General features: G+C 32.8%; 5 protein-coding genes across 6 annotated transcripts; 1 reads left to right on the top strand and 4 right to left on the bottom strand.

Moving 5' to 3' along the window:
- The first annotated feature begins 35,295 nt into the window (after positions 1 to 35,295).
- LOC139867973 (arabinogalactan O-methyltransferase 2-like) lies at positions 35,296 to 36,174 on the top strand. The gene has a single exon (XM_071856315.1). The coding sequence runs from the start codon at positions 35,296 to 35,298 to the stop codon at positions 36,172 to 36,174; it is 879 nt and encodes a 292-aa protein (XP_071712416.1).
- Positions 36,175 to 37,968: 1,794 nt separating this feature from the next.
- On the bottom strand, positions 37,969 to 41,819 carry LOC139866272 (uncharacterized). Of its 2 annotated transcripts, none has more exons than XM_071854460.1 (6): positions 41,715 to 41,819; positions 40,466 to 40,557; positions 39,874 to 40,135; positions 39,592 to 39,788; positions 38,597 to 38,784; positions 37,969 to 38,497 (listed from the first exon to the last, which is right to left on the bottom strand). In XM_071854460.1, the coding sequence occupies exons 2-6, from the start codon at positions 40,555 to 40,557 to the stop codon at positions 38,211 to 38,213; spliced, it is 1,026 nt and encodes a 341-aa protein (XP_071710561.1). In that variant the 5' UTR covers positions 41,715 to 41,819; the 3' UTR covers positions 37,969 to 38,210. The 2 variants fall into 2 exon arrangements, with proteins under 2 accessions (XP_071710561.1, XP_071710562.1); XM_071854461.1 differs by having other exon boundaries at positions 41,750 to 41,801.
- Positions 41,013 to 49,655, bottom strand: LOC139867974 (uncharacterized). Its single transcript, XM_071856316.1, has 3 exons — positions 49,469 to 49,655; positions 48,833 to 49,403; positions 41,013 to 41,055 (listed from the first exon to the last, which is right to left on the bottom strand). Exons 1-3 carry the CDS (start codon positions 49,653 to 49,655, stop codon positions 41,013 to 41,015), a joined length of 801 nt encoding a protein of 266 aa, XP_071712417.1.
- Positions 49,656 to 49,695: 40 nt separating this feature from the next.
- LOC139867975 (uncharacterized) lies at positions 49,696 to 50,112 on the bottom strand. The gene has a single exon (XM_071856317.1). It carries the CDS (start codon positions 50,110 to 50,112, stop codon positions 49,696 to 49,698), a length of 417 nt encoding a protein of 138 aa, XP_071712418.1.
- Positions 50,109 to 50,633, bottom strand: LOC139867976 (uncharacterized). The gene has a single exon (XM_071856318.1). It carries the CDS (start codon positions 50,631 to 50,633, stop codon positions 50,109 to 50,111), a length of 525 nt encoding a protein of 174 aa, XP_071712419.1.
- Positions 50,634 to 72,089: the final 21,456 nt, after the last annotated feature.

The following is a 72,089-nucleotide window of genomic DNA, read 5'->3' on the forward strand; positions in this document are numbered from 1 at the left end:
AAGTTCTAGTTTCATAAAATCAAGAATACTTCCAAGATTGCAAGTTTACTTCCAAGTTTTCTAAATCCATTCCAAGTAATCATCCAAGATCAAGAAACCTTTGTTACTTACAGTAGTTATCTTTCTAATACAAGGTAATAATCATATTCAAACTTTAATTCAATTTCTATAACTATAACAATCTTATTTCGAGTGGAAATCTTACTTGAAATTATTTTCGTGTCATGATTCTGCTTCAAGAACTTTCAAGCCATCCAAGGATCCTTTGAAGCTAGATCTATTTTTCTCATTTCCAGTAGGTTTATCCAAGGAACTTGAGGTAGTAATGATGTTCATAACATCATTCGATTCATACATATAAAGCTATCTTATTCGAAGGTTTAAACTTGTAATCACTAGAACATAGTTTAGTTAATTCTAAACTTGTTCGCAAATAAAAGTTAATCCTTCTAACTTGACTTTTAAAATCAACTAAACACATGTTCTATATCTATATGATATGCTAACTTAATGATTTAAAACCTGGAAACAAGAAAAACACCGTAAAACCGGATTTACGCCGTCGTAGTAACACCGCGGGCTGTTTTGGGTTAGTTAATTAAAAACTATGATAAACTTTGATTTAAAAGTTGTTATTCTGAGAAAATGATTTTTATTATGAACATGAAACTATATCCAAAAATTATGGTTAAACTCAAAGTGGAAGTATGTTTTCTAAAATGGTCATCTAGACGTCGTTCTTTCGACTGAAATGACTACCTTTACAAAAACGACTTGTAACTTATTTTTCCGACTATAAACCTATACATTTTCTGTTTAGATTCATAAAATAGAGTTCAATATGAAACCATAGCAATTTGATTCACTCAAAACGGATTTAAAATGAAGAAGTTATGGGTAAAACAAGATTGAATAATTTTTCTCATTTTAGCTACGTGAAAATTGGTAACAAATCTATTCCAAGCATAACTTAATCAACTTGTATTGTATATTATGTAATCTTGAGATACCATAGACACGTATACAATGTTTCGACCTATCATGTCGACACATCTATATATATTTCGGAACAACCATAGACACTCTATATGTGAATGTTGGAGTTAGCTATACAGGGTTGAGGTTGATTCCAAAATATATATAGTTTGAGTTGTGATCAATACTGAGATACGTATACACTGGGTCGTGGATTGATTCAAGATAATATTTATCGATTTATTTCTGTACATCTAACTGTGGACAACTAGTTATAGGTTACTAACGAGGACAGCTGACTTAATAAACTTAAAACATCAAAATATATAAAAAGTGTTGTAAATATATTTTGAACATACTTTGATATATATGTATATATTGTTATAGGTTCGTGAATCAACCAGTGGCCAAGTCTTACTTCCCGACGAAGTAAAAATCTGTGAAAGTGAGTTATAGTCCCACTTTTAAAATCTAATATTTTTGGGATGAGAATACATGCAGGTTTTATAAATGATTTACAAAATAGACACAAGTACGTGAAACTACATTCTATGGTTGAATTATCGAAATCGAATATGCCCCTTTTTATTAAGTCTGGTAATCTAAGAATTAGGGAACAGACACCCTAATTGACGCGAATCCTAAAGATAGATCTATTGGGCCTAACAAACCCCATCCAAAGTACCGGATGCTTTAGTACTTCGAAATTTATATCATATCCGAAGGGTGTCCCGGAATGATGGGGATATTCTTATATATGCATCTTGTTAATGTTGGTTACCAGGTGTTCACCATATGAATGATTTTTATCTCTATGTATGGGATGTGTATTGAAATATGAAATCTTGTGGTCTATTATTATGATTTGATATATATAGGTTAAACCTATAACTCACCAACATTTTTGTTGACGTTTTAAGCATGTTTATTCTCAGGTGATTATTAAGAGCTTCCGCTGTCGCATACTTAAATAAGGACGAGATTTGGAGTCCATGCTTGTATGATATTGTGTAAAAACTGCATCCAAGAAACTTATTTTGTTGTAACATATTTGTATTGTAAACCATTATGTAATGGTCGTGTGTAAACATGATATTTTAGATTATCATTATTTGATAATCTACGTAAAGCTTTTTAAACCTTTATTGATGAAATAAAGGTTATGGTTTGTTTCAAAATGAATGCAGTCTTTGAAAAACGTCTCATATAGAGGTCAAAACCTCGCAACGAAATCAATTAATATGAAACGTTTTTAATCAATAAGAACGGGACATTTCAGTTGGTATTCGAGCGTTGGTCTTAGAGAACCAGAATTTTGCATTAGTGTGTCTTATCGAGTTTGTTAGGATGCATTAGTGAGTCTGGACTTCGACCGTGTTTACTTGAAAAATGATTGCTTAACAAATTTTGTTGGAAACTATATATTTTTAACATGTGAATATTATGTGATATATTGATCTCTTAACGCGTTTGATATTATGTGATAGATGTCTACCTCTAGAACAAGTCCCATTGACTCACCAAATAATAATGAAGAGTCAAATGTAAATTGGAATGATTCGTGGACTGATTCACAAGTTCCCGAAGAGGAACCGGAAGAAGAGTCGGAACCGGAAGAAGAATCGGAACCGGAAGAAGAATCGGAACCGGATGAAGAAATAGAACCGGTGGGGGTAATAATAAAACGGTTAAGTAAAAGAAAATCCTCAACCAACCGACCAAGGTTAATTATGGTCAATGGTGTTTCCGCTAAGGAAGCAAAATATTGGGAGGATTACCAATTCTCCGATGAATCGGATTCTGACGAGAATTCCGATGATGTTATAGAAATTACCCCAACTGAATTTAAAAAGGCAAAAGAAAATAATAAGGGAAAGGGCATAAAAATAGAGAAATCTAATTCCAACCCCGATGAACTTTATATGTATCGTCAACCCCCGAAGTCCTTAAGTTGTAACAATGACCCGGGAACCTCTAAACCACCAGGTTTTTCTAAACCAATGTGGAAAACGATGGCTTGTAGTAGGGGAACATCATATATCCCTAGAAACTTGGCAAAACGAACCAAAACCGAAGAAGAAGAAACAAGCGAGTCGGAATAAGATAGTTGTATTCGTGTGGTGTAATATATGTAATATAGTGTGCTTATGCTTTATGATATATGTAAAAATTGCTTGTATTAATAAGTATTTTTTTTATGAATCTAACTCTTGTCTATTTTACAGTATAAAAACACAAAATGAATAGACAACCCAATATTTTAAGAGACCTACCCGGAGACATGATTGATGAAATCTTGTCTAGAGTCGGTCAGAATTCTTCGGCACAACTATTTAAGGCGAGATCAGTTTGTAAGACATTCGAAGAACGTTCCAAGAATGCCTTGGTTTATAAAAGGCTTTTGTTCGAAAGATGGGGGATATCACATTGGGAAATCCATAAGTTACGATGTGTTTACTTTGACGCATATATTGCGGGGAACCCAAATGCTATTTTACGCAATGGGTTAAGAAATTATTTTGACTCAATATATCCGAATATTGGACTTCGTGATTTAGAAAAAGCGGCTAACATGCAACATAAAGAAGCATGTTATGCTTACAGATTAGTAATGTTCGCTTCTCACCAAAGTGAGAACAAGAACATCGGGCTACAACTATTAAACAAAACGTTTCCACAAGTAACGGAGTCGGTAATTGGGGTAAGAAATGAGGTTTTTAGATTGTTACGGGACTGTTGGACATTACGTAACCCTCGTCCCTTTGACGACGTTACAACACGCTGTCTTATTAACGGCCATAACGGTTATGTTCCACAAGACCAAGGATGGGAAGTAATCCTAGTAAAACCAGAATGCATGACTTGTTTCTGGACGTATGAATTACGTGTCTTTATTGCCTTTGCTGAACGACTTGTGTACTAGCTAGAATTATCTTCACAACCATCTTGTATCAAATTTATTGTGTGCTATATTTCATGCTATATGTAAAATAAGCGGTATTGTAAGTTTGTAAAATATTGTGTAAAAGTTTGAACGCGAAATATTATTATAATCAGTTTTTCATATAGAATTGTAGTAGTTGAATTGTATATTAGCTACTAAGTATGAACTTAACGGGTAGGTACTACCCGAATTTAAACTTATAAAACGCTAATATGAAGAAAAAGCTTTTATAAATGAGTTCATATTATGCTACGAAATACTATTAACTACTCTTAATATTCTGTATGATTAACTTGTTCCATTTGACTATTTTGAAGGAAATGGCACCGACTACTCGACACACCGTGAATATGAATGAAGAGGAATTCCGTACTTTTCTAGCTTCAAACATAGCCGCAGTACAGGCTGCGCTACATACCAACAATAACCTTGGATCTAACATGTGATGACCCGGAAATTTCGACTAAATTTAAACTTAATCTTAAATGATTAATGACTTCGACACGATAAGCAAAGCCTATGAAGTTGAATCTCAAAATTTTGAACTATTCAATTACCCTTCGGTTGTTCTCAACGATTCGCGAACCATTATATGTAAACAGATACATATATATACTATAACTTGAAAACGTAACAAAGTTTTAATTGCATGATACCGTACATTAAACTTATTGGTTTATATATCTATTTGAATATATATGATTTCAAGTTATTTAGTAAACGATAGTAACATTCGATTATTGATTCGATTGATATTTAGATAAGTTAACTAAAACGTTTAAGATGAACAAGTAAAATACTAATTTGCTACAGTATTTTCAAATTGCTACAGTACCCAAAATGCTACAGTGTTTTCAAAAATCACTATTTGCTACAGTGAAATTGACTTTGCTACAGTGAATTGCTACAGTAACACTATTTCAAAATGAAAATGTATATATTATATATATATTAACAAATAGCGAGACGATGATTTATAGAAGTAAATGACCAAAACATTTGAAAGTTTAAGATATACTATGAGTGGTATAGTTTATGGATAATTTAAGACTATATTTTGACAAAGGTACGTGACACGAAACGTAAAATGCAAGTTTTCTAAAGGTACGAAAGGACATTCGAAAAACTGGAACCGGGACATAAGTCGAGTGATGACGTACGACTTATCGGAACAAAAATTACAAGTCAACTATGCACGTGAATTTAATATAATATATAATTAATTATTTAAATTATATATATTATATTAATATTTTATCATGTCGACAAACAAATGGACAAATGATTCTGAGCTGGAAATTGAGGCCATGCGATCGCATGGCCATCATGCCCAAAATCCATGCGATCGCATGAGGCAAAATTTCAGGCCAAGTGCTATAAATTCTCGAGTTTTGGCCAGATAAATCACACACACATATATATTATTTTTACTCCGTATTTATTTATTTTATTATTATTATTATTATTATTATTATTATTATTATTATTATTAATAAGATTATTATTAATCTTATTATTTTTATTATTAGTGTTATTATTTTTGCGATACAAAAATAATAATGTACATAAAATATTACGACGGAGTGCTGTCCAAGTAATTTTTCAAAACGAGTTTCCGAGAAAGCTAGAGCTAAGGAAAATATGGGTTATTGCCAAGGAGGTTATGGGTAATATTCGGGGGTATTTTTGTGAATCAAACCTCGTGCTTATTATCTCCAATGCGTCTACGTGCTTTCCTGCAATATTGTATATCAATATTAAACTGTGAGTTTCATATGATCCCTTTTACTCAATATATTTTTGGGCTGAGAATACATGCAACTGTTTATACATACTGAAAATACTATATTTATATGCGTGAGTTTCATAAGATCCCTTTTACTCTCTACATTTTTGGGCTGAGAATACATGCAAATGCTTTATTAACCGATATACAATATTTATATGTGTGAGTTTCATTTGCTCCCTTTTTAATTGCTTTTGCAATCTATATTTTTGGGCTGAGAATATATGCACTTTATTTTAAACGCAATGGATACAAGTACATACTAAATTCTACACTGAGTTTGAACCGAAAATCCCTTAACTTTGGTAACTAGTAACTGCCAGTTATAAGAACTGGTGGGCGCGAGTAGTAGTATATGGATCCATAGGGCTTGACATCCCCGTCCGAGCTAGAGCGCTAGCCTTTTAACGGACGTATGCTATTTGATAAGCGTACACGTTGGTTTGCGTGTATTATTAAGATGATTATACAAAGGGTACAAATTATATATACGTTAAAGTTTAGTTACCAGGGTGCTCAACTTTGTAGAACCGATTAATAAACGTTTCGGATGAAACAACTGAAATCTTGTGATCCCCCTTTTATGTAAAACCTATTGATAAACGTTTTGAATAAAACAACTGAACTTTTGTAATCCACATTGATATACGAATTATGTGTAATATTAAAACTATGAACTCACCAACCTTTGTGTTGACACTTGAAGCATGTTTATTCTCAGGTTTCCTAGAAGTCTTCCGCTGTTTGCTTATATGTTAGACAAGCTATGTGCATGGAGTCATACATGGCATATTTTTCAAGGAAACGTTGCATTCACCAAATCATCACCATGTATCTTATTTTGACTGTACTGTCAACAGAAGTACTATTGTAAACTATTATTTACAGTGATTGTCTATATGTAGAAATCATCAGATGTTGAAAACCTTTGATTTAAATATTCATTTATGGTGTGCCATTTCAAAAGAATGCAATGTTTACAAAACGTATCATATAGAGGTCAAATACCTCGCAATGAAATCAATGAATGACGTATTGTCCATATGGATTTGGAGCGATCGTCACATAACAGTACAGGAAATCGTGTAGGATGCACCTACAAAGAATTCACTGCCTGCAAACCTTTGGAATTTGATGGAACCGAAGGACCGATCGGATTGAAACGGTGGACCGAGAAGGTCGAATCGGTGTTTGCAATAAGTAAGTGTACTGAAGAGGACAAAGTGAAGTACGCTACGCATACCTTCAGAGGTTCTGCGTTAACATGGTGGAATACCTATCTAGAGCAAGTGGGACAAGACGATGCGTACGCACTACCGTGGTTAGCATTCAAGCACTTGATGAACGAGAAGTACCGTCCCAGAACCGAGGTCAATAATCTCAAGACAGAACTTAGAGGGTTACGAACCCAAGGATTTGATATTACCACGTACGAAAGACGATTCACAGAATTGTGCCTATTGTGTCCGGGAGCGTTCGAAGATGAGGAAGAGAAGATTGATGCGTTTGTGAAAGGATTACCGGAAAGAATCCAAGAAGATATAAGTTCACACGAGCCCGCCTCCATACAACAGGCATGTAGAATGGCTCACAAACTAGTGAACCTGATTGAAGAAATAATTAAAGAACAGACTGCTGAAGAGGCCAATGTGATGCAAGTCAAAAGAAAGTGGGAGGAAAACGGTGATAAGAATCACCAATACAACAACAACAGCAATTACAACAATAATCGCAACAATTATCCCAACAATCGCAACATTAATCGCAACTACAACAAATGGCCCAACAACAACAACAACAATAACAACAACAACAACAGCAACTACAACAATAATAACCGCAACAACAACAATAATAATCAGAAGCAGCTATGCCAAAGGTGTGAAAAGTATCACTCGGGGTTCTGCACCAAATTTTGCAACAAGTGTAAAATAAATGGTCATAGCGCGGCGAAGTGTGAGGTCTACGGACCAGGGGTTAATAGAACGAAAGTAACAAATGGTGTCAGAACGAGTAATGGCGGAGCAAGTAGTGTCGGAGCAAGTTATGCCAATGTAGTTTGTTATAAATGTGGAAAACCGGGCCACATTATTAGAAATTGCCTGAACCAGGAGAACACGAATGGACAAGGCCGCGGAAGAGTTTTCAATATTAATGCGGCAGAGGCACAGGAAGACCCGGAGCTTGTTACGGGTACGTTTCTTATTGACAATAAATCTGCTTACGTTTTATTTGATTCGGGTGGGGATAGAAGCTATATGAGTAGAGATTTTTGTGCTAAATTAAGTTGTCCATTGACGCCTTTGGATAGTAAATTTTTACTCGAATTAGCAAATGGTAAATTAATTTCAGCAGATAATATATGTCGGAATCGAGAAATTAAACTGGTTAGCGAAATATTTAAGATTGATTTGATACCAGTAGAGTTAGGGAGTTTTGATGTGATAATCGGTATGGACTGGTTGAAAGAAGTGAAAGTAGAGATCGTTTGTTACAAAAATGCAATTCACATTATACGAGAAAAAGGAAAACCCTTAATGGTGTACGGAGAAAAGGGCAACACGAAGCTACATCTTATTAGTAATTTGAAGGCACAAAAACTAATAAGAAAAGGTTGCTATGCTGTTCTAGCACACGTCGAGAAAGTACAAACTGAAGAAAAGAGCATCAATGATGTTCCCATTGCAAAAGAATTTCCCGATGTATTTCCGAAAGAATTACGAGGATTACCCCCACATCGATCCGTTGAATTTCAAATAGATCTTGTACCAGGAGCTGCACCAATAGCTCGTGCTCCTTACAGACTCGCACCCAACGAGATGAAAGAACTGCAAAGCCAATTACAAGAACTTTTAGAGCGTGGTTTCATTCGACCAAGCACATCTGAAATGTCCCGTTCTTATTGATTAAAAACGTTCCATATTAATTGATTTCGTTGCGAGGTTTGGACCTCTATATGAGACGTTTTTCAAAGACTACATTCATTTTAAAACAAACCATAACCTTTATTTCATAAATAAAGGTTTAAAAAGCTTTACGTAGATTATCAAATAATGATAATCTAAAATATCCTGTTTACACATGACCATTACATAATGGTTTACAATACAAATATGTTACATCGAAATCAGTTTCTTGAATGCAGTTTTTACACAATATCATACAAACATGGACTCCAAATCTTGTCCTTATTTTAGTATGCAACAGCGGAAGCTCTTAATATTCACCTGAGAATAAACATGCTTTAAACGTCAACAAAAATGTTGGTGAGTTATAGGTTTAACCTATATATATCAAATCATAACAATAGACCACAAGATTTCATATTTCAATACACATCCCATACATAGAGATAAAAATCATTCATATGGTGAACACCTGGTAACCGACATTAACAAGATGCATATATAAGAATATCCCCATCATTCCGGAACACCCTTCGGATATGATATAAATTTCGAAGTACTAAAGCATCCGGTACTTTGGATGGGGTTTGTTAGGCCCAATAGATCTATCTTTAGGATTCTCGTCAATTAGGGTGTCTGTTCCCTAATTCTTAGATTACCAGACTTAATAAAAAGGGGCATATTCGATTTCGATAATTCAACCATAGAATGTAGTTTCACGTACTTGTGTCTATTTTGTAAATCATTTATAAAACCTGCATGTATTCTCATCCCAAAAATATTAGATTTTAAAAGTGGGACTATAACTCACTTTCACAGATTTTTACTTCGTCGGGAAGTAAGACTTGGCCACTGGTTGATTCACGAACCTATAACAATATATACATATATATCAAAGTATGTTCAAAATATATTTACAACACTTTTAATATATTTTGATGTTTTAAGTTTATTAAGTCAGCTGTCCTCGTTAGTAACCTACAACTAGTTGTCCACAGTTAGATGTACAGAAATAAATCGATAAATATTATCTTGAATCAATCCACGACCCAGTGTATACGTATCTCAGTATTGATCACAACTCAAACTATATATATTTTGGAATCAACCTCAACCCTGTATAGCTAACTCCAACATTCACATATAGAGTGTCTATGGTTGTTCCGAAATATACATAGATGTGTCGACATGATAGTTCGAAACATTGTATACGTGTCTATGGTATCTCAAGATTACATAATATACAATACAAGTTGATTAAGTTATGGTTGGAATAGATTTGTTACCAATTTTCACGTAGCTAAAATGAGAAAAATTATCCAATCTTGTTTTACCCATAACTTCTTCATTTTAAATCCGTTTTGAGTGAATCAAATTGCTATGGTTTCATATTGAACTCTATTTTATGAATCTAAACAGAAAAAGTATAGGTTTATAGTCGGAAAAATAAGTTACAAGTCGTTTTTATAAAGGTAGTCATTTCAGTCGAAAGAACGACATCTAGATGACCATTTTAGAAAACATACTTCCACTTTGAGTTTAACCATAATTTTTGGATATAGTTTCATGTTCATAATAAAAATCATTTTCTCAAAATAACAACTTTTAAATCAAAGTTTATCATAGTTTTTAATTAACTAACCCAAAACAGCCCGCGGTGTTACTACGACGGCGTAAATCCGGTTTTACGGTGTTTTTTGTGTTTTCAGGTTTTAAATCATTAAGTTAGCATATCATATAGATATAGAACATGTGTTTAGTTGATTTTAAAAGTCAAGTTAGAAGGATTAACTTTTGTTTGCGAACAAGTTTAGAATTAACTAAACTATGTTCTAGTGATTACAAGTTTAAACCTTCGAATAAGATAGCTTTATACGTATGAATTGAATGATGTTATGAACATCATTACTACCTTAATTTCCTTGGATAAACCTACTGGAAAAGATAAAAATGGATCTAGCTTCAACGGATCCTTGGATGGCTCGAAGTTCTTGAAGCAGAATCATGACACGAAAACAAGTTCAAGTAAGATCATCACTTGAAATAAGATTGTTATAGTTATAGAAATTGAACCAAAGTTTGAATATGATTATTACCTTGTATTAGAATGATAACCTACTGTAAGAAACAAAGATTTCTTGAGGTTGGATGATCACCTTACAAGATTGGAAGTGAGCTAGCAAACTTGAAAGTATTCTTGATTTTATGTAACTAGAACTTGTAGAATATATGAAGAACACTTAGAACTTGAAGATAGAACTTGAGAGAGATCAATTAGATGAAGAAAATTGAAGAATGAAAGTGTTTGTAAGTGTTTTTGGTCGTTGGTGTATGGATTAGATATAAATGATATGTAATTTTGTTTTCATGTAAATAAGTCATGAATGATTACTCATATTTTTGTAATTTTATGAGATATTTCATGCTAGTTGCCAAATGATGGTTCCCACATGTGTTAGGTGACTCACATGGGCTGCTAAGAGCAGATCATTGGAGTGTATATACCAATAGTACATACATCTAAAAGCTGTGTATTGTACGAGTACGAATACGGGTGCATACGAGTAGAATTGTTGATGAAACTGAACGAGGATGTAATTGTAAGCATTTTTGTTAAGTAGAAGTATTTTGATAAGTGTATTGAAGTCTTTCAAAAGTGTATAAATACATATTAAAACACTACATGTATATACATTTTAACTGAGTCGTTAAGTCATCGTTAGTCGTTACATGTAAGTGTTGTTTTGAAACCTTTAGGTTAACGATCTTGTTAAATGTTGTTAACCCAATGTTTATAATATAAAATGAGATTTTAAATTATTATATTATCATACTATTATCATGTATGAATATCTCTTAATATGATATATATATATATATATACATTAAATGTCTTTACAACGATAATCGTTACATATATGTCTCGTTTAAAAATCATTAAGTTAGTAGTCTTGTTTTTACATATGTAGTTCATTGTTAATATACTTAATGATATGTTTACTTATCATAGTATCATGTTAACTATATATATATCCATATATATGTCATCATATAGTTTTTACAAGTTTTAACGTTCGTGAATCACCGGTCAACTTGGGTGGTCAATTGTCTATATGAAACATATTTCAATTAATCAAGTATTAACAAGTTTGATTGCTTAACATGTTGGAAACATTTAATCATGTAAATATCAATCTCAATTAATATATATAAACATGGAAAAGTTCGGGTCACTACAGTACCTACCCGTTAAATAAATTTCGTCCCGAAATTTTAAGCTGTTGAAGGTGTTGACGAATCTTCTGGAAATAGATGTGGGTATTTCTTCTTCATCTGATCTTCACACTCCCAGGTGAACTCGGGTCCTCTACGAGCATTCCATCGAACCTTAACAATTGGTATCTTGTTTTGCTTAAGTCTTTTAACCTCACGATCCATTATTTCGACGGGTTCTTCGATGAATTGAAGTTTTTCGTTGATTTGGATTTCATCTAACGGAATAGTGAGATCTTCTTTAGTAAAACATTTCTTCAAATTCGAGACGTGGAAAGTGTTATGTACAGCCGCGAGTTGTTGAGGTAACTCTAGTCGGTAAGCTACTGGTCCGACACGATCAATAATCTTGAATGGTCCAATATACCTTGGATTTAATTTCCCTCGTTTACCAAATCGAACAACGCCTTTCCAAGGTGCAACTTTAAGCATGACCATCTCTCCAATTTCAAATTCTATATCTTTTCTTTTAATGTCAGCGTAGCTCTTTTGTCGACTTTGGGCGGTTTTCAACCGTTGTTGAATTTGGATGATCTTCTCGGTAGTTTCTTGTATAATCTCCGGACCCGTAATCTGTCTATCCCCCACTTCACTCCAACAAATCGGAGACCTGCACTTTCTACCATAAAGTGCTTCAAACGGCGCCATCTCAATGCTTGAATGGTAGCTGTTGTTGTAGGAAAATTCTGCTAATGGTAGATGTCGATCCCAACTGTTTCCGAAATCAATAACACATGCTCGTAGCATGTCTTCAAGCGTTTGTATCGTCCTTTCGCTCTGCCCATCAGTTTGTGGATGATAGGCAGTACTCATGTCTAGACGAGTTCCTAATGCTTGCTGTAATGTCTGCCAGAATCTTGAAATAAATCTGCCATCCCTATCAGAGATAATAGAGATTGGTATTCCATGTCTGGAGACGACTTCCTTCAAATACAGTCGTGCTAACTTCTCCATCTTGTCATCTTCTCTTATTGGCAGGAAGTGTGCTGATTTGGTGAGACGATCAACTATTACCCAAATAGTATCAAAACCACTTGCAGTCCTTGGCAATTTAGTGATGAAATCCATGGTAATGTTTTCCCATTTCCATTCTGGGATTTCGGGTTGTTGAAGTAGACCTGATGGTTTTTGATGCTCAGCTTTGACCTTAGAACACGTCAAACATTCTCCTACGTATTTAGCAACATCGGCTTTCATACCCGGCCACCAAAAATGTTTCTTGAGATCCTTGTACATCTTCCCCGTTCCAGGATGTATTGAGTATCTGGTTTTATGAGCTTCTCTAAGTACCATTTCTCTCATATCTCCACATTTTGGTACCCAAATCCTTTCAGCCCTATACCGGGTTCCGTCTTCCTGAATATTAAGATGCTTCTCCGATCCTTTGGGTATTTCATCCTTTAAATTTCCCTCTTTTAAAACTCCTTGTTGCGCCTCCTTTATTTGAGTAGTAAGGTTATTATGAATCATTATATTCATAGATTTTACTCGAATGGGTTCTCTGTCCTTCCTGCTCAAGGCATCGGCTACCACATTTGCCTTCCCCGGGTGGTAACGAATTTCAAAGTCGTAATCATTCAATAATTCAATCCACCTACGCTGCCTCATATTCAGTTGTTTCTGATTAAATATGTGTTGAAGACTTTTGTGGTCGGTATATATAATACTTTTGACCCCATATAAGTAGTGCCTCCAAGTCTTTAATGCAAAAACAACCGCGCCTAATTCCAAATCATGCGTCGTATAATTTTGTTCGTGAATCTTCAATTGTCTAGACGCATAAGCAATCACCTTCGTTCGTTGCATTAATACACAACCGAGACCTTGCTTTGATGCGTCACAATAAATCACAAAATCATCATTCCCTTCAGGCAATGACAATATAGGTGCCGTAGTTAGCTTTTTCTTCAATAACTGAAACGCTTTCTCTTGTTCATCATTCCATTCAAATTTCTTCCCTTTATGCGTTAATGCAGTCAAGGGTTTTGCTATTCTGGAAAAGTCTTGGATGAACCTTCTGTAGTAACCAGCTAGTCCTAAAAACTGGCGTATGTGTTTCGGAGTTTTCGGGGTTTCCCACTTTTCAACAGTGTCTATCTTTGCCGAATCCACCTTAATACCTTCTTTGTTCACTATGTGACCGAGGAATTGAACTTCTTCCAACCAAAATGCACACTTTGAAAACTTAGCGTACAATTCTTCCTTCCTCAATACTTCTAACACCTTTCTCAAATGTTCACCGTGTTCTTGGTCATTCTTTGAGTAAATAAGTATGTCATCAATGAAAACAATGACAAACTTGTCAAGGTATGGTCCACATACTCGGTTCATAAGGTCCATGAACACAGCTGGTGCATTAGTTAAACCAAACGGCATGACCATAAACTCGTAATGACCGTAACGTGTTCTGAAAGCAGTCTTTGGAATATCATCTTCTTTCACCCGCATTTGATGATACCCGGAACGTAAGTCAATCTTTGAATAAACAGACGAGCCTTGTAGTTGATCAAATAAGTCATCGATTCTCGGTAGTGGGTAGCGGTTCTTGATGGTAAGTTTGTTCAACTCTCGGTAGTCGATACACAACCTGAATGTACCATCTTTCTTCTTGACAAACAAAACAGGAGCTCCCCACGGTGATGTGCTTGGTCGAATGAAACCATGCTCTAAAAGTTCTTGTAATTGGCTTTGCAGTTCTTTCATCTTGCTGGGTGCTAGTCTGTAAGGAGCACGAGCTATTGGTGCAGCTCCTGGTACAAGATCTATTTGAAATTCAACGGATCGATGTGGGGGTAATCCCGGTAATTCTTTCGGAAATACATCGGGAAATTCTTTTGCGATGGGAACATCATTGATGCTCTTTTCTTCAGTTTGTACTTTCTCGACGTGTGCTAGAACAGCATAGCAACCTTTTCTTATTAGTTTTTGTGCCTTCAAATTACTAATAAGATGTAGCTTCGTGTTGCCCTTTTCTCCGTACACCATTAAGGGTTTTCCTTTTTCTCGTATAATGCGAATTGCATTTTTGTAACAAACGATCTCTGCTTTCACTTCTTTCAACCAGTCCATACCGATTATCACATCAAAACTCCCTAACTCTACTGGTATCAAATCAATCTTAAATGTTTCGCTAACCAGTTTAATTTCTCGATTCCGACATATATTATCTGCTGAAATTAATTTACCATTTGCTAATTCGAGTAAAAATTTACTATCCAAAGGCGTCAATGGACAACTTAATTTAGCACAAAAATCTCTACTCATATAGCTTCTATCCGCACCCGAATCAAATAAAACGTAAGCAGATTTATTGTCAATAAGAAACGTACCCGTAACAAGCTCCGGGTCTTCCTGTGCCTCTGCCGCATTAATATTGAAAACTCTTCCGCGGCCTTGTCCATTCGTGTTCTCCTGGTTCGGGCAATTTCTAATAATGTGGCCCGGTTTTCCACATTTATAACAAACTACATTGGCATAACTTGCTCCAACACTACTTGCTCCGCCATTACTCGTTCCGACACCATTTGTTCCTTTCGTTCTGTTAACCCCTGGTCCATAGACATCACACTTCGCCGCGCTATGACCATTTCTTTTACACTTGTTGCAAAATTTGGTGCAGAACCCCGAGTGATACTTTTCACACCTTTGGCATAGCTGCTTCTGATTATTATTGTTGTTGTTGCGGTTATTATTGTTGTTAAGATGATTGTTGTGGTTGCTGTTGTTGTTGTTGGGCCGTTTGTTGTAGTTGCGATTGATGTTGCGATTGTTAGGATAGTTGTTGCGATTATTGTTATAATTGCTGTTGTTGTTGTATTGGTGATTCTTATCACCGTTTTCCTCCCACTTTCTTTTGACTTGCTTCACATTGGCCTCTTCAGCAGTCTGTTCTTTAATTCTTTCTTCAATCTGGTTCACTAGTTTGTGAGCCATTCTACATGCCTGTTGTATGGAGGCGGGCTCGTGTGAACTTATATCTTCTTGGATTCTTTCCGGTAATCCTTTCACAAACGCGTCGATCTTCTCTTCCTCATCTTCGAATGCTCCCGGACACAATAGGCACAATTCTGTGAATCGTCTTTCGTACGTGGTAATATCAAATCCTTGGGTTCGTAACCCTCTAAGTTCTGTCTTGAGCTTATTGACCTCGGTTCTGGGACGGTACTTCTCGTTCATCAAGTGCTTGAATGCTGACCACGGTAGTGCGTACGCATCGTCTTGTCCCACTTGCTCTAGATAGGTATTCCACCATGTTAACGCAGAACCTGTGAAGGTATGCGTAGCGTACTTCACTTTGTCCTCTTCAGTACACTTACTTATGGCAAACACCGATTCAACCTTCTCGGTCCAACGTTTCAACCCGATCGGTCCTTCGGTTCCATCAAATTCCAAAGGTTTGCAGGCAGTGAATTCTTTGTAGGTGCATCCTACACGATTTCCTGTACTGCTAGATCCAAGGTTATTGTTGGTATGTAGCGCAGCCTGTACTGCGGCTATGTTTGAAGCTAGAAAAGTACGAAATTCCTCTTCATTCATATTCACGGTGTGTCGAGTAGTCGGTGCCATTTCCTTCAAAATAGTTAAATGGAACAAGTTAATCATACAGAATACTAAGAGTAGTTAATAGTATTTCGTAGCATAATATGAACTCATTTATAAAAGCTTTTTCTTCATATTAGCGTTTTATAAGTTTAAATTCGGGTAGTACCTACCCGTTAAGTTCATACTTAGTAGTTAATATACAATTCAACTACTACAATTCTATATGAAAAACTGATTATAATAATATTTCGCGTTCAAACTTTTACACAACATTTTACAAACTTACAATACCGTTTATTTTACATATAGCATGAAATATAGCACACAATAAATTTGATACAAGATGGTTGTGAAGATAATTCTAGCTAGTACACAAGTCGTTCAGCAAAGGCAATAAAGACACGTAATTCATACGTCCAGAAACAAGTCATGCATTCTGGTTTTACTAGGACTACTTCCCATCCTTGGTCTTGTGGAACATAACCGTTATGGCCGTTGATAAGACAGCGTGTTGTAACGTCGTCAAAGGGACGAGGGTTACGTAATGTCCAACAGTCCCGTAACAATCTAAAAACCTCATTTCTTACCCTAATTACCGACTCCGTCACTTGTGGGAACGTTTTGTTTAATAGTTGTAGTCCGATGTTCTTGTTCTCACTTTGGTGAGAAGCGAACATTACTAATCCGTAAGCATAACATGCTTCTTTATGTTGCATGTTAGCCGCTTTTTCTAAATCACGAAGTCCAATATTCGGATATATTGAGTCAAAATAATTTCTTAACCCATTGCGTAAAATAGCATTTGGGTTCCCCGCAATATATGCGTCAAAGTAAACACATCGTAACTTATTGGTTTCCCAATGTGATATCCCCCATCTTTCAAACGAAAGTCTCTTATAAACCAAGACATTCTTGGAACGTTCTTCGAATGTCTTACAAACTGATCTCGCCTTAAATAGTTGTGCCGAAGAATTCTGACCGACTCTAGACAAGATTTCATCAATCATGTCTCCGGGTAGGTCTCTTAAAATATTGGGTTGTCTATCCATTTTGTGTTTTTATACTGTAAAATAGACAAGAGTTAGATTCATAAAAAAAAATACTTATTAATACAAGCAATTTTTACATATATCATAAAGCATAAGCACACTATATTACATATATTACACCACACGAATACAACTATCTTATTCCGACTCGCTTGTTTCTTCTTCTTCGGTTTTGGTTCGTTTTGCCAAGTTTCTAGGGATATATGATGTTCCCCTAATACGAGCCGTCGTGATCCACATTGGTTTAGAAAAACCTGGTGGTTTAGAGGTTCCCGGGTCATTGTTACAACTTAAGGACTTCGGGGGTTGACGATACATATAAAGTTCATCGGGGTTGGAATTAGATTTCTCTATTTTTATGCCCTTTCCCTTATTATTTTCTTTTGCCTTTTTAAATTCAGTTGGGGTAATTTCTATAACATCATCGGAATTCTCGTCGGAATCCGATTCATCGGAGAATTGGTAATCCTCCCAATATTTTGCTTCCTTGGCGGAAACACCATTTACCATAATTAACTTTGGTCGGTTGGTTGAGGATTTTCTTTTACTTAACCGTTTTATTATTTCCCCCACCGGTTCTATTTCTTCATCTGGTTCCGATTCTTCTTCCGGTTCCGATTCTTCTTCCGGTTCCGACTCTTCTTCCGGTTCCGACTCTTCTTCCGGTTCCTCTTCGGGAACTTGTGAATCAGTCCACGAATCATTCCAATTTACATTTGACTCTTCATTATTATTAGGTGAGTCAATGGGACTTGTTCTAGAGGTAGACATCTATCACATAATATCAAACGCGTTAAGAGATTAATATATCACATAATATTCACATGTTAAAAATATATAGTTTCCAACAAAATTTGTTAAGCAATCATTTTTCAAGTAAACACGGTCGAAGTCCAGACTCACTAATGCATCCTAACAAACTCGATAAGACACACTAATGCAAAATTCTGGTTCTCTAAGACCAACGCTCGGATACCAACTGAAATGTCCCGTTCTTATTGATTAAAAACGTACCATATTAATTGATTTCGTTGCGAGGTTTGGACCTCTATATGAGACGTTTTTCAAAGACTACATTCATTTTAAAACAAACCATAACCTTTATTTCATAAATAAAGGTTTAAAAAGCTTTACGTAGATTATCAAATAATGATAATCTAAAATATCCTGTTTACACATGACCATTACATAATGGTTTACAATACAAATATGTTACATCGAAATCAGTTTCTTGAATGCAGTTTTTACACAATATCATACAAACATGGACTCCAAATCTTGTCCTTATTTTAGTATGCAACAGCGGAAGCTCTTAATATTCACCTGAGAATAAACATGCTTTAAACGTCAACAAAAATGTTGGTGAGTTATAGGTTTAACCTATATATATCAAATCATAACAATAGACCACAAGATTTCATATTTCAATACACATCCCATACATAGAGATAAAAATCATTCATATGGTGAACACCTGGTAACCGACATTAACAAGATGCATATATAAGAATATCCCCATCATTCCGGGACACCCTTCGGATATGATATAAATTTCGAAGTACTAAAGCATCCGGTACTTTGGATGGGGTTTGTTAGGCCCAATAGATCTATCTTTAGGATTCGCGTCAATTAGGGTGTCTGTTCCCTAATTCTTAGATTACCAGACTTAATAAAAAGGGGCATATTCGATTTCGATAATTCAACCATAGAATGTAGTTTCACGTACTTGTGTCTATTTTGTAAATCATTTATAAAACCTGCATGTATTCTCATCCCAAAAATATTAGATTTTAAAAGTGGGACTATAACTCACTTTCACAGATTTTTACTTCGTCGGGAAGTAAGACTTGGCCACTGGTTGATTCACGAACCTATAACAATATATACATATATATCAAAGTATGTTCAAAATATATTTACAACACTTTTAATATATTTTGATGTTTTAAGTTTATTAAGTCAGCTGTCCTCGTTAGTAACCTACAACTAGTTGTCCACAGTTAGATGTACAGAAATAAATCGATAAATATTATCTTGAATCAATCCACGACCCAGTGTATACGTATCTCAGTATTGATCACAACTCAAACTATATATATTTTGGAATCAACCTCAACCCTGTATAGCTAACTCCAACATTCACATATAGAGTGTCTATGGTTGTTCCGAAATATATATAGATGTGTCGACATGATAGGTCGAAACATTGTATACGTGTCTATGGTATCTCAAGATTACATAATATACAATACAAGTTGATTAAGTTATGGTTGGAATAGATTTGTTACCAATTTTCACGTAGCTAAAATGAGAAAAATTATCCAATCTTGTTTTACCCATAACTTCTTCATTTTAAATCCGTTTTGAGTGAATCAAATTGCTATGGTTTCATATTGAACTCTATTTTATGAATCTAAACAGAAAAAGTATAGGTTTGTAGTCGGAAAAATAAGTTACAAGTCGTTTTTGTAAAGGTAGTCATTTCAGTCGAAAGAACGACGTCTAGATGACCATTTTAGAAAACATACTTCCACTTTGAGTTTAACCATAATTTTTGGATATAGTTTCATGTTCATAATAAAAATCATTTTCTCAGAATAACAACTTTTAAATCAAAGTTTATCATAGTTTTTAATTAACTAACCCAAAACAGCCCGCGGTGTTACTACGACGGCGTAAATCCGGTTTTACGGTGTTTTTCGTGTTTTCAGGTTTTAAATCATTAAGTTAGCATATCATATAGATATAGAACATGTGTTTAGTTGATTTTAAAAGTCAAGTTAGAAGGATTAACTTTTGTTTGCGAACAAGTTTAGAATTAACTAAACTATGTTCTAGTGATTACAAGTTTAAACCTTCGAATAAGATAGCTTTATACGTATGAATCGAATGATGTTATGAACATCATTACTATCTTAATTTCCTTGGATAAACCTACTGGAAAAGAGAAAAATGGATCTAGCTTCAACGGATCCTTGGATGGCTCGAAGTTCTTGAAGCAGAATCATGACACGAAAACAAGTTCAAGTAAGATCATCACTTGAAATAAGATTGTTATAGTTAAAGAAATTGAACCAAAGTTTGAATATGATTATTACCTTGTATTAGAATGATAACCTACTGTAAGAAACAAAGATTTCTTGAGGTTGGATGATCACCTTACAAGATTGGAAGTGAGCTAGCAAACTTGAAAGTATTCTTGATTTTATATAACTAGAACTTGTAGAATATATGAAGAACACTTAGAACTTGAAGATAGAACTTGAGAGAGATCAATTAGATGAAGAAAATTGAAGAATGAAAGTGTTTGTAGGTGTTTTTGGTCGTTGGTGTATGGATTAGATATAAAGGATATGTAATTTTGTTTTCATGTAAATAAGTCATGAATGATTACTCATATTTTTGTAATTTTATGAGATATTTCATGCTAGTTGCCAAATGATGGTTCCTACATGTGTTAGGTGACTCACATGGGCTGCTAAGAGCTGATCATTGGAGTGTATATACCAATAGTACATACATCTAAAAGCTGTGTATTGTACGAGTACGAATACGGGTGCATACGAGTAGAATTGTTGATGAAACTGAACGAGGATGTTATTGTAAGCATTTTTGTTAAGTAGAAGTATTTTGATAAGTGTATTGAAGTCTTTCAAAAGTGTATAAATACATATTAAAACACTACATGTATATACATTTTAACTGAGTCGTTAAGTCATCGTTAGTCGTTACATGTAAGTGTTGTTTTGAAACCTTTAGGTTAACGATCTTGTTAAATGTTGTTAACCCAATGTTTATAATATAAAATGAGATTTTAAATTATTATATTATCATACTATTATCATGTATGAATATCTCTTAATATGATATATATATATATATATATACATTAAATGTCTTTACAACGATAATCGTTACATATATGTCTCGTTTAAAAATCATTAAGTTAGTAGTCTTGTTTTTACATATGTAGTTCATTGTTAATATACTTAATGATATGTTTACTTATCATAGTATCATGTTAACTATATATATATCCATATATATGTCATCATATAGTTTTTACAAGTTTTAACGTTCGTGATTCACCGGTCAACTTGGGTGGTCAATTGTCTATATGAAACATATTTCAATTAATCAAGTATTAACAAGTTTGATTGCTTAACATGTTGGAAACATTTAATCATGTAAATATCAATCTCAATTAATATATATAAACATGGAAAAGTTCGGGTCACTACAACATCACCGTGGGGAGCTCCTGTTTTGTTTGTCAAGAAGAAAGATGGTACATTCAGGTTGTGTATCGACTACCGAGAGTTGAACAAACTTACCATCAAGAACCGCTACCCACTACCGAGAATCGACGACTTATTTGATCAACTACAAGGCTCGTCTGTTTATTCAAAGATTGACTTACGTTCCGGGTATCATAAAATGCGGGTGAAAGAAGATGATATTCCAAAGACTGCTTTCAGAACACGTTACGGTCATTACGTGTTTATGGTCATGCCGTTTGGTTTAACTAATGTACCAGCTGTGTTCATGGACCTTATGAACCGAGTGTGTGGACCATACCTTGACAAGTTTGTCATTGTTTTCATTGATGACATACTTATTTACTCAAAGAATGACCAAGAACACGGTGAACATTTGAGAAAGGTGTTAGAAGTATTGAGGAAGGAAGAATTGTACGCTAAATTTTCAAAGTGTGCATTTTGGTTGGAAGAAGTTCAATTCCTCGGTCACATAGTGAACAAAGAAGGTATTAAGGTGGATCCGGCAAAGATAGAAACTGTTGAAAAGTGGCAAACCCCAAAAACTCCGAAACACATACGCCAGTTTTTAGGACTAGCTGGTTACTACAGAAGGTTCATCCAAGAATTTTCTAGAATAGCAAAACCCTTGACTGCATTAACGCATAAAGGGAAGAAATTTGAATGGAATGATGAACAAGAGAAAGCGTTTCAGTTATTGAAGAAAAAGCTAACTACGGCACCTATATTGTCATTGCCTGAAGGGAATGATGATTTTGTGATTTATTGTGACGTATCAAAGCAAGGTCTCGGTTGTGTATTAATGCAACGAACGAAGGTGATTGCTTATGCGTCTAGACAATTGAAGATTCACAAACAAAATTATACGACGCATGATTTTGAATTAGGCACGGTTGTTTTTGCATTAAAGATTTGGAGGCACTACTTATATGGGGTCAAAAGTATTATATATACCGACCACAAAAGTCTTCAACACATATTTAATCAGAAACAACTGAATATGAGGCAGCGTAGGTGGATTGAATTATTGAATGATTACGACTTTGAGATTCGTTACCACCCGGGGAAGGCAAATGTGGTAGCCGATGCCTTGAGCAGGAAGGACAGAGAACTCATTCGAGTAAAATCTATGAATATAATGATTCATAATAACCTTACTACTCAAATAAAGGAGGCGCAACAAGGAGTTTTAAAAGAGGGAAATTTAAAGGATGAAATACCCAAAGGATCGGAGAAGCATCTTAATATTCGGGAAGACGGAACCCGGTATAGGGCTGAAAGGATTTGGGTACTAAAATTTGGAGATATGAGAGAAATGGTACTTAGAGAAGCTCATAAAACCAGATACTCAATACATCCTGGAACGGGGAAGATGTACAAGGATCTCAAGAAACATTTTTGGTGGCCGGGTATGAAAGCCGATGTTGCTAAATACGTAGGAGAATGTTTGACGTGTTCTAAGGTCAAAGCTGAGCATCAGAAACCATCAGGTCTACAACAACCCGAAATCCCGGAATGGAAATGGGAAAACATTACCATGGATTTCATCACTAAATTGCCAAGGACTGCAAGTGGTTTTGATACTATTTGGGTAATAGTTGATCGTCTCACCAAATCAGCACACTTCCTGCCAATAAGAGAAGATGACAAGATGGAGAAGTTAGCACGACTGTATTTGAAGGAAGTCGTCTCCAGACATGGAATACCAATCTCTATTATCTCTGATAGGGATGGCAGATTTATTTCAAGATTCTGGCAGACATTACAGCAAGCATTAGGAACTCGTCTAGACATGAGTACTGCCTATCATCCACAAACTGATGGGCGGAGCGAAAGGACGATACAAACGCTTGAAGACATGCTACGAGCATGTGTTATTGATTTCGGAAACAGTTGGGATCGACATCTACCGTTAGCAGAATTTTCCTACAACAACAGCTACCATTCAAGCATTGAGATGGCACCGTTTGAAGCACTTTATGGTAGAAAGTGCAGGTCTCCGATTTGTTGGAGTGAAGTGGGGGATAGACAGATTATGGGTCCGGAGATTATACAAGAAACTACCGAGAAGATCATCCAAATTCAACAACGGTTGAAAACCGCCCAAAGTCGACAAAAGAGCTACGCTGACATTAAAAGAAAAGATATAGAATTTGAAATTGGAGAGATGGTCATGCTTAAAGTTGCACCTTGGAAAGGCGTTGTTCGATTTGGTAAATGAGGGAAATTAAATCCAAGGTATATTGGACCATTCAAGATTATTGATCGTGTCGGACCAATAGCTTATCGACTTGAGTTACCTCAACAACTCGCGGATGTACATAACACTTTCCACGTCTCGAATTTGAAGAAATGTTTTGCTAAAGAAGATCTCACTATTCCGTTAGATGAAATCCAAATCAACGAAAAACTTCAATTCATCGAAGAACCCGTCGAAATAATGGATCGTGAGGTTAAAAGACTTAAGCAAAACAAGATACCAATTGTTAAGGTTCGATGGAATGCTCGTAGAGGACCCGAGTTCACCTGGGAGCGTGAAGATCAGATGAAGAATAAATACCCGCATCTATTTCCAGAAGATTCGTCAACACCTTCAACAGCTTAAAATTTCGGGATGAAATTTATTTAACGGGTAGGTACTGTAGTGACCCGAACTTTTCCATGTTTATATATATTAATTGAGATTGATATTTACATGATTAAATGTTTCCAACATGTTAAGCAATCAAACTTGTTAAGACTTGATTAATTGAAATAGGTTTCATATAGACAATTGACCACCCAAGTTGACCGGTGATTCACGAACGTTAAAACTTGTAAAAACTATACGATGACATATATATGGTTATATATATAGTTAACATGATTTTATTATAAGTATGTATCTCATTAGGTATTTTAACAATGAGTTATATACATAAAAATGAGACTATTAATTTAAGAAACTCGAAAACGATATATATAACGATTATCGTTATAACAACGTCTTACTAGGTACATATGAATCATATTAAGATATTGATACACTTGGTTAATTTTGTTAAATGATAACTAAATATATTATTAAGTGTATTAACAATGAAATACATATGTAAAAATAAGACTACTAACTTAATGATTTCGAAACGAGACATATATGTAACGATTATCGTTGTAACGACATTTAACTGTATATATACATCATACTAAGATATATTATATATCATAATATCATGATAATATAACAATTTAATATCTCATTTGTTATAATAAACAATGGGTTAACAACATTCAACAAGACCGTTAACCTAAAGGTTTCAAAACAACATTTACATGTAACGACTAACGATGACTTAACGACTCAGTTAAAATGTGTATACATGTAGTGTTTTAATATGTGTTCATACACTTTTGAAAGACTTCAAGACACTTATCAAAATACTTCTACTTAACAAAAATGCTTACAATTACATCCTCGTTCAGTTTCATCAACAATTCTACTCGTATGCACCCGTATTCGTACTCGTACAATACACAGCTTTTAGATGTATGTATTATTGGTATATACACTCCAATGATCAGCTCTTAGCAGCCCATGTGAGTCACCTAACACATGTGGGAACCATCATTTGGCAACTAGCATGAAATATCTCATAAAATTACAAAAATATGAGTAATCATTGATGACTTATTTACATGAAAACAAAATTTCATATCCTTTATATCTAATCCATACACCAATGACCAAAAACACCTACAAACACTTTCATTCTTCAATTTTCTTCATCTAATTGATCTCTCTCAAGTTCTATCTTCAAGTTCTAAGTGTTCTTCATAAATTCCAAAAGTTCTAGTTTCATAAAATCAAGAATACTTCCAAGATTGCAAGTTTACTTCCAAGTTTTCAAAATCCATTCCAAGTAATCATCCAAGATCAAGAAACCTTTGTTACTTACAGTAGGTTATCTTTCTAATACAAGGTAATAATCATATTCAAACTTTAATTCAATTTCTATAACTATAACAATCTTATTTCGAGTGGAAATCTTACTTGAAATTATTTTCGTGTCATGATTCTGCTTCAAGAACTTTCAAGCCATCCAAGGATCCTTTGAAGCTAGATCTATTTTTCTCATTTCCAGTAGGTTTATCCAAGGAACTTTAGGTAGTAATGATGTTCATAACATCATTCGATTCATACATATAAAGCTATCTTATTCGAAGGTTTAAACTTGTAATCACTAGAATATAGTTTAGTTAATTCTAAACTTGTTCGCAAATAAAAGTTAATCCTTCTAACTTGACTTTTAAAATCAACTAAACACATGTTCTATATCTATATGATATGCTAACTTAATGATTTAAAACCTGGAAACACGAAAAATACCGTAAAACAAGATTTACGCCGTCGTAGTAACACCGCGGGCTGTTTTGGGTTAGTTAATTAAAAACTATGATAAACTTTGATTTAAAAGTTGTTATTCTGAGAAAATGATTTTTATTATGAACATGAAACTATATCCAAAAATTATGGTTAAACTCAAAGTGGAAGTATGTTTTCTAAAATGGTCATCTAGACGTCGTTCTTTCGACTGAAATGACTACCTTTACAAAAATGACTTGTAACTTATTTTTCCGACTATAAACCTATACTTTTTCTGTTTAGATTCATAAAATAGAGTTCAATATGAAACCATAGCAATTTGATTCACTCAAAACGGATTTAAAATGAAGAAGTTATGGGTAAAACAAGATTGGATAATTTTTCTCATTTTAGCTACGTGAAAATTGGTAACAAATCTATTCCAATCATAACTTAATCAACTTGTATTGTATATTATGTAATCTTGAGATACCATAGACACGTATACAATGTTTTGACCTATCATGTCGACACATCTATATATATTTCGGAACAACCATAGACACTCTATATGTGAATGTTGGAGTTAGCTATACAGGGTTGAGGTTGATTCCAAAATATATATAGTTTGCGTTGTGATCAATACTGAGATACGTATACACTGGGTCGTGGATTGATTCAAGATAATATTTATCGATTTATTTCTGTACATCTAACTGTGGACAACTAGTTGTAGGTTACTAACGAGGACAGCTGACTTAATAAACTTAAAACATCAAAATATATTAAAAGTGTTGTAAATATATTTTGAACATACTTTGATATATATGTATATATTGTTATAGGTTCGTGAATCACCCAGTGGCCAAGTCTTACTTCCCGACGAAGTAAAAATCTGTGAAAGTGAGTTATAGTCCCACTTTTAAAATCTAATATTTTTGGGATGAGAATACATGCAGGTTTTATAAATGATTTACAAAATAGACACAAGTACGTGAAACTACATTCTATGGTTGAATTATCGAAATCGAATATGCCCCTTTTTATTAAGTCTGGTAATCTAAGAATTAGGGAACAGACACCCTAATTGACGCGAATCCTAAAGATAGATCTATTGGGCCTAACAAACCCCATCCAAAGTACCGGATGCTTTAGTACTTCGAAATTTATATCATATCCGAAGGGTGTCCCGGAATGATGGGGATATTCTTATATATGCATATTGTTAATGTCGGTTACCAGGTGTTCACCATATGAATGATTTTTATCTCTATGTATGGGATGTGTATTGAAATATGAAATCTTGTGGTCTATTATTATGATTTGATATATATAGGTTAAACCTATAACTCACCAACATTTTTGTTGACGTTTTAAGCATGTTTATTCTCAGGTGATTATTAAGAGCTTCCGCTGTCGCATACTTAAATAAGGACGAGATTTGGAGTCCATGCTTGTATGATATTGTGTAAAAACTGCATTCAAGAAACTTATTTTGTTGTAACATATTTGTATTGTAAACCATTATGTAATGGTCGTGTGTAAACATGATATTTTAGATTATCATTATTTGATAATCTACGTAAAGCTTTTTAAACCTTTATTGATGAAATAAAGGTTATGGTTTGTTTCAAAATGAATGCAGTCTTTGAAAAACGTCTCATATAGAGGTCAAAACCTCGCAACGAAATCAATTAATATGAAACGTTTTTAATCAATAAGAACGGGACATTTCACATGCCGTCAACTTTCGATGTAATGAAAGTATGTCTTTTAAAAACGAATGCAATGTTTGTAAAATGTATCATATAGAGGTCAAATACCTCGCGATGTAATCAACTATTGTGAATCGTTTATAATCGATGTGGACTTTGTCCGGATGGATTAGGACGGGTCTTTACAGTATAAACATCCTCCATATTTCTGAAGATATTTTCATAACTATTCTTATCTGAAATCATTAATCTCTTCGTGCTATCAGTGTTACATCATATAGAAACTGTTAGTTTCTATATTCTGTAAACTTTCGAGCTTAAAATATGAAAATAGGCTTAAAGTTATAAAAATACAATTTTTTTATAAAAATATTATTTTTATATTATTATTTTATAAAAGTATTTTATATATTTAATAAAACTAATTATAACATAAATTACAAATTAAAACTAAAAACTAAACTAATTAATATTATAATTAAACCCTAATTAATATTAATAATTTAATTAAAACCCTACGCGTAATTAATGCTGGGATCAGACCTGTCAGCAACCCTCATGCGGTCGCATGAGTTTTATGCAAACGGGCCATGCGATCGCATGACTTCTGGATCCAGCTCTGATCTTGGGCTGCTACAGTACTGGGCCGTATACTTTTTATATTTATATTTTTGATTTTTAATTTTCTGTTTTATATTTATATAAAGTATTTATATAAAATAAATAAAAACTTATATTTTTACAAACTAAAATAGAAATAGAAATATTTTATAATTTTATATATTTTGAAGAACTCTTAAAAATATATATATTTTGTTTTTCTTTTTATATTTTTGTATTTTTAATATTACAAAAAGAAATTAAAACTTAATAAAAATCCTTTTTTATAGCGTTTCGCTTTCGGCGTTTAAGTTGTCCCCGGCAGCGGCGCCAAAAATACTTGATGTGTAAGCGAATGGGTATGTAATAGTTATATTTTTATTGCGAAATACTATTAAATACGATACAATTTTACACAAGTTATTTATTTATTTATAGAGTGGATATACCTAAACCTTGCTACAATACTTATAGGCAGTGTACCTAATCATACAGTAGTGTAGTTTTTAGTAAGTCCGGTTCGTCCACAGGGAACTAGCCAAGTTTAACGCTATATTTTTAAAACTATATTTGTATATAGCTATATATATACATATATATATATATATATATATATATATATATATATATATATATATATATATATATATATATATATATATATATATATATATATATATATATATATATATATATATATATGTATATATATGTATATAAGTAGTATTATTATTATAAAAGGGGGTTTTTACCGTTTAATGACCAGTTTGTCGATTTTAAAACTTTAGTCGCAGTTAATACCTAATGTAAAATATTAAAAATAAATATAACTTAATTTAAAGCGTAAAGTAAATGACGATAAATAAAATTGCGATAATTAAAAAGTACGATAATTAAAAGTGCAATAAATAAAATGACAGTAAATAAAAGTGCGATAAAATATGAAATAAAGGAATTATGCTTATTAAAACTTTCGTAATCATGATGTTTGACGTGTTGATTTTAGTTTATTACCATGGGTTAATTGTCCTTTGTCCTGGATTATTCGATATGTCCATCTGGTTTTTGTCCATAACAGTCCATCAGTCATAAATATAAAGTGCGAGTGTCCTCGTCAAATTATCCTTATATCCGAAGTCAAATATTCCAACTAATTGGGGACTTAAATTGTAATAAGGTTTTAATACTTTATTATCAATTACACCAAGTGTCCTTGCATGTAATCCACCCCTGTTTTAATGAGTCCATTAACTATTAATCTATTCCCGTATCCGGTTAAAAGAACGATTATTAGTACTTATAAATATCCCGCCCATCGTGTCCGATCGAGTGTATATGGTTATTTATAGATACGTCCAATTGTAAATCTTTATATTAAATTAACGAACTATCATTCAATTAAACAAATATAAAGCCCATTAATAGTCCATAGTCTAACTTCCACAAGTGTCGGTCTTTTGTCCAAACCTCAATTATGGTACAAAGCTCAATTATCCCGTCTTTAATATTTTAGCCCAACATCACGATTACTTCAATTTAAATAAGCATAATAATAACTTAGCTATGAGACATTAATTTAAAAAGGTTGAACATAACTTACAATGATTAATAATAGCGTAGCGTTACACGGACAGAATTTCGACTTACACACTTACAACATTCGCTAACATACCCTTATTATTATTAATCTTAAATTAAAATTAAAATTAAAATTATATATATATATATATATATATATATATATATATATATATATATTCGTCCGAAAGAGAGAGAGATTGATGAAAAAGGAGTGCAAAATTCGTCCGAAAAACGCTGAATTTATAGACCCTGGCCTCACTGTTTCTGCCATGCGATCGCATGGGTTTATAACTGCCAGGCCATGCGATCGCATGGCCCCCTGGGATAGCTCACATTTGCTTGTTTTCTTGTTGCCGACGGTTTTAATATATAATATAATATATATATAATTTTAAGAATTAATTATATATTATATTATATTCATGTGCATATTTGACTTGTAATTTTTAGTCCGTTGCGTCGAGCGTTGAGAGTTGACTCTGGTCCCGGTTCCGGATTTTCGAACGTCCTTTCGTACTATTTAATATCTTGTACTTTGCGTTTTGCGGCTCGTACTCTTGTAATTTTTAGACGTTTCTCATCAATAAATTGAACCACTTTGATTATACTTTGTACATTTGAGCTTTTTGGTCGTTTGCGTCTTCAATTCGTCGAATCTGTCTTTTGTCTTCACCTTTTATTATTTAAACGAATATCACTTGTAAATAGAACAATTGCAACTAAAAGCTTGTCTTTCTTGAGGGATAATGCTATGAAATATATGTTCGTTTTTAGCATTATCAAAAATATATATAATTATATATAGTAATATTATTATAAAAGGGGGTTTTTACCGTTTAATGACCGGTTTGTCGATTTTAAATAAAGCGTAAAGATAAATGACGATAATATAAATGATAGAATTTAAATTGCGATAAAGTAAATTGTAGTAATTAAAGTGACAGTAAATAAAGGTACGATAAAATATGAAATATAAGTATTATACTTATTTAAACTTCCGTAATCATGATGTTTGACGTTTTGATTTTAATTTATTACCCTGGGTTAATTGTCCTTTGTCCTGGATTATTTGATACATATTTGATTTTGTCCATAATAGTCCATCGGTCATAATTATAAAATGCTCGTCAAATTAACCTTATTCCCGAAGTCAAATATTCCAACTAATTATGGATTCGAACTGTAACAAGGTTTTAATACTTTGTTTAATGATTACACCAGGTTATCGACTGTGTGTAATCCAATGTTTTATTACTTTGTTAACAATTACACCAATTATCCTTGTATGTAATCCACCCCTGTTTTAATGAGATATGAATATTAATTTACCCACTTGATCAGAATGAATAATCAATTACCCAACCCAAATAATTAATTAAATGATTGTAAACGATGTCTTATAAACGTCACTAAATAGGACATTCGTAATCAATTTAATAATTATTAGTTTAACTAATTTGAAGATAGGTTCGACATGTTCCAATGAGTTGTCGTTCAATTAGACAATACCCCCTACCTATTAATAGTCAATAGTCCAATGTTCACAAGTGTCGGTCTTTTGTCCAAACCTTAATTATGGTACAAAATCCAATAACCCCGTCTTAATATTTAGCCCAACATCACGATTACTTCGGCTCAAATAAGTATAATAATAACTTAGTTACGAGACATTAACTTAAAAGGGAAGAACATAGCTTACAGTGAATATTTATCACGTAGCGTTACACGGACAGAGTTCCAACTTTAAAACCCGTAAAACATTTCTTACAATAACCCAACTAAACCATAACTTTATTAAAATTAACTTAAATTAAAATTAAAATATAAATATATATATTATGTTTACAGAGAATGAAAGAAAGAAATGAAAAATTGGTGTATCGTTCGAGCAGAATTCGCTGGCTTTTATAGATGTGAACTGATCTTGAGGGCCATGCGATCACATCAGTTTGTTTTCTAGTTTGCCGACGTTTTATTTAATAATATAATATAATATATATAATTTTATATAATTATATATATATATTATATTATATTCATGTGCATAGTAGACTTGTAATTTTAGGACCGTTGACTCGCGCGTTGATGCTCTGTTTACGTCTCAGTTCCGGATTTTCGAACGCCTTTTCGTACGCGGAGATATCTTGTACTTTGCGTTTCGCGACTTGTACTCTTGTAATTTTTAGACGTTTCTCATCAATAAATTGAACCACTTGGATTGTACCTTGTACATTTGAGCTTTTTGGTCATTTGCTTCTTCAAATCGTCGTTTTTTCTTCTTTTGTATTCGCACTTATTTATTTAAACGAATATTACTTGAAAATAGAACAATTGCAACTGAAAACTTTACATATTGGAAGGATATTGTGCCTAAATATATGTTCATTTGGAGTACTATCAGTTGTTCTTCAAGAGTGATTTATGAGTCGTCAAATGTTGGTTGTTTTCTAGGTTTTGAAGATCGTGGTGTGGTAAATCCTTCTTCGAAGATATTAATAGGTGATGGATTATATGATGTCCTTTCTTTCAAGTTTGATATTTGGTTGGGTAAGAGAATTTGACGGGAAACGGTAATCTTAAAAAGGTAGCTCCATAAATTGTTGTCATCAAGGTTTATTATTTGTGTTTTCGATTCCTTAGTATGTTGTTTTAGCTTGGGTTTTGATCTCGTGTTTGGCATTTGTGGTTGTATTTTTGTGATGATCAGTTTGTTGTTTGTTGTTTGTGTTTTGTGGTTTAGCGGATGAGACTCGGTTATAGATAGCGTTCTCGTTAGTTTCTTTGTAGCTTTCTACGTTCAAGCCTCGTTCCGTCTTCGTTTTGTATTTCTGGTTGTTGACTTTTTTTTTTTGAAAACGTCTCCATTTTTATATGAGTTCTCGTATTTTGAGCAAAACAAAATATATAAAAGGCCTCCTATATTTTGTTTAAAAAGAAAAGATTTTTTTACTTCGTTGGTCGCTTAGTTATACCCCAATTTGCTAAACAAGTCCCACAATTAACTTTTAGCGCACTTGGTCCTTTAATTTTAAAAACGATGCTCTGGTGGTCCCTCCATCACATGTTCGTTTAGTTAGTCCGTTAAGTACCATCATGTAATTAACATGTGATGTGTATTTTCGGCTTTTAGTTCATATTCATGCTTTCAATACGTTTGAAACCAGGGTTGGTGCCTCATTTTACCCAAATCAACGAGCAAACCCTAATAAAACATCTAATCTAAGAATCTAAAATAGGAACCCTAAATCGTTAATAATAGATTGCTAATGTGGTCGAGCAACTATAATTCAAGTTTCAAGGACTTTAAGCAAATCCTGGTAGTCGTTTCTATTCTTGCGCAAGACATGTATGTTTAACAAATAAATTAGTGCAAAATTCAATTAGGTAATTACGATGTTCGATTGAGGTGTATTTATCTGTAAACACCTAAATGATTTATCTGTTTATCTGAAATCTCAAATGTATGTTTTTAAAATTCTAGATGACACATTAAAAACATCTTAGTTATGATGTATACTACCCCGTAAGTCCGTATATCGTTTTGAATACGATACATTTCTAAGCCGTTTTGTTAATCTCACATTGTGGTAAAAGGTCTAATAGTGATGGCGGCTGTATAACCCATTGACCACTTTCTTTCAACTACCAAAAAAAGTAAAAAATTAAATAAATTTTAAATAATAATATAAATGAGTAAACGAAAGAAAGCACCATAACAAGTTTAATGTTTGTCTTTCGATCTTCAAATCTTATTTAATCTTATGTATACGCGCCCGCTACATGTTTTTACTGAAACATAAGTTAAAATAATGTTTTATTCTGTCTGCAAACTTGCAGGCTTAAAAACATGTTTTTTAGTGCTGCAGACATAATTAAATTATTTTGCAGACATTAAAACAAATAATCTTCACTATCACCATACATACCTTCATGTCACATCTTCTTATTGGCACGTCTGCAGAGCTTCAAACAAAAACATCTTAAAAAACAAACAGTAGATAATTGTTCACTCGTATGTAAAAGTTCTCTCAGATTTGTGAAAATTCAATTTCATCAGTAAAAGTCAAATATGTTATTTAAAGTCGGATTACTCGGTCGATATCGACAAAAATAAGTCAAATAAAGTCAAAGTTGATCAATGTCTAACTAGTCCGATTTAGGGTGTGTTTGTTTACCTATTCATTGAATAGTTTATCGTCGAATGCTGAACCATTCAGCATTCAACGCGTCTATTTCTGACCTCTGAATGACATATCATGCCGAATGATTCAACATTTAGTGTTAAACCATTCATAGTTGAAACATTCTCTCAACTCTTAGACACCTAAATTTTATGTAATATTCTCCTCAAATCATATTTAGGACACTTAACGAAAAGGTATATTAAATTTTTTATTCATGTAATATGTTAATAAAGTAACTTTATCCCAACTGATATCATTCATTCAATATGATTATCAAACAACTTATTTTCATTGAGAATCAAGTTTAGTAAAAGACTTTAAATCATTCAGATTATGAACTATTCAACACTAAATCATTCAGTTTTTATCAAACGCAACTTTAGCTAATTAGAGAAGTTTCGACTGACTAGTTCCCGACTAATGACTTTTACAAGATAAGTATAATATGATGGTAGTCCGGTCAATTGGTAAATTGATGTAGGAGTTTTCAATATTTGGATTCAAACTGGGTTAATCCGAAAACTGAATCGAACGAAACTAGAAAACACTAAAACCATGATTAAATTCAGTTTTCGGTTCTATTTTCAAATTTGCATTCATTTTTCGATTTTTCTTTTTTGACACACACGGAAACTTTTAAAATTATAAGTCAGAATTTAAAATGGAGTTGTTAACTTGTTATATTTGTTTTGGTTAAATCAGGGTCTTTTTGAGTTTTCCAGCTGTAACCGAAATCAAATTGAATTCAAATTCAGTTTTTGGTTCGGTTTCCATTTTTGTTTTGCCTTCAAATTCAAAACCCAACTGCATATGTTTAGGAAATTAAAAACCGACGATAAACACTCAAATAATGGTGCATATTAATTAAGTTAAAAGTAGAGGCCGATCCCCTTAATTAGGTAAGTCACTACAATTTAATCACTGTAATTTGGTGACACAGTACAATTTCAAATAAATGCTTCAAAACACAGCAACATAATTCCTTCAATTTCACTCAACTCAACAAATTTCTATAAACAATATCATTTGCTTTCAGTATCATCCCAACATTCATAACCATCACTTAATCAGCTCAACACCAACTTGTTAACCGAAAAAAGCTAACACTCGCTACAAAAAAAATGCCCCCTCAAGAACCTTCATCCTCCCAAACCAATGCTCCTTTGTTGCGTATTCTCTCCCCAAAAACGTCGTTAATTCAAACAACTCGAGAAAGATCTTCATTAACAATGAACCTAACTAAGCGAAAATTGATTCTCTTGCTCGTTTTTATCCTTGTTGCAGCTTCCCTCCTTAGAGTACTAAGGATCACAATTAGTACATCATATTTACCATCTCTTGAACATGTCCAAAATGCAAAAAATCCGAGCCATACAACCAAAATATTATCCGACAAAGAACTTAACTTTCTTTCGGATATTATTTTAGAAAAATCTCCTTGTAATATTCTTGTTTTTGGGCTTGAAGAACAACTATATCTCAAGTTACCATCCATCAATAAAGGTGGTACCACTATATTTCTAGAGGACAATCAAGAAAAGCTTGATAAAATGAACGCGAATGTTGAAGGGACACGATTTTATAAAATCAAGTACAAGACATCTGCTAAGGAAGCTTATGAGTTGTTCAAACATGCTAGAACACATTCTAGTTGTTCGTTCCGGTCTGGGGTAAGATCACTTGCTTCCAAATGTAAGATCGCTTTAACTGGGCTTCCTAATGAAGTTTTGAAGACTAAGTGGGATGTTATAGTTGTGGATGGGCCCGGTGGGGATGGGCCTGAGTCACCAGGACGAATGGGTGCGATATATATGGCTGGTGTGTTAGCACGAGCTGGGAATGGGACTAATGTGGTTGTACATGATGTTGATCGAACGATCGAGAAATGGTTTTCTTGGGAGTTTTTGAGTGAAAAGAATTTGGTTTCTTCTAAAGGGAAGTTTTGGAATTTTAGGATAGCTAAGAAAAAGAAATTAATTTCTTTGAAACCATCGGTGTAAATGTTGAGATCATTTATTTGGTTCTATCATGTTATTGGGTTGTTGAAACCCGAAGGCAGATAGTAACAACTTATTGATATAAATGAATGAACTATGGAAACCATGAGATTTCATAAAACATGGTAAATCATTGTAAAAAATGGTACTTTGTATATATACAAAAATGAGGTTCATTTCAGATCACATAAATTATAGTACAAACTTTACATGTGTTACAACGATTGTTAGACTGTTATTGACGGGACGTTACTTTTGTCCGTCAAATGAGGTGATTGAAAAAATGTCTTCACAAATCGCAAGCTTCCTTGCGACTTTACGAACTAGTCTTGCGACCTTGCGAACGACTGGTTGCAAGGTGCTCTTGCGACCTTGGGACTAGACATGATCGAAAATTTTCAAATCGCGAACTCATTATTTGAAAGGTCGTATATTTTAATCTGTAGCTCCGCTTTAATCACCGTTTTTTCAAACAGTGTATTTTTTGGAGATCCATCGGTTGGCAAAACGCCAAAGGCGGTTTGTCCCAACAATTTTTTAAAATTCAGCCTCTTAACATCTTCAATTTTGCTGCTTTTCGTTGATTTTTAATTTTAAACATACTTTGACCGCTCATATAACTCATTATAGAACATTCTAATTTATAATTGATTTAAGTATCCACCACTTTTGACTAAAACTAAACGAATCTCCTCAATCAATCTGAAATACATTACACAACTAGAAAACACACATTTGTACATAAATTGCAATTTCTGATCGATTTTTAAATAAAAATTGAGACTTCGGTTTCAATACAAACAGATAGATCTCTAAAAAAAATATAAACTTTAAAAAAAGTTACCTAAATATGAGCTACGGCTCAAAAGATATCGTGATCTGAATATTTTAGATCATTAGCTCAGTCTCAAAGCCAGCTTACGACTAGATGTTCGCAAGGACGCAAGATTACTTTGCGACTCGCGAGGGTATTTTGACAATTTCATTTTTTGAGGGCGTATTGTTATAGTGTGTTTGAAAAATGAGCGTTTTGATCAATATCTCTAGAAAATGATAATCATCTTTTAAATATATTATAAACTACTATTAATGAATAACCAATGGGTAAAACAATCTCTTACTCGCATGAGTTGTTTCATTTTTTTCAGCGATAAAACTAGAATCGTACTACCTCCGTCTCATTCCAATAGTCCAGTATTTCATTTTGGGCTGTCCCAAATTAATAGTCCACTTCCATAAATAGAAAGGAAAGAAGATACTTCATTGGTGGATCTGGAGAGAGAAGATATTTTATTGGTGGAGAAATGAAGTTAGAGGGATTTTCTAAAACTGCGTGTTTTTTGTCTGTGGACTATTGGAATGAGACGGAGGGAGTATTAAAAATGAAAACACTTCATCAAAAAGATGAAGGCCAAAACATAATATGATACACAGACACACCACTTATTATTTAATTAAACTGCCCCCACCCCCCCCACCCCCCCCCCCCACACGGAAGTGTGACACTATCTTAAGATCAACGGGTGTAAGGATGATGTTTTGGCTATTCAAGAAAGATGAATATTTTTTAGTTGAATAGACACAGCTTAACCAAGTTATCTCGTGACTACTTTCAACATTAGTCAACCCAAAATATATTGATAGTGAATTTTAAACCCGAGACCTCGAGGAAATAATGGCCCAACTACTAGTCTACTACGTTATCTTGTGATTGTCATGTTCCTTTATAATGAATGATCATGTTCGTTAGTCAAACTTGATTTCTAACATAGTTTCATCTGATGCATTATACGCAGCTGTAAAAAAAACCTTCAATTTCAATTTCTTAATCATATTCATCTAATCAGATATCGTGTTTTAACAGCGGAAATCTAATCGAATATCGTAGCATCTCTAATCCAACAATCACATTATCGAATACCCAAAGGGAAAAAAGAGAAAAACAGTACTACCACCATGAGTTTTTACTAAAACAAGATGCACACAAATAATAATATGCACCAAAAACAAATCAGTGGTTAAAGTTCCCTTACTCGGGGTTATTTTATCTTCTTCATTAAAATAGATGTTCTAAACTCCGCATCATCTTTAATAAAACTCCACCACAAATAAGTGAGAGGTATCGTTGTCGCATGCCAAGCAGCATGTGCATCTACAAATCCTTCATATGGAGGAAAATCATATATTTCTAACAGCATAGCAAATGCACCCGCAACTATCACAAACCATAATTTCCAACGTGATGGATGACTACTTACTCCACCCCATATTGCCCATATCAACATTTGTGCAACCCCCATCGCGACACACACTTTCATGTTCCACCCTATCATTACAGTCAATTAATTTAATTTCTTAATAAGTAAAAAAAGAAAAAATTAAATGGGTGTTGTTGAAAGGTTAGAATTATGGATAAGAAAGATACCGTAATCTAGTTTGTAATTGTTGAGGTACAAAATGTGGGTGGTAATAAATGCGAGTAATGGAGCGGAAACCATGACTCGTGCAGCCTCAAGCCTCACATTGAAGCTTCTTAATATGGCTACTATGAGTGAGTATCCAAGCAATGCAATTGCAGAGAAGTAGTCTAGCTTTTCTGTTATGTCCACATCTCTGTACATTTAAAAAATTAAAAATTAAAAAATTAAAAAAAATAAAAAATTTATCACACAGATCACCTTTTAAATACCACAACCAATAATCAATTGGGATATATGTTTGCTTATGAGAGCACTATAAAGAAATACTGGTACAGTTTGCTATATGGTTAAAAAAACAGGAGTTTGCATTGATTAATTAATTAGCAATTTCAGAGCACTAATTAGCTAATCGCAGCCCTAAAACACAATCAAACGACTCATTTTTAATAAATCAACCACAAAGGTACAAATATAGACACTGTTGTAAACGGCAGCTGACTAGTCGGTTTGATGACTAGCCAGTCCAATTTCGCCCATAACATTAAAGTTTTCAGTCAACAGTAAAATTCAGATCAAAGTCAGTCAAAGTTGGTCCGAGTTTGTGTGAGTCGGGCCTTAGTCAAGGTTGGTCAAAGTTAGGTCAACATTTTAATATATTTATACTCATATTTCGTGACCTATACATATGTTAGAAATATTTACGTTTGAAATATTTATGTTTGATATAATTATATGTAATATATATGTTAAATATAAATATATAATAAAAGTCAAAGTTAGTCAACGTCCGACTCGACCCTGAATAGACCCAACTCGACCGAGCAGTCATTTCAAAATCCCGATCAACTCGTCACCGTCTAGCTCAATGATACTTACATCAATACAGATAGAACGTGGTAATTATGACAGGCCTTAACCTGAGTTTTGTAATGTTTTAAAAACATTTATTATATATCTATCTATATAAATATAAATTTAAAAAAAAATTCAACAAACTCACCGACTGTGGAAAACGGCACTCCAAAACCACGAGTTCAATGCGAGGAGTCCGTATAGATGCCATAGACCGGCATAATCATAATACGGCTTTTTATCTGCTCTCATAGGCAACTTGTAATGCAAAAGGATGAAAAAAGATACCCACCCATGAAAATGCATTGCCAGATTAAGTGCCGAAAATGCAACAGAAGCAGGCTCCTGCAAAAAAGACATTATTTGTATCAGTACTTAAATATAAAGATAAAAAAAAAGGGTATTAGAATCCGCTTTGATTGTAACAAACCTGTATCCCGAATACTCGTTTGAAGGGCCATTTACCATGATACTTGACAGGCTCGTAACCAGACTCTGCTCGACTTTTTTCCCTATTGACCATACAATGATATCGGCAATCACTATTGCAATCCCATTGTTTCCATTTTATGTACCGAGGCTCTTGCATGTACCAGGGTCCATCAAGTGGGGCCCCATTAGATGAAAAATTGCAGTGTGGAAAACATATCTCACCCACACATCCAGATGTCTCACAATCTTTTAGGCATGACCTGGATCATAAAACAAAACTAGAACTAAAAAAACTTCTCTTTAATTTTAATAAATTGTATACAATTTCATAGCTTTAACAAGATAACAGTACAGTATGAGCAAGAGTTTGTGAAAATACATTAGTTACCAATACAAACTACCAAGTGATATTTGAATGTACAAGAAAGGGTCATGGCAATTAACTAAGGCTAATTAGTATTGCTTGGATATTTTTTACAGAAATTGTGATGATGCTAGCTGTAATTTATTTTTAACTGAATATGGTAAATTTGAGTGTGTAAAGGTACAATAGTTCACACACAAAAAAAATTAATAAAAAAAAAATGTACCTATATGTGGGATCGGCATCACCAACACTTGCATGAAGAACCCCCAATAAACAAGCAAATGCACACAAACAGATCCAGTAGCAACGTACCATCTGCACAGATTGAGATACTATAATATTCATAACAAAGAAAAAATGTATCATATAAAAAAAAGGTTTTAATCTACTCTTATAATTATAATTTTTTAAATGGATCGAACGAATCATGGATCTAACCAAGTATTGATCCACTTAAATGGATCGATGAATTGGATCATTAGATAGATTAAATAAAATGATATATTATTTGATCCATAATATTATTGTATCGGATCGGATTGCATTTGGATCATGATTCGATACATTGACAGGCCTAGGAAGGAGAACATGTGAACTGGAAGGCATACAGAGGATAAATGTTTCGACGGTGGAGGCCATATTGGAATAATCTTTCAAGTATAAATGTACACCACTTAATGTGCTCGTCATTATATTATACGACGAGTAACCAAAAAACATTCATATTTTAGTGTTTTACAGCAGATAAGTTTATATCGCACTTCAATCTCCTACTCATCATCTGGAATTTCATCTTCTTTTGCACACATGCATCTATTAGGTACCAGTTGCAATCAATGAATGCTTATCAATAAATGATATAAAAAAAATGGCACATTTATATCGCACTTCAATTTGGACAGTTTGCGAGAATATAAACAAAAGTAAAAACAATCAAACATTTTTGCGTCCTAAATAGATTACACGTTAATAACTCCATATTCAATCAGGTAGTGAAACTCACTTAAATATTTCAGATGTTTTTGTATATAAATTGCCTAATCCGGAAAAAAAAAATTACAAAATTTAAACACACTAGCACCTAATACACATTTAAATCAACAATTCAGTGTATAATATATCTATAACAACATGTATATGTACAACTAAATAAGGTGATAAGCTAATGAGCAGACTTACACGGACACAATCGATTCGATCTGATGGTGAATTAACCTACTGCAATAAATACCTATTAAACTACTACTGCATAATAATTTTAAGTGATTTAATAACAAAATTAATGAGAAAACGTCATTCAGAGAACACTAATTTTTGAATTCTGATTCAATTGAATACCGATACACTAATCGTGAATTAGTGATAGACAGTTAAACGTGTCTCTATGAAGCATGTAAATGTAAATACGGATCATATATATGAAATCGGAAAATATATAAACAGATCTGAAGGTATTTGGAGACGTATAGAACCTGGTGACGTAAGCAGAATGAATGAGTTAGTTCACCTGATGAAGATGAAACTTCCGGCTGAAAAAGAGTCTTCTTGTCAATGCTGTGTGTGTGAGTTCAACAGAAATGATCTCTTCTTAACTTCTTTTTCTCTTTATTATATAAATAGTCCTTTTTGATTTTGTAAACAACCCTTTTAGTCCTTTAAGTATTTTACGGAGCTATTAGTTAACAAGTTATGTTAAGTTGACGGAATATAACACCACAATTATCGTTCCTTATCTTCTTATTTATTTAATTTTATGTATTATAAGATGATGATTCGATTCGATTCAATTCAATTATATAATTCGTGTGTTTTATATCTGAAAAAGTATTTTTCAAGTATTTTATATAAACTATTTTCGTTGTTATTTTGGGGATTGCAATCAAAGAATTTTCCCTTTGTACTCGGCTCTCGACATATAGACAGTAGGACCTAAGAAACGGACGCTGATCCAGATTCAGTTAATCTTTATATATATGTGACCACCGCGCTTCTAGCCGAGTGGTATCCCCATTTCATGTCTTTATGGCTGAGGTTGAGTTCATGAGTTCGAACCTCATTCTGCTCACCCTCTTAATTAATTTGTCTGTAAGCTCCAGATTGACCTCGAGGGGGGATTTTCTCCCGTATTCATTCAGGACTCAAACCCGGTCTACCTGCCCTTCAGAACAGTTTAAGGATCGGGTTCTAACGTTTAATTAATAATATTTATTATTAATACTTGCGCATTAATAAATGTATTTTTATACGTTTACTTGTTATCGTACTTGACTTTACATGGCCCGACACGTCTTTGTGACACGCGTACTTTTCGCGAATAATATTTTAGAATATTATTTACATTCATGATTATTTATTATTAATCATTTTAATTAACTAAGGTTACTAGTTAATTAATTGGGCTTTATTTGGGTTAATTGCATACTTACTTGGACTTGGGCTTTTATTATTGGAAATGGACTTGGAAGCCCACCCTACACTCTTAATGGACTTGTAAGCCCGTCATTTAAGCTAGTGATTTACTAATGGAAGCATGGATTAATTAACATAAGTAAAGGAATCTAGTTACTTGTATCTTTACACCTTGTTCCCATAACCATTTAGCTTTAATACTACTTCAAGCTCACACCACTCTCCCATGTAGAAAGTAGATTTGAACCTTGCCTTGTTGGGAGTCTTGGCCGTCGGCCTAGGTGCTCATGGGGGAGTGTTTTGTTTCAAATTTTTTGATTACTTATTTGCTAGTTCACTTCATTTCACACACACACAAAAATACTTGCAACTTTCTCTCATCTTTTCTCTCTTTTCTTGTAAGTTACAAGCTTTATTTTTCCTTTCTTTTTCTCTTCAAAACCGAAATATATACATATACATTATCATCATTTGCTTGTTTTGATTCCTTGTTCTTTGTTGTTGATTACTTACTTGTTGTTTATCTTTGTTAAAGATCAAGTTCTATAACTTGTATCTTCATCTAATCTTGGTTACTTTCATCTTTTGTTGTAAAGAACCAAGAACAAAGAATCTAAACTTTCTAGTTTATGGTTCTACACTTAATGTTTTAAAGATTTAAAGTTCATGAGTTGTAAAAACCATACTTGAATCCATGTTTGTAAACTTAAGGTTTACTTTCTTAAAGATCAAAGCCTTGGCTTGAATCTTTAAAGTATGAACAACCATGAACTTGTTACTTGTAGATTTAACTTATTTCTTCATTTTATGTACTTTAAAGTTGAAATGTTGTTAATTTGGTCAAATATTACTAGTTAATCTTGATCTCATATTTCTTGAAACTAAAAGTTAACTTTATAAGTTTAAGAACATGGAAGTATAACTTTCTAGTTATAACTTCATATACTTGTGTTGGATTTAATTTTCTATAGCTTATGGTCTTCTAATTTTGTTGTGAACAAGAGCTTATGAGCTTACATACACTTTACAAGATGAGAATCTAAGTTTCATAACTTATGGTTTCATTAAAGTAAAGATTCAAGTGTTATGACTTAGGATTTAACTTAGTAACTTTAGATCTAGACTTTTGGGTCTTGGATCTTCAAGATCTAACTAAGAACTATGTTCTACAACTTAAGATCTTGATTATTTAGTTTACTTTCAAGTTTGTAGCTTAATATTACTTTTAGAGTTCATGTATGTGTCGGATCTAAGATCTTGATGTAACTTTGGTTCATCAAACTACTTGCAATACTTAATTGAGTTGTGCTACTTATCTTAGACTTACACTTGTGTTATGATGGTCAAAACTTGGTAAAGATGATGCAAACACATCAACGAGTTGTACACTTGAAGCTATATGCATCAAAGGATGAGAACCGTGATGAGCATCGAGCACCAAGAACCCACCGGAACACTAAACCTACTGTTTTTCGGGTCTGATCAGAATACCTGGGCTACCGGAAAGTTGATTCTCAGTTAGCTCTGTTCGAGTAGATAATTTTTTGTTTAAGACTCATCTTAATCCGAGTTACGGTTTAGGATCTATGGCCCTCCGAACGTCACTATGTCCTTTTAACGTTGTGCTGAAAATTCTGACCTACTCGCACTTAAACCGTCGCCACGATCAAAGGAAGACGAGTTTGGTTCTGGAATTTTTACAGCAACTAAAGGACTCATATACGGAGCCATGTCCACTGGTCCCACCTCAATTCAGTTTGTATAGAGGTCGTGGCGACTGATCGAAGTCAGCCTTTGTTTTAAACTCTTTTCTAGAATGAAACTTACTTTATACTTTTTGTTTGATGATGAATGATGATGATACTTAGGACCTAATTTACATACATTTAAACCTATTGGGACGATTTACGGACTTAGTAACTTTTGACTTAGGTTGAGGACCTTTTGGACAAACGTACTTGCTTACTTTTCCCGAGTCAACTTTACTACTACTTTATCACTATGAGTTTTAGCATCCCTTTTTACTTTAACTATTTTGGGAACTGAGAATACATGCGCATTTTACGTTTTACATACTAGGCACGAGTACTTAAACTTTATATATGTGTGGGTTATACAACGGCATAAACTTTCCCCTTAGCTCGGTAACGTTTAGTCATTGGTCTTTGAACCGGTGAACACGAATCTTAGATATGGATCCATAGGGTTTGACATCCCCACTCGGGCTAGTAGCACTAGCACTTAACGGGTGTTTAATACTTCATAAATATACGCACTCGCCAAGTGTACTTTCAGGGGGTTATAAACGTTAAGTTAGTTACCAAGTGCCTGTAGTGACCCGAATTTTTCCATGTTTATATATATATATATATATATATATATATATATATATATATATATATATATATATATATATATATATATATATATATATTAAATGAAATTGTTATTTACATGATTAAGTGTTTCCAACATGTTAAGCAATCAAACTTGTTAAGACTTGATTAATTGAAATAGATTTCATATAGACAATTGACCACCCAAGTTGACCGGTGATTCACGAACGTTAAAAACTTGTAAAAACTATATGATGACATATATATGGATATATATATATATATAGTTAACATGATATTATGATAAGTAAACATATCATTAAGTATATTAACAATGAACTACATATGTAAAAACAAGACTACTAACTTAATGATTTTGAAACGAGACATATATGTAACGATTATCGTTGTAACGACATTTAAATGTATATATATCATATTAAGATATATTAATATATCATAATATCATGATAATATAATAATTTAACATCTCATTAGATATAATAAACATTGAGTTAACAACATTTAACAAGATCGATAACTTAAAGGTTTCAAATCAACATTTACATGTAACGACTAACGATGACTTAACGACTCAGTTAAAATGTATATACATGTAGTGTTTTAATATGTATTCATACACTTTTGAAAGACTTCAAGACACTTATCAAAATACTTCTACTTAACAAAAATGCTTACAATTACATCCTCGTTCAGTTTCATCAACAATTCTACTCGTATGCACCCGTATTCGTACTCGTACAATACACAGCTTTTAGATGTATGTACTATTGGTATATACACTCCAATGATCAGCTCTTAGCAGCTCATGTGAGTCACCTAACACATGTGGGAACCATCATTTGGCAACTAGCATGAAATATCTCATAAAATTATAAAAATATGAGTAATCATTCATGACTTATTTACATGAAAACAAAATTACATATCCTTTATATCTAATCCATACACCAACGACCAAAAACACCTACAAACACTTTCATTCTTCAATTTTATTCATCTAATTGATCTCTCTCAAGTTCTATCTTCAAGTTCTAAGTGTTCTTCATAAATTCTACAAGTTCTAGTTTCATAAAATTAAGAATACTTCCAAGTTTGCTAGCTTACTTCCAATCTTGTAGAGTGATCATCCAACCTCAAGAAATCTTTCTTATTTACAGTAAGATATCTTTCTAATACAAGGTAATACTCATATTCAAACTTTGATTCAATTTCTATAACTATAACAATCTTATTTCGAGTGGAAATCTTACTTGAACTTGTTTTCGTGTCATGATTCTACTTCAAAAACTTTCAAGCCATCCAAGATCCTTTGAAACTAGATCCATTTGTCTCTTTTCCAGTAGGTTTATCCACAAAACTTGAGGTAGTAATGATGTTCATAAAATCATTCGATTCATACATATAAAGCTATCTTATTCGAAGGTTTAAACTTGAAATCACTAGAACATAGTTTAGTTAATTCTAAACTTGTTCGCAAACAAAAGTTAATCCTTCTAACTTGACTTTTAAAATCAACTAAACACATGTTCTATATCTATATGATATGCTAACTTAATGATTTAAAACCTGGAAACACGAAAAACACCGTAAAACCGGACATACGCCGTCGTAGTAACACCGCGGGCTGTTTTGGGTTTGATAATTAAAAACTATGATAAACTTTGATTTAAAAGTTGTTCTTCTGGGAAAATGATTTTTCTTATGAACATGAAACTATATCCAAAAATCATGGTTAAACTCAAAGTGGAAGTATGTTTTTCAAAATGGTCATCAAGACGTCGTTCTTTCGACTGAAATGACTACCTCTTACAAAAATGACCTGTAACTTATATTTACGACAATAAACCTATACTTTTTCTGTTTAGATTCATAAAATAGAGTTCAATATGAAACCATAGCAATTTGATTCACTCAAAACGGATTTAAAATGAAGAAGTTATGGGTAAAACAAGATTGGATATTTTTTGATTTTTGTAGCTACGGGAAATATTAACAATTCTATACAAATCATATTCTAGCTAACTTATATTGTATTATACATGTATTCTAATATATTATGTAATCTTGAGATACCATAGACACGTATGCAAATGTTTTGACATATCATATCGACCCATGTATATATATTATTTGGAACAACCATAGACACTCTATATGCAGTAATGTTGGAGTTAGCTATACAGGGTTGAGGTTGATTCCAAAAATATATATACTTTGAGTTGTGATCTAGCCTGAGACGTGTATACACTGGATCGTGGATTGATTCAAGATAATATATATCGATTTATTTCTGTACATCTAACTGTGGACAACTAGTTGTAGGTTACTAACGAGGACAGCTGACTTAATAAACTTAAAACATCAAAATGTATTAAAAGTGTTGTAAATATATTTTGAACATACTTTGATATATATGTACATATTTGTTATTGGTTCGTGAATCGACTAGTGGCCAAGTCTTACTTCCCGACGAAGTAAAAATCTGTAAAAGTGAGTTATAGTCCCACTTTTAAAATCTAATATTTTGGGATGAGAATACATGCAGTTTTATAAATGTTTTACGAAATAGACACAAGTAATTGAAACTACATTATATGGGTGAATGATCGAAGCCGAATATGCCCCTTTTGCTTGGTAACCTAAAAATTAGTAAACCGATCTACTAATTGACGCGAATCCTAAAGATAGATCTATTGAGCCTAACGAACCCCATCCAAAGTACCGGATGCTTTAGTACTTCGAATTCGTTTTTATCATGTCCGAAGGATTTCCCGGAATGATAGGGGATATTCTTATATGCATCTTGTTAATGTCGGTTACCAGGTGTTCACCATATAAATGAATTTTATCTCTATGTATGGGATATATATTGAAATATGAAATCTTGTGGTCTATTATTATGATTTGATAATATATAGGTTAAACATATAACTCACCAACATTTTTGTTGACGTTTTAAGCATGTTTATTCTCAGGTGATTATTAAGAGCTTCCGCTGTTGCATACTAAAATAAGGACAAGATTTGGAGTCCATGCTTGTATGATATTATGTAAAAACTGCATTCAAGAAACTTATTTTTGATGTAATATGTTCTTATTGTAAACCATTATGTAATGGTCATGTGTAAACGGTATATTTTAGATTATCATTATTTGATAATCTACGTAATGCTTTTTAAACCTTTATCGATAAAATAAAGGTTATGGTTGTTTTAAAAATGAATGCAGTCTTTGAAAAACGTCTCATATAGAGGTCAAAACCTCGCGACGAAATCAATTAATATGGAACGTTTATAATCAATATGAACGGGACATTTCAGTGCCCACAGTTATACATATACTTTTCATACTGTTTTGAAACGCTGTTGAAGCACTGAAATCTCGTGGCCTACCTTACATACTGTTATACTTAAACTATAGCTCACTAACCTTTGTGTTGACGTTTTTAAGCATGTTTTTCTCAGGTGATTAAGGTTGCTTGCTTCCGCTGTTGTACTAGTCATGCCTTGTAGACACCCACTGCACTTGTTAGAGTTGTCACCGCATGAAACGTTTTATCTGCATTCAAACTATGTTTCCTTTTGAAACAATGATTTGTAACGACCATTGGGTCACATACTATTACTAATTGCTTCTGTTCATTGAAGCATACTTTTGTTGTAAGATATTTGATGTTGGTTAAGACATCACCTTTATTCATGAATGCAAGCTTCTTTTGAAACCGCATTAGTATATGACCTTGTAATGATCCTGTTGTTGATGATTCGTACACGATGGTTTTGTACGGGACATCACACAAAACCAATGCAAGTTTTACTAACCGATAGACATAACGATATGAAAGATGCTTTTCAGTTTCAACCATCAATTTAGCAAGGTCGGCAATCCCATTTAAGTTAGAAAACTTGTCATCTTGACGTACAACCTTATGATAGATGTTAAGTTCACGCTTAAGAAGATCTCTTTCCCTTTCATTAAAATCCATAGGATACATCTCACTCAACTTCATTAACTTAGATTCATTAAACATACAAAATGAATTACGTGGGCTTAAAGCCGCCATATTATTAAGCAATTCAGTGCTTACCTCACTAAATCGATCATTGAGCTCTCGAATTATCATATCCAAAACCGCGATAAAAATGTCAACCTTGAAGTAATGTTGATTGGTAAAATCTTTCTTTCGATTTCTTGAAACCACATATAATTCATCCATGTTCAACCTTTCAAGATTGTACTTTTGACAAAATGAATTTACGTCCTCCAATAATTCATCAAACCCGTTCTCTCTAAAGCTTTGCAATGACATTTTCGTTCCTTGCACCAACGAAACTGCTTTTAGGATATTTTGATCCTTTCTCTGAAGAGCTCGTGACAATACATTTGAAAGCCCTAAAATGTGTAACATCAAATCCAAATAGAGACAAAATCAAAGGTGTCAAAATATGTAAGAATACCGGACGCTTGTCTCCGACTTAAAGCATTGTCACCTTCATTTTTAACAAACTGAAGAACTTTGACAACTCCTGGAAATAAAGATTTCAAACTTAACATTGTATTGTGATGAGAACCCCATCTTGTGTCTCCTGCTCTTACAAGAGAAAAGTTCTTGATTTTTCCCTGTTCCTGTTTCAACCTCACCATTAGCAATTTCTTCCTCTAGCCTTTCTTCCTCTAGACAAAATCAAACGTATCTCAAAACCACAGCCATTTGCTCTTTTTTAGACACATCACTAGACTCGTCAACTAACAAGCTAAACACCTCGTTACCAATCTCTTCAAATATAGATTTGAGTATTTCTTTGGCGAAACAATCAACAATATCTTTCTGAATATCAGATGAAGTTAGTCTACAATTCTTCGGAGCTTTTAACATTGCCTTTCTTGCATTCTCATTTTGACATGAAATTAACTTCAATGTTTCTAAGAAAGTACCTCTATATATAGAGTCTTCACTCTCGTTATGACCACGAAATGGTAATGCGTTATGCAATATATATCTGACAGCATCAATTGAGCCTTGTAATCGAATTCGATACTCTTTCTTCTCAATATCCGACTGCCTCTGAAAAGCAACATCTATTGATTGCTTTGTCTTCATGAGATCTTTACATTTTTATGTGCTCTATTGTGGAAACTATTAATATCACCCTCATGAACAGCAAATCTTTCTTTTTTGTTCCAATTACAAAATCCATCAGTCACAAATGCATCACTCCCACGTTGTCTTCCAACTTGATCTCTAAATAAGTAACACCACAAGCAATATGCTTTGTCGACCTTTTCACTATACTCTAACCAATGATATTCATCAAACCAAGTAATGACAAAACGTCTATCTTTGGAGGCTATTTTTTTTATCGGAAACAAATGACCACGCGGTTGAGTAGGCCCTCTTTGCAAATAAATCCTCCTTATTTCATCTCTTTGATTAGGGTCATAGTCTAAAATGTTTTTTCTATCTGCGGGATCCCAAGGAAGATTGTTTATATCAATTTTCTTTAACATTGAAGGGGTAGAGTTAGATTTTGGAACTTTATTAGAAGTATTTGCATTTGAAGCTCCTTCTCCATCAAATGATACTTTTCTTTTTAGTACAAATCCTTCAAGTGTTCCTTGCATCTATATATTATTATTAATCGATATTAACTATAAAGCATAAATAACAAAAACTACACATGATCTAAATTTAGGCATTTGAATTAAATTAAGCATAGACTCTAAAAATTGATAAACCCTAACAAATTAAATAGTTAAAAAAATAAATAAATAGAATATAGAAAAGAAAATTACCTGAAAGTGAGGTAATTGAAAAATCCAATCTCGAAATCGTGAGTAATTGTTGAGTAAAAAGATATTGGATACTAGCAACTCGTGTGATTCTAGATTCTTGATGTTAAAAGTATAAAAATGGTTAAATGGGTGTCTGCAACTTCAAATACGGAGTACAAATATCTACACAATTGGGGCACATGGGCATCTTTTAATGTTTAACTTATAAACTTAATAAAATATTATGGGCCTTTTAATTTATCTTGTTGGGTCGTTGGGGTCACTTAAATTTTCCAATAGGGTTACTTAAATAAAAAGCTCATACAATACATATAAATTGGGCTATAGTAAGTGGAAGTTATGGATTTTTGAGTGGGGTCACAGGCCCACCCTATCATACATGTGCCTTCGCCTCGGGCACGAGTTCAATCCAACACACTTTTTGACAACTACTTTGTATTTAAAATGGGCCAACCACCATATGTGAAAGGCCAACAACCACATCTAATCTTGACACTCAGAGAAAGCCCAATAAGCTATCGCATCTTTATACCATTTTCAAAATCAAAATACACTTTTTTTTCACAAAGTTTTTTTTTTTTTTTTTTAAACAACATACACATTAAAAAAAAGTTAAAGCTACCAAATATTTTTATACATTTATTTTTTTTCTAATGTAGGCTATATACATAGAAAAATAACAGTGTATGTCACATACTTTCAAAAAGTGTTTAAATGTAGGCTATTGGTGACCAACAAATTATGCGTCATATTAAAAAGTTTTTTAGGACACGGATTTATAAGCGTAAGGCATAAAGGGACCCAAAAATCATGTGTCTTATTCTATAGCTTTTTGAAACCCCACTTTATAAGTGTATCGCGTTTTAGGACCCCACCAATAGCCTACATTAGAACATTATTTGAAAGTATGTGACATACACTGGTATTTTTCTGAATATATAGCTTACATTGAAAAAAAAATAAAGGTGTAAAACTATTTGGTAGCCTTAAAAGAAAAAAAAAATCCGAACATAAGCTTCAAGTAATGAAGGTGATTCTCATACACCACCGTTAAAATAATCAAATTATTGTGAGATCTAAAGTATATGTAAAGTAATAAGATTATTGCACACATGTAAAGGTTAAATCGATAATTTACTCTTAAAGTAATCAGATTTTTCTAAACAATTAATTAGCTCATTTCGACACTTGATCTCTGTTACATAAAAAAGAACAAAAATCATTCAAACTCAGCCCGCAACCAAGTTAAAGTCAATCACCATCACTAACGACCCAAGTAACAATTTCCGCACACGCCCCATAATAACTAAGTCTGGCAAATGGGTCGAGTTGAGTCGAGACCCAAATAGGTTTGGATCAAAACTGGTCATGAGTCGAACGGGTCTCAAATTTCAAACGGGTCAAACAGGTTAGGTCCAAACGGGTTGGGTCGGGTCGACACCCATTTTTTCTTATAAAAATTGTTCTTAAAAACAAAAGTTTATTTTTTGGGGAAAAAATTAATTATATATATATATATATATATATATATATATATATATATATATATATATATATATATATATATATATATATATATATATATATATATATATATATATATATATATATATATATATATATATATATATAGTGGTAGGATCAAGGGGAAGTAACCAATCGGGGAAAAATGGGGGGAAATAATTTTTTTTTTCGTTTTTGAAAAAACTTTGTTCATGAATATTATAGATTGGATGAAAATATGAACATTTAATAAAGACATTTTGTGATAAATGTTTTTATTTTGGCGAGAAAATGTGCGAAGAATTAATATATAACAATTATCGTGTTTTTCGACCGTATGTTGAGGTTATAGATATTAGGGTTTAGAAATTTAGGGTTTAGATTTAGGATTTAGATTGAATGTTTAACACGAATGGTTTAGAGTTTAGGGTTTAGGGTTTTGGGTTTTTGGTTTAGGGACTAAACCGAAAACACTAAACCCTAACCCTAAACTCTAAATCGGGCTAAATTTTACTTCACAAAACATGAAGAAAAAAAAATATTTTTCACGATCAATATTATCTTGAATGTTATTTTTGTCGATCGTTTTCCCGCCTAAATAATAACATTCATGACGAAGTGTCTTTTTTAAATGTTCATATTTTCGTGTGATCTTGATGCCTGAAAAAAATTTCCAAAAAAACGAAAAAAATAAATTTGCTTCCCCCGATTGGTTTCCCCATTGATCCTGCCCATATATATATATTTTATATATATATATATATATATATATATATATATATATATATATATATATATATATTAATATTTTTTACTTTTATAAAAAACTATTTTTAAGAAATAATATTTTAATATTTTTTTGTTTATAGTAATTTTTAGAAATTTTATTTTAGAATTTTTTAAGTTTATTGTTTTTTCATTTTATATATATATATATATATATATATATATATATATATATATATATATATATATATATATATATATATATATATATATATATATATATATATATATTTTAACTTTTTTCATATTGAAATGAGTTGAAAATGGAATTTAGCGGGTTTAGATGGACTTTCTTAATTGACTAAAGATGGTCCATATTAGACCGAGTAGACCCAAATGGCTGACTAAAGAGACCCAATTTTAGTTGTATGGGTTTCAATTTTTGTTCTATCTCATGTGGTAGTGGTCTGTCTCTCTTAGCGAGAGGTCGGGAGTTCGACTATCGTAGAGAGCAGCATTGCACACAAGGTTGCCCCTTAACACTTGAATTTCACCAAAGGGTGCCTTCCGCACATCGTGTAGCGGGCAGTAGAGAAGAGGGGGTTTTACCGCCCATGCCTCGGATTGGGTCTGTTTCCTCTAGAACAACAATTGTGGGCGGGTTATGCAAGTGTAGGAGATGCACGTATGAGTGGTTTAGCTCTCGTGGGTGATCTTAAACTGCCGTTAAAAGAAAAATTAAGTAATCAGGATTTGGTATTTAAAATATTTATTTAATTTCATTTAATAGGGAGTATAATGTGACAACCCGGAAATTTCTAACCAAATTTAAACTTTAATCTTTATATGTTTCCGACACAATAAGCAATATTTGTTAAGTTAAATTTCAAGAATTTTAAACTATGTTCATACATTCATTCAACCTCGACCAAGTTCCAACGATTCACGAACCATTAAACGAATATGATTATATATGTATATGTGTATATATATTATAACTTGAAACGTAAATAAAATATTAGATTAAATACTTTATATGATTGTATCTGTTTCAAAATGTTTATCAATGGAATTAGAAGATGAGATCAAATGATTGAATTATCAGATATATTGAATTATGATTACAAGTCTCTGTTGAAAGGCCCACGTTGATTTGAGAAATCTTTCCATTTTAACAATATTCGAAAAATGGTAAAGTGATTTATAAATAAGAACAAATTGTCAATCATTGAGAACTAGACAAAGGATAGTGGAAGATTGAATTTCATAAAGACTCGATTGATCTATTTAGTTTCAAACGTACAAAAAACGTTTTTAGTTTAAAAAGAACTTTATTATTAAAAAGTATATAACTTTTATAAATATCTAGAACCACTTTTGACAACTCATTACTTAACTAGTATGATAAAGATAACGATATTTATATTTTATTTTATTAAATATATATAACGATTTAAATTAATATTATATATATTTATACGCGTATTATACGTACATAGTTTTATACTTTTACTATACTTAAACTTTACCTTTACTTTATTTTTACTTTACTTTAACTTTAATAATTCACTTTAATAATTCATACTTTAATAATTCACTTTAATAATTCATACTTTAATAATTCACTTTAATAATTCATACTTTAATAATTCACTTTAATAATTCAAAAATCTATTATAAATAGAATTCAATAGGTTTCATTATTTCATAGAAACTTGAAAATATTTTTCTCTAAACTCTCTCAATCGATATACATATATATATTTACTCCGTATTATTTCAAGATATTATTAGTATACATAAAATATTACTACGGAGCGCTGTCCGAGTGATTTCGAAATTGTTTTTCGAGTGGGATATGATTAAGGAAATTATGGGTTATAGCTATGGAGGTGATTGAGTATGGTTCATGGGTATGCTCGTGAGGTCAATATAGTGTTTATCATTTCCGTTGAGTCTACGTACCTTTCCTGCAATATTGAATCTCAATATTGATACGTGAGTCCTCATAATTTAACTTTTACATACTAATAGTGTATCCCTGACTAGTGCTCGAGTATTTAGGATTATGCATGCTTGTACTTTTGATATTGCCCTTAGACAGATTAGATTGAATCTTGAATTAGTTACACTTGCGGTTGAGATAAGGTATAAGATATGCATGTCCTTGGAAAGCTAGCGAAAAATTAAGAACTTTTCCTTTAGATATCGAATAGTTTCGATGAACGGATTAGAAGTTATAATCAATTGAATTTTCGATATTTTTATTAAAAATGATTATTATTATCGTCGTTTTTATCGTCGTTCTAGTTTTATCTTATTATTATCATTATTATTATCTTTATCAATAAAAGGGATTTATCATTAAATATCATTGTTACTATAAAATATCATTATTATTATTATTTTAAATAGAATTATTATTTTAAAGATAATATTAAAAATTATCGTAAATATTAAAGTTATCATAATTAGAATTATCGTTTTATCATAATGTCATCTTAGTAATTATAAATATTGATATTTTTATAATAATAATTATTATTACAAAATAATACAACTTTTACTTACTATCATTATAGATATTATTTTATCAAATAAATATGTGATACAAACATATTTTACTACGTGTAATAACTTACTTTAATAATACCTATCATATTATCTTTATAATATTAAATGAACCCTATAAATTTTATTACTTAATATATATAAAAGTATATTTTATTATATAAATTTAATATAAAATTTTATTTATTAATAAATAAATTATATTATTTACTCTAATAAATCTTTTAAAAATATTTAAAAATATAAAATGACGATATTTAAACTATATATTAATCATGTATAGATTTTTGAAAATTATTTTGAGTCAAATTTACTTTTGTTGACTTTTGCATATTAGTCTCGAGCATTAGGATTGTGGTACACTATGACTTGACCTAATTTGTTAGACAAATATTGACCAACACATAAATATATATAATTAATTTAGGTTCGTGAATCCGAGGCCAACCTTGCACTTGTTCAATGACGTTATATGTATTTTTACTACGAAATACAGTATGGTGAGTTTCATTTGCCTTTTTACCCTTTATATTTTAGGACTGAGAATACATGCGCTTTTATAAATGTTTGACGAAATAGACACAAGTAATTGAAACTACATTCTATGGTTGAATTATCGAAATCGAATATGCCCCTTTTTATTAAAGTCTGGTAATCTAAGAATTAGGGAACAGACACCCTAATTGACGCGAATTCTAAAGATAGATCTATTGGGCCTAACAAACCCCATCCAAAGTACCGGATGCTTTAGTACTTCGAAATTTATATCATGTCCGAAGGAGGATCCCGGAATGATAGGGGATATTCTTATATGTATCTAGTTAATGTTGGTTACCAGGTGTTCACCATATGAATGATTATTTTTGTCTCTACGCATGGGACGTATATTTATGAGAACTGGAAATGAAATTCTTGTGGTCTATTAAAATGATGGAAATAAATGATTATGATAAACTAATGAACTCACCAACCTTTTGGTTGACACTTTAAAGCATGTTTATTCTCAGGTGTTAAAGAAATCTTCCGCTGTGCATTTGCTCATTTTAAAGATATTACTTGGAGTCTTTCATAGCATATTTCGAAGAACGTTGCATTCGAGTCATTGAGTTCATCAAAGATTATTATTAAATCAATTTATAATTGGATAGTGGATATTATGAAATGGTATGCATGCCTGTCAATTTTTGATGTAAAGAAAGATTGTCTTTTAAAAACGAATGCAATGTTTGTAAAATGTATCATATAGAGGTCAAATACCTCGCAGTGTAATCAACTATTGTGAATCGTTTATAATGTATATGAACGGGTCCTTTCAGTTGGTATCAGAGATGTGGTCTTAGCGAACCAGGCCTGCATTAGTATGTCTAACTGATAAGTCGATAGGATGCATTAGTGAGTCTGGACTTCGACCGTGTCTGCATGTCAAAAGTTTTGCTTATCATTTTTTTTCGAAAATTAACTACTTATCATCCTCAGGAAATTACCTGCTTATCATTTTTAGTCTAAGACACGTCTTGCTGCATTGATTGCATGAATAGTGTATAGACAAAAATTCATATCTTAGCATATCTGCTAAATCATATCTTATCGTATCTGTTACTTTAAACTTTGCCTGACATATCCCGCAAAGTCCTCCGTAATCTAGGAAATCTTTTGATCTATATATATATATATATATATATATATATATATATATATATATATATATATATATATATATATATATATATATATATATATATATATATATATATATTCTATGTAATTAGAATACCATCCGTTAGCCAAAATCATTTCATATAAAAAAAATCCTTTATCCAATCGTACGAAATGGAATTCGTCATCAGTTCAAGTCACTCAGATTCCGAAATGGAATCCCATTCAAGCTCCGAAAGCAGTGTGACCGGAATAGATCAACCAATCAGTCATCACCAATTCTGGATGAATTGGGGATGGGTTCGTAGCCTCCTCAATCATTGGAGACAAGAAGAAGGTGATCCCTTCCATCCACCACATTGCCCTCTTGACGAAGAACCTGAAGCACTTACCAGCGAACCTGTCCGAAATACCGTGTTCTCGCTCATTTCCAGAGTATCTCATCACGATTATATATTACATCAAATTTTAGATTTTATTTATCCGCTCGTCCGAACCGACAATCACCCCGGTGTAATAGAAGAAGTCAACGAGCTTCGCGCTCGGGTAGTGGCTTTGGAGAATATGGTGCAGAGATTACAAACACCAGCAGCATCAGCAGCATAACCAGTACCACCATCATCAACGCCAACAGTACCATTACCACCTCCAACCACAACCGCGTCGTAAACCTCAACTTCACAATCTGTCCCACGAGCATCAACGTCATACGCACCATAGATACCAAGGAGTACCAACAACAATAACTGGCGAAGTATTAATTCATAACTTCATTGGAGAAACATTCCGCAGTGATTATGTAATCTCTAAAGTCTTAGAGATTATCTAATCTAGCCCTAACCATAAATCAGTTAAGAGTACCAAAATGATAGAAGGAAGAGTAGAAACCCTGACAAAAATGGTGTGTGATTAACAAGCTAAACTTGCTTTACCAACATCATCAACAGTACCGTCAGCGTTACCAGCATCGTCAGTACAGTCAACATCCGAATCAACAACACCGATAACATCACAAACTCCGTCAGTTCAAGAATCACTGTGGACATCATTACGAATCAATAACGTGTATATTGTATCAACGAGTTATGAAGAATTAAGTCATTCCCTCTGAAGAAATTATATGTATATATATATATATATATATATATATATATATATATATATATATATATATATATATATTTTGAAATAAATCTTTCCGTGCTAAGCTATTTTGTGTGAATCTTAACTACTCGGTTAATTCATATTACAAATATGCAATAATGTACGTCCTTCGGCCGCAACTTAACCAGCGTTAACTACAATCTCTGTCGCAATTCAACAAATTCCAATTCATAATAAATCAAGTATATATTTGATTTTACACTTTCATCATCGATGTACCCGAAACTTTTCAGATAACATCATTCGTACTTTGCAAAATTCACAAGAATTCCACGAACCGAACATCATACATCAACAAATACGAAGTATTGATTCATAATTTCAATGTCATTAAAGAAATACTGCGTAAAAGTTATGTACTTTTTAAAGCCTTTAGGGATTATTCAATTCTAGTTTCAACCGTAAATCAAATGAGTTTAATTTAACATTAACTCATTAAATCTATGTTACATCTGAAGAAAATATACATATATATATTTTCATAAAGACTGTAATAAAATTCTTTTGTACAAAATATTAATTGTGAAATTTTTTTTTAACGGGTAGGTAATACCCGAGAGATATATAAATTCACAAATAATATGTTACATTCTTCGAATCTGATTCAGCAAATCATCCATTATACTCCCTACTTTCACAACAGTATACATTCTTTTATAGAAATCAAAACAACCATACTCATTCAAAATTTAATTACATATTCTGATCTTGAAATCTCAAAATTCAACTCGAGATATGACCAAAATCATCACTCTTAGATCCTTACATCTTTCACAAGCTATATTTTGACTTCAAAACTGTGTTAGAACATCAAATGTATGTTAACGATTACAATCTGTGTTCAAACCCTTCGAAAATTTCTGAAGACACTTCGAATGATGAGCAATCGAGATGAGGATCCAACCACATGTTACCCACAGTTATGTACCCGAAAAACTCTTGAAACCAAAGTAAAAGTTTAAACAACGTATCCGCATCAGATTCTTTGGCATTTGTTAGCAAAAATAACTTTGCGACTCCTATTCAAAGTAGCCAGTTTTGTCACAGCTCCAGCAAGTCAACTTCGACTTTTCAGTCAGACTAACCTTATTATAACCTTGAGATATACACCATCGTTACCAGGGAACCTTTTACATTCCACCACATTATTAGCAGATGTACCAACAACTTCATTACCCTTTGACTTTAGCCTCTCAAAAAAGTCATTATAATTATTTATTGAAACCCCATTATTTGCTCATTCGCATCTTGTAATGAGAATTGCCATACGAATCATTGAGAATTAGCAATCAGTATTTTGAAATCTCGCAGCATGTCAACGCCAACAGTTATATGTGTATATATAACGTCTATATTCTAGACTTAATTTGAATGTGAAGTTTCTGAAAAACACTCCGAACTACGAATTGGTTCTCCGAAAATGGAAAAAAAATACTGATGAAGCAGCAAAAACTATAAACGACTTTAAACGGTAAAACGGATTGAGAAAAGTAGGAAGGAGGCTGTGGACAAATTACAAAGACTGAACCTGACTTCAAAGGATCCAAATGATTCAGTACCTGCTGAAGTCATTAACGAATACCTTGCTCCTGACTTTAAACCCCTGCGGACAATATTCTTCTTCATCCTCTGATATTAGAAATTCTAAAATATCATCATATCTTTCATTATAAATATCCTCCATATTTCTGAAGATATTTTCTTAATTTTTCTTATTTGAAATCATTTACCTCTTCGCGCTATCTGTATTACATCATAAAAGAAACTATTTTAGTTTCTAAATTCTGAAACATTCAAGTTTAAAATAGGAATATTTTGAAGTAGTGTTGGGAACTGAAGCATGAATTAGTATAATATAATGACACTTGATCAACGTGATTATATTACAGTAAGTCATGTTGAGTTTCTAAATAGAACGTGATGATTCACAGATCATAACATCATCATGTGCCATGTTATACGACTCTTGTATTCTATTTAACCTCTAAAATATCAAGAAAATATTTCTTGATGATTCGGCCTTTTCCAAGGTATTCTAGTAATTTGACAAGTCAAGATCGTGCCATCACAATTTCCTTCCTAGAACATTAACAATGTTCATTCCGAAATTCATATCTGTGAATTCTGGACCATTACAAGCGGTGCTTAATCGCAAGAAGAAGAAACGAAAGGACAAAACTCCGAAATAGAAATTGGGGTATAAATTGCAGCAAATAAAAGAGAGCATTAACTGTGAATGATAATGATTATAGAAGACAGAAGCAGAGACTTTGAAATATAAGGGAACATATAAAGCCCAACGATAAACCAGAAATTATAAACCATATATATCGATGCATATAGCAATATAAAGACACGGGAGAACTAGAAACACTATAAACCCAAGAGTATAGTAGAAGTAAATAGATTCTTCCGGCGGTAGATGAAAAAGAAGAATGACCGATATGAAAGTTAGAAGTATATCGAGAATCAGAACTGGATGGAGCATATTGACGAATACTTTAAAATATGAGTTGAGGGGGAAAGAATAGAAGGTGATGAAACATGACTAGGAACTTAGAAATCAACAGATTTAACTCACACAATGGCGGAATAAGTGAATCAAACCCTCTAGTGAATAGGTTAAGTTTTTTTTTTTTTTGATTAATTTAGTCAAACCACAACTAAATCAAGTGTGATTAGATCAACACCTAGAGCTATTATTCACCACCTGGGTGATTTGGACTGAGAGAGAATCGGAGGAGCTCACTAGATCTGAGTGTGTGTAACAAATGAGAGGCTTAACCTAAAATGAAGAACATAAGACTTTATATACCCCTGCTGTTGACTCATCCATAGGATTCATTCATCACACGTACGAGTTGGCTTCATCAGCCGTACGGGTGATCACTCACTCGTGTCTTCTCATTTAGGTTGTAATTGTGACTTAGCTCAGCATCAACCGTGCGTATGAGCCTGTCAGTCGTACTAGTGAGGCTTCACTCGTACGTCTGGCTAAGTCTAATATAGTGTGACGACCCGGAAAATTTCGACTAATTTTAAACCAAACTCTCGATACGATATTGTATTTTCAACACGAAAAGCAAAGTCTGTTAGGTTGAGTCTCAAAAATTTTGAACCGTTTCATGTATTCAATTGACCTTCGACCAGTCCCGACGATTCACGAACAACTATTTGTAAATAGATATGTACATAAATATATGTAAATATATATGTATGATAAGTTGTAATGTTAATTGTTAGAATTAAATATATAAATATCGTACGATAAAATAAAACGTGTTATTTAGAACGTGTTTATATATATTGAATATATATGATTTTGAATTTATTTAGAAAACAATAGTAGCGCCCATTTGTCATTCGATCGATATTAAGCAAGTTAAATTCGAATTTATATAATTTTAAAATAAATGGTGATCCGAAAATGAGTTCTATAAATTTTAGGCTTACTAAAAATGTATTTAGGATGTAATCATTAAATTTTAACACATTTTATATTTTACACAGAATTGGGAGGGACAGTTGATGTAATTTTTATTTAGTATTTAATAATCAAATTCTATACCATAATGACTGAAATAAATAAAGATATTTAATATAAAAATTTGGGATTTTTCTGAACATTTTTATTCGCCACTAATATAACAACGAAGTACGAGATACTATTCCATTTAAAAGTCGGTAGAATAATCCAATAATTAAGGCTGCTAAACTATTTTACACTGTTGACACGTTTCTTGCATTTGATAGTATTACTATCATATTTATTATTTTATTATTATTATTATTATGTACTCTTAACTTTAATTCCACTAATGGCCACAATCACGGGTTTAAAACTGTTGATATAGTGTTCTTGTGTGAATCTAATATGTATATTTATATTACACATTGCTTGCAAGAACAACACCCATATATTTTTCTCCGCTACATCACTCGTCATAATAAACCACTTTGTTGTATTCGGACCACATAACCCGCCATCCTCCACCTTCCATGACCGAAGCAATCACCTTCCCATGACCAACATCCATCGTAATCACCACCATGATGAATTTCCATCACCACCATCTATCTATCTCTGTTATGATTCAAACACCATCACCATTATTTTGATGTATTGTAGTCACCAAAAACCACCTTTCTCTCCTCTCTATCATCACAACACACCATTGACACACCCTCAACCCATAAATGTTCCTGTTCTCAATGAGACCCAAACCACCTAAAACCTTCATCACCCCATCGACCACCCAACAAAACACCACTTCTTTAAAATGCTACGCTACTATTATTTATTCTGCTTCTATTCGGGTATGTGTCTGCTACAACTACAAGACCACCATAACCATTATTTTCATCAAACCCGTCATCCAAAATTATCCCAACCCACCATTTTTTCTGCTGTACGTTTCTTATTTTCTATCTCCTATTGTGATCAAACACCTTCAACCGAGAGCACCATCATCTTCTAACTTAGATACTCGAAACCACCTGCAGCCACGGCTACCACCGCCACCTTCACAACCACTATAAACCCATTTAAACATCACCACGAACAAACATCCACGAAAGTTAAACAAAACTATCACCACTATCACCAAGATCACTTTAAACCGTCACCCAAACTCCCTTCCATACTACAACAACAGTTTATTTTTTTTACTGTTTCTGTCACCAAAACAACCTCAACGGGCTGCTGTTCAGCTTACTATTTCCCGTTTCTCTGTTAAAGTTGCCATGTAAACTGTTACACTTGCATGTTTATTGCTGCAATATTAATCGAGTACAAAGGTAATACATAACGTGTTATCATATTGGGTCAAATAAATTAATCACAATCATTGTTAAATGATGCCAAGAAGAGAGATTAAACAATCAATGAACGGTTATAATTAAAACAATGTGGCTGTGTTGGTGAACTTCTTTTTGCTTTTATAAAGTATAATAACACTTTAATAATCACAATGGACAACAAAGTGGAATACCCATTTTGACCCCGAGGTTTTCATTCCGTTCAGTTAATCCCAAATTTAAAAGTCGATGAACTGTTAGGAACGAGGAAGTAAATGATATACTATGATGATCAGGATTCACAAAAAAAATTATGATCACAGAGTGGTTATGATAATGATATAGAGGATGTTAGTTTAAGATTATGATTTTATGTGTTCGGTGATGAGATGATAGTTTAGATGATAATGGTGTATGATTTGATAATGATGTTGATGATTAGTATTAGTGATTAAGATTATAATATAGATGGTGATGATATTAGTTAATATCGATGATGATAATGATAATCAAAATGATAGATGATACATGGTTGTTATGATGATGATTCTGGTATTTAAAAAAAAATGATGATGATGGATTATGAGGGTGAGTATGATGATGATATGTTGATGAATATAATGATCACGATGATGCTGTGATGTATGGTTATGAACGAACCCAGGATAAGAATCCAACTTTTGTTTCATTTTTTTTTATTAAACTGGAAAACTCATTTTAACTATTGATACTTGGGTCGTAATTATTGTTGTTGGGCCGTAAATGGCTCTTGGGCCGATGTCTATTGTTGGGATAGTAGTATGAAGATGAAGGAAAGGGGAACGGGTTAATTCGGGTTATAAATAAGTTAGATGAGTTTATGGTTGAAAAACTGAAATGGCAACTTGGTTGAGGGTGTTGTCATGGAGCGAGAGGTCGCGGGTTCAAAAATCCGAGCTTGGGCATTTTTTTTAGGAGCTACTCCTTTGATGTAGTTATTATTAATACTCTTATTATTATTATTATTAGTATTAATATTATCATTATCAAGATTTTTATCATTATTTTTACTATCACTACTATTATTTATTATTATTATCAGTATTATTATTATTATAAAAATATTACTACTTTCTATTATAAATATTATTTTACCAAATAAAGTAGTAGTTATATAAAAACATATCTAATATAATCCTATATATATAAAGATATTAATCTTAATACATTATATAATATAAACAAACTCAATTGATTAAAGGTGTTATGTGTTAATATATATACATGATATAGGTTCGTGAATCCGAGGCCAACCCTATACTTGTTCAATGTCGTTCTATGTATTTTTACTACAAAATACATTAGGTGAGTTTCATTTGCTCCCTTTTTAATTGCTTTCGCAATATATATATTTTTGGGCTGAGAATACATGCGCTGCTTTTATAAATGTTTACGAAATAGACACAAGTACTTAAGATATATTCTACGTTGAGTTGTACCACTGGCATACTTCCCTGTAGCTTGGTAACTAATATTTACATGGGTATTGTAAACGCGAATCCTGTTGATAGATCTATCGGGCCTGACAACCCCAACCGGACTGGACGACCAGTATTCAACGGTTGCACAGTACTTCGTTTCGGTGACTACACTTGGTACGGTGTAGTGAGATTTCATAATAAAGGGAATATGCGACGTGATTAAATGTTAAGTATGGTTACCAAGTGCTCAACCACTTAGAATGCTTTACATACACTTGCGAGTGTATTATGTTTATGATTATGAAATCTTGTGGTCTATTAAAATATTGAAATGATTGTTATGATAAACCTATGAACTCACCAACCTTTTGGTTGACACTTTAAAGCATGTTTATTCTCAGGTACGAATTAAGTCTTCCGCTGTGCATTTGCTCAATTTAAGGACATTACTTGGAGTCGATCATCGCAATGGGACCAAATGTTGATGACTTCGTCCAGGTGGATAAGGACGGGTCGTTACAGGTGGTATCAGAGCGGTGGTCTTAGCGAACCAGGTCTTGCATTAGTGTGTCTAACTGATAGTTGATTAGATGCATTAGTGAGTCTGAACTTCGATCGTGTCTGCATGCCAAAAGATTTGCTTATCATTCCGTGTCGAAAATTTCCTGCTTATCATTTTTAGGGAATCATTTGCTTATCATACTTAATCTAGACATATCTTACTGCCTGGATTGCATGAATAGTGTATAGACATAATTCATATCTTAGCGTATCTGCTAATTCATATCTTAGCATATCTGTTACTGTAAACTTTGCCTAACATATTCCGTAGATTCCTCCGTAACTTATGGGAATTTAGTATTATATATGCATATGTAAATTATGTATTGCAGGGTACTAATCAACATCCTATAATCTATTTCTTATCGAAAATCCTTCATCTGATCGTACGAGATGAATCCCTCAACTAGTTCGAATTCCTCGGATTCCGACAGCTACTCTAATATGGAGTTTCACCTAAGCTCCGAAAGTAGTGTCACCAGAATGAATCACCCAGTCATCCATCCCCAACTCATCTGATGAGTTCGTAGTCGACTAAATCAATGGAGACGAGAAGAAGGCGATCCTTTCCGTCAACCTTATTCACCCTCGGTGAAGAACCTGAAGCACTTACCGGCGAACCTGTTCGTAACACCATTTTCAGCCTCAGTTCCAGAGTAGTTCGATACGATTATATTCTATCCACAATTCTGAATCTTGTTCATCCGCTCGTTTCAACCGACAATCATCTCGGAATAATAGAAGAAGTCAACAAATTTTGCGCTCGAGTAATCAATTGGGAGAATATGGTGCAAAATTTACCAGCTTCAGCAACATCATTGGTACCAATAGTACCATCAGTAACAACACCAGTACCATCAACAATCCATGCCTCAACATCTCATTCTGTACCTCGAGCATAATCTTCATTTTACACGTTGTTCTACATCGATTAATTTTCGTTCTACGAATCGTTCTATACCATTTATCTTCACGGAACATGGCGATTATGTAATCTCTAAAGTCTTAGAGATTAGCTATTCTAGCTCAAACCGAAAAGCAAATGAGATTAATATCATATTAATTCATTAAATCCATGATTAAATCTGAAGAAAATATATATGTAAGTATATTTTCATAAAGATTGTAATTAAAAATTCTTTAGTACAAACTGTTAATGTTGAAAATATTTTAACGGGTAGGTAATACCCGAGGAATATTCAGATTTCACATTAATAAGTATATTGTACATTCTTTCAAATCTCATTCAATAGTCATTTACGATCCTATTTACAACCACCGATATACGTATCCGTTCACCACAGAATAACCATTTTTATTCAATTTCATAATTGGATTTTGATCTAACAGAAACCAACAAGTGGCATAATGAAGAAAACACTGGACAAAATAAAACTTGTTAGAAACAAACAAATTAACTATGAGAAAAATGTTGTTAAGAATCCACGCTAACTGTTCCTAGCTAATTGTTCCTAGCTAACTGATTACATTTTATTTATTGCAATTTATTTATCGCAATTTACATTCTCGCAATTTTATCTATCGTCATTTAATTTCTGTTATTTATTTTTACGCACTTTAAATATCGGGACACGTAAACAAGGTTTTGACATATCATATCGACGCATCTATATATATTATTTGGAATAACCATAGACACTCTATATGCAGTAATGCGGGAGTTAGCTATGCAGGGTTGAGGTTGATTCTACAATAATATATATAGTTTGAGTTATGATCGAGTCTGAGACGTATACGGGTCACGAAATGTATTAATTAATTCGAATATTATATATTAAACTATATATGAATTATTGAACTGTTAACTGTGGACTATCGATTGTGGACTAATAATATTGGACAATTAAAATGAATTAAAATATTGATTATAACATATGAAACTAAACATTTCTTCAAGTTTGCCACTTGATTTCATCTTAAACCTCATTTGTATATTGACGATTCCAATCTACGTTCAAATCTTTCATGATTCTTCAAAACACCTCGATCGAGAGGATGAACCAGCCGCACTTCATCTACGAAAGAAAAGATTGATGCATATAGTTATGCACCTAAAAAACCCTCGAAAACTGAGTAAAGGTTTAACACGTATCTGCGCTAGCTCCTTTGGCGATGTTATTATCGAAAATCACTTTGTAATTCCTTTCCAAAGTAACCAATTTTGTCACAGCTTCAGCAAATAAATTTCGATTTTTCGTTCGAACAAACCATATTATAACTTTGATATATAAGTTGCCCTTCATCATCGTTACCGGAGAACCTTTTATATTCCATCATATTACCAGCAGACGTAGCAGCAACCTCGTTGCTCCTTGGCTTAAATCTCTCTAACAAATCACTATATTTATCTACTGAAGTCTTATCATGTACTCATCGACATCTTGTAGTGATAGTTGTCATACTAAATACCGGGAAGCATTAATTATTAATTCTCGAATTTCGAAACGTTCTTACGTCAACAGTTATATATCTATATATAACGTATATCTTCTGGATCCGATGAAACTTTCAACGAATATCTTGCTCCTTCCTTACTCATGTTAAAATCTTGCGGAAAATCTTTTCCATCAACCTTCGAACTTAGAAATTCCAAAATATCGTCATAAATATCTTCGATATTTCTGAAGATATATTCATAAATATTCTTATCCGAAATTATCTATCTCTTCGTGCTATCTGTGTTACATCCTAAAAGAAACTGTTTTAGTTTCTATATTCTTTAAAATTCAAGTTAAATTATGAATGATTTCCTAGAGAAGTGTTGGGAATTGAAGCATGAGTTAGTATAATATAATGATGTCAGGCCAACGTAGTTATATTACAGTAAGTCATGCTAAATTTCTAAGATAACGTGATGATGATCACAAATCTTATCCTCATCATGTGCCATGTTACATAACTCTTTCATTCTACTTAATCTCTAATCATATCACGGAAATATTTCCTTGATATTTATGTTCTTCCGTAATTCTAAAAGTTTGCTAATAAATAGTGCTATTTCATTTTCTTCTGATTAGAAGATTTCCTTAAATTCCTTGAATTCCGGGAATTCACCATGACTACGTCAAAAATTAAGACGAAACTTTTCACTCTTTTGTGATAACTCCACTCATACGCTTCAAGTAATTAAATCGTTTTATCTATATTACTCAATAATGATAAAACTCTATTTAGCAACTCATATTCGTCATGAAAACATTTTTATTGTTAGCCATGACAACCTCGATCAAATTTCGGGGACGAAATTTCTTTAACGGGTAGGTACTGTGACGACCCGGAAAATTTCGACTAATTTTAAACCAAACTCTTGATACGATATTGTATTTTCAACACGAAAAGCAAAGTCTGTTAGGTTGAGTCTCAAAAATTTTGAACCGTTTCATGTATTCAATTGACCTTCGACCAGTCCCGACAATTCACGAACAACTATTTGTAAATAGATATGTACATAAATATATGTAAATATATATGTATGATAAGTTGTAATGTTAATTGTTAGAATTAAATATATAAATATCGTACGATAAAATAAAACGTGTTATTTAGAACGTGTTTATATATATTGAATATATATGATTTTGAATTTATTTAGAAAACAATAGTAGCGCCCATTTGTCATTCGATCGATATTAAGCAAGTTAAATTCGAATTTATATAATTTTAAAATAAATGGTGATCCGAAAATGAGTTCTATAAATTTTAGGCTTACTAAAAATGTATTTAGGATGTAATCATTAAATTTTAACACATTTTATATTTTACACAGAATTGGGAGAGACAGTTGATGTAATTTTTATTTAATATTTAATAATCAAATTCTATACCATAATGACTGAAATAAATAAAGATATTTAATATAAAAATTTGGGATTTTTCTGAACATTTTTATTCGCCACTAATATAACAACGAAGTACGAGATACTATTCCATTTAAAAGTCGGTAGAATAATCCAATAATTAAGGCTGCTAAACTATTTTACACTGTTGACACGTTTCTTGCATTTGATAGTATTACTATCATATTTATTATTTTATTATTATTATTTTGTACTCTTAACTTTAATTCCACTAATGGCCACAATCACGGGTTTAAAACTGTTGATATAGTGTTCTTGTGTGAATCTAATATGTATATTTATATTACACATTGCTTGCAAGAACAACACCCATATATTTTTCTCCGCTACATCACTCGTCATAATAAACCACTTTGTTGTATTCGAACCACATAACCCGCCATCCTCCACCTTCCATGACCGAAGCAATCACCTTCCCGTGACCAACATCCATTGTAATCACCACCATGATGAATTTCCATCACCACCATCTATCTATCTCTGTTATGATTCAAACACCATCACCATTATTTTGATGTATTGTAGTCACCAAAAACCACCTTTCTCTCCTCTCTATCATCACAACACACCATCGACACACCCTCAACCCATAAGTGTTCCTGTTCTCGATGAGACCCAAACCACCTAAAACCTTCATCACCCCATCGACCACCCAACAAAACACCACTTCTTTAAAATGCTACGCTACTATTATTTATTATGCTTCTATTCGGGTATGTGTCTGCTACAACTACAAGACCACCATAACCATTATTTTCATCAAACCCGTCATCCAAAATTATCCCAACCCACCATTTTTTCTGCTCTACGTTTCTTATTTTCTATCTCCTATTGTGATCAAACACCTTCAACCGAGAGCACCATCATCTTCTAACTTAGATACTCGAAACCACCTGCAGCCACGGCTACCACCGCCACCTTCACAACCACTATAAACCCATTTAAACATCACCACGAACAAACATCCACGAAAGTTAAACAAAACTATCACCACTATCACCAAGATCACTTTAAACCGTCACCCAAACTCCCTTCCATACTACAACAACAGTTTATTTTTTTTACTGTTTCTGTCACCAAAACAACCTCAACGGGCTGCTGTTCAGCTTACTATTTCCCGTTTCTCTGTTAAAGTCGCCATGTAAACTGTTACACTTGCATGTTTATTGCTGCAATATTAATCGAGTACAAAGGTAATACATAACGTGTTATCATATTGGGTCAAATAAATTAATCACAATCATTGTTAAATGATGCCAAGAAGAGAGATTAAACAATCAATGAACGGTTATAATTAAAACAATGTGGCTGTGTTGGTGAACTTCTTTTTGCTTTTATAAAGTATAATAACACTTTAATAATCACAATGGACAACAAAGTAGAATACCCATTTTGACCCCGAGGTTTTCATTCCTTTCAGTTAATCCCAAATTTAAAAGTCGATGAACTGTTAGGAACGAGGAAGTAAATGATATACTATGATGATCAGGATTCACAAAAAAAATTATGATCACAAAGTGGTTATGATAATGATATAGATGATGTTAGTTTAAGATTATGATTTTATGTGTTCGGTGATGAGATGATAGTTTAGATGATAATGGTGTATGATTTGATAATGATGTTGATGATTAGTATTAGTGATTAAGATTATAATATAGATGGTGATGATATTAGTTAATATCGATGATGATAATGATAATCAAAATGATAGATGATACATGGTTGTTATGATGATGATTCTGGTATTTAAAAAAAAATGATGATGATGGATTATGAGGGTGAGTATGATGATGATATGTTGATGAATATAATGATCACGATGATGCTGTGATGTATGGTTATGAACGAACCCAGGATAAGAATCCAACTTTTGTTTCATTTTTTTTTATTAAACTGGAAAACTCATTTTAACTATTGATACTTGGGTCGTAATTATTGTTGTTGGGCCGTAAATGGCTCTTGGGCTGATGTCTATTGTTGGGATAGTAGTATGAAGATGAAGGAAAGGGGAACAGGTTAATTCGGGTTATAAATAAGTTAGATGAGTTTATGGTAGAAAAACTGAAATGGCAACTTGGTTGAGGGTGTTGTCATGGAGCGAGAGGTCGCGGGTTCAAAAATCCGAGCTTGGGCATTTTTTTTAGGAGCTACTCCTTTGATGTAGTTATTATTAATACTCTTATTATTATTATTATTAGTATTAATATTATCATTATCAAGATTTTTATCATTATTTTTACTATCACTACTATTATTTATTATTATTATCAGTATTATTATTATTATAAAAATATTACTACTTTCTATTATAAATATTATTTTACCAAATAAAGTAGTAGTTATATAAAAACATATCTAATATAATCCTATATATATAAAGATATTAATCTTAATACATTATATAATATAAACAAACTCAGTTGATTAAAGGTGTTATGTGTTAATATATATACATGATATAGGTTCGTGAATCCGAGGCCAACCCTATACTTGTTCAATGTCGTTCTATGTATTTTTACTACAAAATACATTAGGTGAGTTTCATTTGCTCCCTTTTTAATTGCTTTCGCAATATATATATTTTTGGGCTGAGAATACATGCGCTGCTTTTATAAATGTTTACGAAATAGACACAAGTACTTAAGATATATTCTACGTTGAGTTGTACCACTGGCATACTTCCCTGTAGCTTGGTAACTAATATTTACATGGGTATTGTAAACGCGAATCCTGTTGATAGATCTATCGGGCCTGACAACCCCAACCGGACTGGACGAACAGTATTCAACGGTTGCACAGTACTTCGTTTCGGTGACTACACTTGGTACGGTGTAGTGAGATTTCATAATAAAAGGAATATGCGACGTGATTAAATGTTAAGTATGGTTACCAAGTGCTCAACCACTTAGAATGCTTTACATACACTTGCGAGTGTATTATGTTTATGATTATGAAATCTTGTGGTC

This window comes from Rutidosis leptorrhynchoides, chromosome 9 (assembly GCF_046630445.1).
Source record: "Rutidosis leptorrhynchoides isolate AG116_Rl617_1_P2 chromosome 9, CSIRO_AGI_Rlap_v1, whole genome shotgun sequence".
NCBI classification, from domain to species: Eukaryota; Viridiplantae; Streptophyta; class Magnoliopsida; order Asterales; family Asteraceae; genus Rutidosis; species Rutidosis leptorrhynchoides.

Excerpts from the sequence above, each read along its gene's own strand:
- LOC139867973 (XM_071856315.1), top strand. The coding sequence starts at position 35,296 with ATGCCCCCTCAAGAACCTTCATCCTCCCAAACCAATGCTCCTTTGTTG.
- LOC139867976 (XM_071856318.1), bottom strand. The coding sequence starts at position 50,633 with ATGCAAGGAACACTTGAAGGATTTGTACTAAAAAGAAAAGTATCATTT.
- LOC139866272 (XM_071854460.1), bottom strand. The coding sequence starts at position 40,557 with ATGGTACGTTGCTACTGGATCTGTTTGTGTGCATTTGCTTGTTTATTG. Across the intron at positions 40,136-40,465 it reads GATGCCGATCCCACATATAG|GTCATGCCTAAAAGATTGTG; the intron begins GTACATTTTTTT and ends TTTATGATCCAG. Across the intron at positions 38,498-38,596 it reads CAATTACAAACTAGATTACG|GGTGGAACATGAAAGTGTGT; the intron begins GTATCTTTCTTA and ends CTGTAATGATAG.
- LOC139867975 (XM_071856317.1), bottom strand. The coding sequence starts at position 50,112 with ATGAAGACAAAGCAATCAATAGATGTTGCTTTTCAGAGGCAGTCGGAT.
- LOC139867974 (XM_071856316.1), bottom strand. The coding sequence starts at position 49,655 with ATGGTGAGGTTGAAACAGGAACAGGGAAAAATCAAGAACTTTTCTCTT. Across the intron at positions 49,404-49,468 it reads AAGTCGGAGACAAGCGTCCG|GGCTTTCAAATGTATTGTCA; the intron begins GTATTCTTACAT and ends TACACATTTTAG. Across the intron at positions 41,056-48,832 it reads TCATATCGTTATGTCTATCG|ATGCATGTGTGCAAAAGAAG; the intron begins GTTAGTAAAACT and ends GGTACCTAATAG.